Here is a 58,101-nt window from a genome sequence, read left to right on the forward strand (position 1 = left end):
TCATCAAAGCCTGGTAGGGAAATGTGGCACTGATGCAAAGTATGCCAAGTTGGCAGGTGTCTGTGTCTGCTGCATTGTGTTTGCAGTAGTGGGATTCCTTTTGGGGGTGGTGGTTGGCCTCTCCTGCATCACAGGCAGATCATTTTGCATCTGAGTTGCTTTGAAGTAACTACAGTAGATATCTGCTTGGAGAAGCATTGTGGTGGGGGTACAGGGAGGGGGTGGAGGTGAATAGCAAGGCATCTTAGAAACCTGTGGTGTATGACTCAGGGTGAGCAATACATCCTCCTTGAAGTCTGCCTTCCTCACTTTTAAATGAGAGTGGGTGGCAGAGCTGCTAAAGCTCATCAAAGATCCATGCACTTCCCTGCTTTCTCCACCACCTTGCATAAGTGGGGTCATATGACCAGTCCTATAAGGAAAGGGACATGACACTTCCCAGTGTGAGACAATTAAGACAGAATACGCCAGGCAAGCTTGGAGGCCATACGCCACGGTTACAAGATGAAGGAGGGCTGGCTGGCCCCATCAGACGTGGTGTGGGTTTACATACTCTGGAAGCTGACCAAAGCCAAGAGTGGTCCTCAGCAGGATGGTGGCAACGATTACAGACAAAGAAGATAAATCACCTGGCACAGAGTAGATGCTCCAGCAACATGGCAGCTCTTATTCTGAGCGCTGTAGCTACATCAGCCTCTCTGAACAGAGGCTCTAAAGCGGAGCAGACAGTGTTAGATAATTCTTCTCTTTATATTGCATCTCATTTATGCCGATTCTCCAAGAAACTAGATTTGAGAACCCTGAGAGGAATGGTGAAGATCATCATTGTCTCTGAAAGTTGATTCTTTTCATTTAATCATTCTCCTTATGGAAAACTTTCTCCCCAGTTAGCATTTCTGACGAGAGTGACTCACACAGCCTTTGATCACCAAGGCACCAGGCCCCTCACATGTAACCTTCTCAGCAGCAATCAGTAGTGGGGGAAGCAAGGGCTGTGGGTCAGATAGACTTGGCTTTGAAATCTAGATCTCACACCTACCCTCTTGGGAAACCCTTGGGAAAATTATTCAACCTGTCTAAAGTTATCTATCTATTAAATGTATAAAATGGCAATTACCATATCTGCTATATTAGATGGGTTGTCCCGAGATATAGAAACAATAGGATATATGATATATTATAAACATATATATTACATATATCATATACATAATCACATATGTCCTATTGTTATTATACATAATCACATATTATATGTCCTATTAGTTATAATGTGATGAATTATAAATATATATTTTATGTATATTATATATAATGTATATTCTAAATAACATATGTATATCTATATTATACACCCTATTGGCTCTGTTTCTCTGGAGAACTTTAATACTATATGTGTGTGTATGTATGTGTGTGTGTGTGTATATATATATATATATATATAAGAGAGAGAGAGAGAGATTTTAAGGAATTGGCTTACACAGTTGAAGTGGACTGACAAGTCCAGAATCCACAGGGCAAAATGACAGCCTGGAAATTCAGGTGAGAGGTGATGTTACCATCTTGATTCTACAGCTGGAAAGTCACGCAGAATGTTTATATTGCAATTTGGAGGCAGACTTCCTTCTTCTTTGGTAGACATCTGTCTTTGCTCTTAAGGCTTTCAGTGTGTTTAATGCGGCCCACCCATGTTATGGAGGATAATCTGCTTTATTTAATGTCAACTGATTGCAAACATTAATCACATCCACAAAATACCTTGACAGGAACATCTAGACTCGTTTTTGACAAAACGACCGGGCATCATGGTATATCCAAGTTGACACATAAAATTAACCATTACACCTGCCTAGCTAAAGTGGCTGTTACGAGATTTACTAGAACATGCAATGTGAACTTGCCAGGGGCAGGATCGGGCACAGAATAAAAGTTCCCCAGTAACTGTATTTCCTGTTACTGTTAACTTACTGCCACAGCCATCATTTCTTTTATTTTCTTTTCCTTACTTCCTGTTTTTGATACTTAACACAATACCATAATGCCAATCAACCCAAAGGAAGAATTCATCTAAATTTCCAAAGAATCTGACTTTGTAAATGTTTTCAAAGAAACGCATTTTTTGGCTCTAGAGTGTATTTGACACTTGTAATTACATGCTTAGCCAGTTCCCAGTCTGCTATGACATCTGCTCCTTGAGAGTAGAATTATATTGCCTTCATATAAAAAATCCCTGGTTCCTAGCAAGTGCCAGGTAATTATCAGGTGATCAATAATAATAATGATTAATTGGGTTGATCGAACTCATGGATGAATGAGCTAGAACAACTATAAACCATTTATACTTTCTAGAGCAGCAAAATAATATCTCTAGTAAAAGTCTTTAAAATACCTGTAAGTCAAAACAATGATGTTCAATTCAGACATACTGAATCTCTATCATTTTTGGGTACACATTTTTGGTAACTGGGTATTATGTACCAAATATGTTTGTCCCCCTAAGATTCATATGTTGAAGCTGTAATCCCCAATGTTATGGTATTTGGAGATGGGGACTTTGAAAAATGATCTGGTCATGAGAATGGATCCTCCATGAATGGAATTTGTTTCCTTATAAAAAAAGGAGGAGACACTGGATCTTTCTTTCTAACATGTGAAGCTGAAACAAGAAGACAGCCATCTGCAAACCAGGAAGTGAGCCCTCACCAGACACCAAATCAGCTGGCACCTCGATCTTGAACTTTGCAGCCTCCAGGATTCTGAAAAAATATATATTTGTCGTGTAAGCCACTGAGTCTACAGCATTTTGTTATAGCAGCCTCAGGTGTGACTGTGGGTGAGTGGAAATCCTCCATAGTCCTTTAGCATCTTTCACTAGTATTGGTCCTGTGGTCTTATTCTTCTTGTTTTATGCAATGCCTTGTTTCTCCTATTAGAGAGCAAGTTTGTTGAGGGCAGAAACCACATTTTAAAATGTCTGTACCTGGTTCAGTTCTTGCAGGTAGTAGGCTCTCAAAAACTAAATGCTGGTTGAGTTTTTAAAGTTGAGTTATTATCTGTATATCTCTCATGCTTAATTTACTTTCCCAATCTTTTTAGCATCTTGACGAAGTGCAAAGTACGTAGAGTATGGAAGTTGGAAGCCATGCCTTCTGGGAAATTTTATGTATTAAGCATAGTTCCTTCATATATATAAACGTTGATTATATATAGCATCCTGGCCATCTTTAAAAGATACTAAGAAATAAATTTTTTGTTTTGAAAATTAGCCAATAAAGGAAAAAATTCAAGCATTCATCTCTCCTTTCCTATAAAATTGGAACCACTCAGCAATCAGAGAGTAGATGTTTCCTTGCACAGACATATTCCCAACAAATAAATAAAGAAGATGTGATCGAACTGGAATATCATCATTTTCAATCTCTAATTAATTAGATATCTAAGCATTAAACAGAAATGGCTGCTGACAACACAAAATGACATAATCTCCCTCTTGACAAAACATATGACACCACCTAGGAAGTAATTGTTCCCCACAAAATTCAAAACAAAAAACGATTAAGCCTCTATAATCAACTTTCAGTTGGCAAGAAATATAGAAGACTAAGGAAAATATTAAACTTTCCTATAGACATGCAATAAGCAAAATTCCAATAAAGTAAACTCTAAAAGAAAATGATGCAGTTTTCAAAGAAATAAACTTCAAAGGTCGGGGAGGAAGAACCTATACATTAAAGGAGACCCAAAAGGCATAAACAAACAAACAAACAAAAACAGGCAGAGCTGTACTATAGTATTTAGAAATATACATTGGTAATAAAAACTATAAACCAAGATATAGAGGTGATTATCATAAACTCAGCATAGTGGTTATTCTGAGGGTGAGGATGTTGGAAGGGGCAGCTGGAGGGCTCCTGGTATAGCTAGCAAGATTTTGTCTCTTTTCACACTTTATAAACTTGGGAAAGAATCAGTGGATGTTGTGTTCCTTATCTATCACAGTGTAATGACATTAGCACAAGCTTAGCAGCTTAGAACACACCTTTATGAGCTCGCAGTTTCTGTAAGTCAGAACCACAGCTTTAACTGGGTCCTCTGCAAGGTTGCAAAGAAGGTGTTGTCCTGGGCTGACCTCTTATCTGAAGCTTTGACTGCGGAAGGACTTAGCCGTTGGGTCCTGGAAGATGTCTGCATTCCAGATCTCTGGATCTTATGACTAGATTACCTTATGTGGCAAAGGGACTTTGCAAATGTGGTGAGGGTAAGGATTTTAAAATAGAAAGATTAGTCTGGTTTATCTAAGTAGTCCCCATGTAATTAAAAAATTTCTTTTAAGAGGGAGGCAAGAGGTCTAAAGTCAGAAAAGGAGATGTGACCACAGAAGCAGCGGTTAGAGTGATAATGGTTTGAAGATGGAGGAGGGGGCCAGTGGCCAGGGAATGCAAGCAGTCTCTAAGTTTCAGCCTTGTAAGACTCATTTTGGACTGATCTCCAAAACCATAAGGTAATAAATTTGCATTGTTTTAAGCCATCAAATCTGTGGTAACTTGTTAGAGTAGCCATAGCAAGCTCATACAGCCTGGGAGAAAAGGTCCCTGTCAACAGTAAAGTATTATATGCGTGTAAACAATTAGTACTATTTCAGCTTCTTACTTTAAAAAACATTATCATTTAAATCAAATGGCCCTGTAGAAAAATGTATGTTACACATAAATGAAACATAGCAATTCTCAATGGAAGCTCTCCTAATAGAGTATTAAATGAAAGGCTCCATATGCATTTAGTTTCCCATTAAATTCATTTAAAATCCCACTTCAAAGCATTCCATGCATGTGGATTGTTGATCACTTTGTGATCACTTCACCTACTTGTAAAAATGGGAAATGTATGAGACATATCCCAGATATACTAAATTATTACACAAACCTATTTCAAATACAACTGTGGTAAGTTTACTAATGGTTTCCCAAAATAGCCAGGTTCTAATCATAGAAACCTGTGAATGTTACCTTATATGACAAAAGGGGCTTTGCAGATGTCATTACGTCAATGATTTTATCCTGCATTATCAGAGTGGATTCTAAATGTAGTCTCAAGTGTTCTCTAAAGAGGGAGGCAGAGGGAGATTTTACTGCAGAAGAGGAGAAGGTGATGAAATGATGCAAGTAAGAAATCAGAGCTGTGTGCTTTGAAGGTAGAGGAGGGGGCAACAAGCCAAGGAATACAGGCAGACACCAGAAGCTAAAAAAGACATGGAAATAGATTTTTCCCTAAGCCTCCAGAGGGAAAACAACTCTACTGACCTTTATTTTAGACTTCTGAGCTCCAGAACTGTAAAACAATAACTTTGTGTTGCTGTAAGCCACTTGGTTTGTGGTAATTTGTTAAGGCAACAAAAGGAAAATAATACAGTCTTCAATTAATGATGTTACTCCATGATTTCTCAAAAAATATGTAGATATACACACATACACGCACACATACAAATTTCCTGATGACTCCATTTATTTATTAGTTCATTTTTTAACCAAAAGTGCACTAAATGTAAATTTTACACAAAGTTATATTTTGGCATTACCATTTCAAGCACAGGCAATTTTCTGCATGAAAGAGATTTTACTCAGAGAATATAACATAGAACAAACTGATAGTCTGAATTATAGGCCATATTTGCTTTGTGAACATGCACCAAGTGGTGGGGGGGTAGAAAGGGAACATCTTCTACAGCCCTCAAGTCAAGGCTCAAGCGTACAACTGCACTGTTTTCATGCATTTCAAAGCACTCTGGTGTTTTGCCTTTATTTTGCCCTTAAGGCATTTTTCTGTGGTATGTCTTTAAGTGCAATTTAAGTGAAAGATAATTACAAGCCCCAAGAAGATTAAAAACTTGGTTTAGAAAGTGGTTCAAAAGAATATAACATTCAGAAAATGCTTATTTCCTGTCCATTTTCTTAACAACCATCACCTACTGTTGCCACCTAATATCAAGTCACTCCATTGGGGTGAATGACACACTTTTGCAGCATTGTATTTTATGTACAAATTGCATTTATTGTTATTCAAGTTGTCAAGTTGGTATTAATTAGACAAATTTGCTTTCATTATTCTATTAAGCAATTCAGCATGGGCTAAGTGCATGCGGCAGGCCCAGGAATCTGCAGTTACAAGCTCCTCACAGAATTTCCTAATGAAAATTAATGCTCGAGAAGCAGTGCCTTAGAGAATCACAGGGGAACATTTATTACGGGCGGTCTGCTCTCCATCACATTCCTCAGTCCTTTCCCTTTCAATTGCTGGTGTTCGCAAAGGAAAGGCAAATTAATATTATTTTCATGAGCGTATTACAATTTTGATGGAAAAACTGAGATCATTTTAAAATCACGTAGTCAAATTAAAATGGCTTTTTGTCGATTATTCGCTTACTCCCTTCCAGTAAAACACCTGATTCCAAATGGACTGCAAGTTGGACAATTTGCAGATATCCAGATGGAGGACATTCATCGAAGGCATTCCTAAATGACTGTCAAATTTTGATAAACCTACATTGGAGAAAGAAGAAAAGAAATGCATAATTCATCCACATACACAGGAAGTGCAGTATCTAATCACTGCATACCCATGTGTGCATATATATGCACACACCCATACCCATACCCACAACTGGCCTGAATAATCACAACTAGGAAGAGTGGCGCCTCAACTACGGGTACTTTTTGTTTTTGCTTTTAACCTAGCAGTTCTTAGCTCTCTCCTTTTTGCCTGAAAGGGTATAAAGGTTTCGACCCCTTAGCCCAGTGTGGTACTTCGTTAATTAACATTTCCTATGGTTTTCTCTTCCCACCTGCCCTTATGGCATTTTTCAGTATTATATCTGTGTTTTAATTGCACTTTAAGTGAAAGGTAATCATGAGTCTCAAATAGATTAAAAACTTGGTAAAGAAAATGGCTCTCTTCTGCCCAGTAGAACAGCCTGTAGGGTAACAGGTGGATTTTCCCCATATTTTTATTCCCTCAAGTTTATTCATTCATTCATTAAGTATATGAACATACATTCCTTCATCTAAGAGAGAACAGATAGTTATCCACTTTGTTGCTATGAGATCGTAAGTGTGCAAAATGTGTACCGCCGATGCTAACATATCATTACTAACATGAGATGCCTGTGCTGATCCTTATTTGCAAGGGGCAGTCAGGCCAATGATGAACAAGATAGATAGTCCCTGTCCTCACAGACTTTAAATTTAGTGAGGAAAGCAGTGGACTAAGAATTTCATTATGTTATGCAAAGGGATATGATCTGAGAAGTGTGAGGTGCTAAAGAGGTGCCGAATCTAATCTAACTTGCACAGTGCAGGATGGGTGTGTGCATTGGGGGGAGGGTGCTACGTTAATAGCTGCTGAACTGAATTCAGTGCTTGCCCTCCACTTCCTTAGATCCTCGTCATTGATTGTCAGAGGAGACTTATGAGTCATTCTTGACTCTTGATATTAATACCCATGTCTTTGGTTTATTAGTTTCTCTATGTTTATATAAGAGGGAGAGGGTTGCAAAGTCTTTAATATACACGCAGAGCTCTTGGCTTTCAAGGAAGTACTTCAAGAAATGATGCAGCAAATACATTCAATTTAATGAATATTTATGGAGTACATATGATTTTCAAGGCTTTAGTGGTAGATACAAAAATGAAGTCAATCGTCCTTGGTTTCACAGGTCTTAAATGCAAGTGTGTGTGTATATGAGGCTGGTGGGCAGGAAACAGGGAAAAATGGAATGGGAACAAGAGAAGAACAAGTAAAAGCATGTACACAAATAATCAAAGAAGGAAGCTTATTCCACAAGTGAGTCAGAAGATAAGAGCGTTTGTTCACGATACAAATATCGGCCTGATGTAATTTCTTTTAGGAGAGAACAAACAATGAGCTCAGAACAATGGGAAGTTCTGAGAAAACAGCAGGTGACATAAACCCTGCATTTGAATATCGGCTCTTCCAGGAGGGACCCCCTGAACATACTCCGCACTCCTCTTAGTCTGGGAACCGACCTCCTTGTGCTCCCCTGGCTCCTGCACCATATTAAAAGGCAACTCTACCTTGCTCTTTACATGCCCTTTACTCTAACGAGATAATGAAATCTTGAGGCCAGCCACATGCCGGAGCATTGCCACCCTGGCACCTAGTGACTGTGTCTAACCCATGGTAGACACTCCATTAACAGCAGTTGAGCTGAACTGGGCACCCCATACAGTATAGAACATATCATAAATTCTCAATAAAGATTTGGTAACTTAGGTGGTGCCGCTTTAGAAATCAAGGAGTAAAGGTTTTAGAAATCATCTTTTCAAGATTCTTGGTTAATGTGCAAACAATTACCTAGAGAAGTAGTTAAAAATAAAGACACCCTCTGAAACTTTGATTCAGAAATGTTGCAATCGGGATCCAGAAATCTGCTTTTTAAACAGTTTCCCAGTTAATTCCAGAGCTACATTTTGAGGAACTCTGCTCTTCTTACAGAGCTGTCTAACGAAATTATACTTGTCTTTCTCATTAATTGCACAGGTTCATCTTAAAACCCAGGGAGAAGGAATTTATATAGTTCACATTGACAAACCACAGTAATGTTTTCATTTTTGAAGGTTGGGCAACAAAATTGCTCTTTGGGTGAAAATCAGACATGATTAGTTAGTCCGCTACTGACTAATTGTTATCTCAGCCCATGAATCTGAGCACACATGCAAACCTCTAGTAATGTCACGTAGGATACATCTCTATGCCTCTGTACAGCCATAGAGAGAAACCTGTACCTAGAGAAAGGGAGGTGAGTATTTCAGAATTGTTTTAAGCAAATGTCATTAATTTCTTTTTCCTTTTCTTTTTAAGACAATTTTTCTCTCTGCAGCCCAGGCTGAAGCGCAGATGCATGGACACAATCACAGCTAACTGCAGCCTTGACCTCCCAGGCTCGAGCAATCCCTCCACCTTAGTCTCCCCAGTAGCTAGGACTACAGGTGTGCATCACCACACTCAGCTAATTTTGTTTATTTTTTGTAGGTCTCACTATGTTATTCAGGCTGGTCTTCAACTCCTGGACTCAGGGAATTCTCCTGCCTCAGCTTCCCAAAGTGCCGAGATTACAAGTGTGAGCCACCATGTCCAGCCTTATCATTAATTTCAAGGGTTAAATTATAAGGGTTTCTTGAGTTATCCAAAGATTCAATTTTCTAAATATCGGGTTGAACAAAACTTAGCTATATGTGCATCCCCAGAAACCTGAAATACCTAGAAATTATGGGAAGCATCACTCAAAATGTCAGTAAATCAATTGGCTCCTAACAAAATAAATTTTCACTAAACCCCATTGTGATTTCAGAATTAACACAGATTTTGTAAGATTGCCATAGTGAATTAAAGACCTCGGTCTCCAAGCCATGGGAGTTTGCCTCTGTCAGCCATATTGAAATGAAGGTAATTAACACAGTTCATCTTGCAATAGGATAGTGCCTTCAGACTGTTTGAAATTCTATAAGCATCCTACCCAGACCCCAGTAACCCTTTGAAATATGCTGAACCATGGCAGTTAACACACAAGGGGATCATTAAATGAGTAAGAGAAGGCAGAGAAATCACAGTTTGTAACTGAGATCATTTCATGGGCAGTTTGCCAGCATTTGGGAAAGTCTAACACAAAAGTTTCTTCATATGAGGCATTTATAAAGTGTAGTGCTATGACTCTACAAAATCACTTTTAGAATTATTTTAAAGGACATTGCCTTTCAAATTATTTTCTAAGTCCTGCTGCTTAAAGATTATTTTGATGTAAAAATTTAGGAGGCAGATGATAATACTATTAAATTTTATCAGCAACAGAAAGTAGTCTTCAGGACAAATGACCAGGACATTTCCTATATGTAATCATTGTCATCTGTTACACAGCAGAAACCATTCTCAGATATCAGATTATGGTCACTTTTGTCCAGACAATAATGATTACACAGGCAACACTTATGGAGCACAGGCAGGTGGCAAGGCTGAGAAACAATGATTTCACATCTTGAGGGAGAAAGAGGAAATATTTAAAAGTCATTTTAAAATGACCAAAATTGAAATAAAATACAGGCATCATCACAATAACCTGAGAAACAGTTACTTACAAGCCATAGTTACCAGCAACGAGTATGTGAAGACACTGGCTAAGATTTCTCCCATAAACCATCTGAAACAACAAGATTGCTCCGATTTAGCATACTGATTAGGCATTTCCAACCTAATTCCAATGTGATGTTTTTTAGATTTACTATAGACACATGATTTCAAGGTTTACTATAAAACTACAGTTATAAAGAGAGTGTGGTATTGGCAAATGGACAGACATATAGATCAATGAAAGAGAGTAGACAGCCCAGAAGTAGACTCATGCAGATAGAGCAAACTGATTTGAACTGAGGTGCAGAAGCAATTCAAAGGAAAACACACAGTCTTTTCAGTCAATGGTGTTGAAACAATTGGATATTTATATGTGAAAAATGAACTTTGACATATGTAACACAACTTACACAAAATTTAACTCAAAAATGGGTCATAGACCAAAAAATGTAAACTGTGAAAGTGTAAAACTTCTAGAAGAAAACATAGAGGAATATTGATATGACCTTGCATTTGGCAATGAGTTTTAAAATACAATACGAAATGCACAATCCATGAAAGAAAAGAAATGAATAATTGGACTTTATCAAAATGTAAAACTTTTGCACCGTGAAAGACACTGCTAAGAGAATGAAAAGACAAGGTAGAGTCCGTGAGAAAATATTTGCAAATGGCATATCTGATCAGGGACTTCTATCCATAATATATAAAGAACTCTTAAAATTAAATAATAAGAAAATAAGCAGCCCACTTGAAAAAATGAGCAAAAGATCTCAACAGACACTTCACCAAAGAATATACGCAAATGGCAAATAAGTATAAGAACAGATGTTCAACATCATTCATTATCAGAGTAATGCAAATTAAAACAGTCAGATTCCACTGCATACCTAGTAGAATGGCTAAAACCCAAAAAACCAACAAACGAAATGCTAGGAAAGATGCAGAGCAACAGAAACTCATTCATTGCTGTTAAGAATGAAAATGGTGTAAACACTTGGAAGATAGTTTGGCCCTTGCTTACAAAGTTAAACACAGACTTACCATATAACCCAACAGTTGCACCCCTTGATATTAATTCAACTGAGTTGAACTCTGTGTCTGTGCAAAAATCTGCCTGTGATTCTTTGTAAAAGCTTTATTTAAAATGATCAAAAACTGGAAGCAACCAAGACACCCTTCAATGGGTGAATGTATAAACAAACTGTGGTACATTCATACAAGGGAATATGATTCGGCAACAAAGAGGAATTAGCTAATTGTAGAATGGCACATTTATTATTGCTATAGGTTAGTATCTTTTCTTAGAGGAAGTGAACAGTTTTCTATATTAATCATATACAATCAAAATATTCCATAGGATAAATAATTGTTTCTGACAACATAAGAAATGAAGGGAAGACAGAAATGGTGGGAAAAACTGAAGTCCCATAAGTGATGGCAGCAGCAGCCCATCTGGAGCAGCTGCTGCAAGGACACCAGCTGCAGCAGGGGAGGCGTGGCCAGGGTTGTGTGCTACAAAGAGCCTGCAGGAGCTGGGAACAGGAGGGAGCAGGAAACAGGAGCGAGCCCAGAACCGGAGGGAGCCCGGAAACAGGAGGGAGCCAGAACTGGAGGGAGCCCGGAACTGGAACTGGAAGGGAGGTAGGCCCGCCCTCCCAGGTGCAGCGGCAGCTGCCCAGCCATGTCCTTGAATCCAGGCATCCCTGCCCTTTTGGGGGGCTTGGAAGTGCCTGCTCCTGCCCCTGGCCTCTCCCTGCTCCCGTTGCCTGCTCTGATTTCCCAGCAAAGTTGTGGCTGGGTCCCAGTGCTATCACAACCTAGCCGGATGTCTGTGCACTTCCAGCAGTACTGACAAGAAGCTGCCTGCTGCCTCAGCCCCCTCTGGACTTTGAACACCGATCAGCGTGGGAGGGAGGCCGAGAGAGGACTGAGGGCAGCTCCACCCTGCAGGCAGCCCCCACCCCCACCAACAGCCTGAGTGCCATGGGTGATATATTGATGGTGGCAGGAGGCAGAGTGGATCCTGGGCAGAAAGGGGCGTGTCCCTGGTGAAGTCCCACCTTCCAGCCAGGGACGGCCTGAAGCCTGGGAGCCAGGCTGCCAGTTCTCTGTGAAGGAGGTCCAGAGTGAGAACTTACAGTGCGTTTTCTGGCCCCCCTCCCCCACTGCCATGGCTGCCCATGGACCAATCAGCACAAAGGTCCTCCGTTCTGAGCCCATAAAACCCCCCAGACTCAGACTCACAGAGAGGTTGGGACTACTAGCTATGGGAAGGAGCTACCCACTACTCTTCTCAACTTGGGATGACCTGCCTGCAGAAAGGAGCTACCCACTCTGGGTCTCCTCTCCACTGAGAGCTGGACACTCATCAGGATGACCTGCTTATGGATAGGAACTACTCACTGCATGAGGGCTGAACTCATCAGGACTACATGCCTGTGGAAAGGAGCTACGCATTTCAGGTCTCCTGAGAGCTGTTCTGTTGCTCAATGATGTGCCTCTCTACCTTGCTCACTCTCCAGGTGTCTGCATACCTCATTCTTCCTGGATTCAGGACAGGAACTTCGTACCGGCTAAATGGCAGGACTGAAAGAGCTATAATACCAACAGAGCTGAAACATCTGCCCACCTCACCCTGCCCAGCAAGTTGTGGAAAACAAGGAGAGAAGAGTTGCAGCCCTTCGGGGAGTGCAGACCTAGGGGCTCCCTAAGCCAGGGCTGAAACACCCTCCTTGGGGCTGTGTGGTTCCTGACATCTCCAAGCTTTTGGGTGCCACCTCATTTCCCTTGTCCAGATGCTGGTGTCCACAACAGAAGCCACTCCTGGTATGTTTGATCCAGCCAGCCATAGCCTCACATGGAGCTGGCACCTGTGAGGTGCCAGTTAGGGTTAGGGTTAGGAGTTGCCTGCCTCACTGCAGCAGCTGGTGTGTCTGGCTGTGCACAATGACCAGACCTCACACTTGTTTGCTCACACATCCATCACCACTTCACACCTTGCTTGCCCTTGGCAGGCATGTGATCCCGGCTGGTAGTGTTGGCCAAGCGCAGCCTGCCAGGCTGAGTGAGTGGAACAAGACCAGTGGACACAAGCAATACTTAGGAAGAAGGTGCCACTAGCAACAGAGTTTTCCAGCTGGAAAAGTGACACCCCAAGGATCCCATGACAAAAGGAGCAAAATTCAATGTGAGATCTAAGCTCATATTTCTGCTCCCTTCACCACCTTTCTGTTTTTGGTAATAGTTACTTTTAAGCTAAAAAAATGAATGAGGTATTAATTCATACAACAGCATGTATAAATCTTTCTGCATCTTGCTCTATGAAAGAAGCAAAACTGAAAAGGCTATGTTCTGTATGACTACATTAATATAACAATCGAGAGAAGCCAAATCTATAGGGACAGAAAACAGATCAGTTGTTTTCAGGAGTTTGGGGAAGGAGGAGTGTTTGACTAGAGAACCACAGAGAAACTTTTAAGTATGATAGAACTAGTTTGTATGGTACTGTAGTGATGGATATATGGCATTGTGCAATTTGTCAAAACCCATAAAACTTTGCAGCAAAAGAGCAAAACTTCATTCGTACAAATTTAGAAATATCAGTCAGGAAGTTGAGGGATTCCAGGATGGAATGCAGACAAAATCTAACTGTAGTATAAATGTATAGCATGATCTCACTGAAGGGAGTGGGGAAAAATAACTTTGGAAAATGGAGTTTCAGCTGGACTAAAAGACAAAAGACAAAAGGTATAATACAGAAGCATGGTACTCGAGTCAGGAAGATTGTTTCTCACAGTTGGTATGGATTAATTCAGATACGTCTGTATGTGTAAACTAGCATTGAACAAATTAGTAAATGGATGCCAGATGGTGGAAACCTGGTTTCTAACTGTAGGAGCATGAGGTTACAGGCAGGCAAGGTGAGGAGAAGGCTAGAACGAAGCATGTGGTATTGGGTTAGAGTTAGATATAACAATATGAATGATATTTTGCTTAAAATATATGCATGAATGGTTACAAAAATAATTTTTGATATGTAGGTATACATGGGTCAGTATACATACACATATTTCTTATTCCATCTACTGACTGGCTATAGAAGCAATAACATCCCAGTAGCTCTGAGCACACCCAGCACCTAGATCTTGGTTTCTAGTGTTCTCTAATAGAAAGAATAAGGGGTTCTTAGAAAAAGGGCTGAGGGCTGGGGCAGGAAAAACACAAATTGAGCATGAATTATCTGGTAGTAACAGAAGCAAGAAAGTGTTAAAGAAAAAAAAAATTAGGAGCATGTGAAAAGGATACAGGAACCAATCTGAAAGAGCTCGCAATGGCACAAGTCAGAACAACTTGCAAAAGAAAGAGAAAAACATTGTATAACATTATAACCCAGAGTATAAAATAAAAATGTGTGAGTACTTACTGATATAAACAAATGTTTAAATAAATAAGTGAAAAGGGGGAGGCTAAAACTAAGAGGATGATTAAGGAAGTCTAGCGTCACAATGGGAATAGATGCTCCCCAGTCGATTTAAGGAGAAAGCGATTTTATCTGCAGGAAGAGTGCTCACAAAGGCAGGGGTTGCAAAATGACTTGGTGTTTAACAGGTTAGAATTAACAGGGTGGGGAAAAGGATAGTGCAGTGGGTCTGACATTGCTGGACCTGGGAGAATAAATAGATAAGAGGTGGGAAGATGGAAGAAGCAGATCTGAAGCTCATTAAGTAGCTGGACTTAAAGCTGTTGGCTAATTGAGTCTTATAAAGATGGCAGGGGAGGGAAACTGGTGGGAGGAAAATTAGTTAGGAGGCTACTTGTAAAGGCTCAACATATATCTGAATCAGAGTCATGGCAGTGGAGAGATGGAGGTCTAGATGACCCACACCTGTATATTCCATAGCATATTTTGTCTGTAAAAAAAGCTATTCAGACAAGTCAGACCTAACACCCCCTTTTAAAAACAAACATTTCATTTAATAACAGTAATGCCTCTTCTCGTCCTGAAGTAAAGTTCTTAAGTAATATAACCCATCTACATAAGTAATCTAGAGATGATTTAAACTATATGGGAGGATATACATGGCGTATATGCAAATACTGCATCATCTTATATAAGAGGCTTTAGTATTTAAGGATTTTGGTATCCGAGGGAAGCCCTAGAATCAAATCTCCTTGGGTATTGAGGGACAACTGCATTCAATGCTTGCACTTCCCAGTTATTATTAATAATTTGTATCTTGAAAGTCCTCCTCTTTGGTACAGATTTTAAATCTCTTTCTCTCTTTCTCTCTCTCTCTCTCTCTCTCTCTCTCTCTCTCTCTCTCTCTCCCCCCCCACCACATCTCTAACTTTATTACAACATCTATCTCTATTGCACTTCATAACTGCACACTGTTCTGCAGTGTGGACAAATGTTTTTTATTCAGTCCTCTATTTATGGACATTTGGGTTGTTTCTATTTTTTGCTATTGCCAAAATGATGTGCAAGGGACCCCAAATAGCTAAAACAATCCTGAGAAAGAAAAAAAAAGTTGGAAGACGGATGCTTTTCCACTTCAAAACACTACATGCAAAAGAATGAAGTTGAACCTCTACTTTATGCCATATACAAAGATTAACTCAAAATGAATTAAAAACCTAAATGTAGGTGCTAAAACTATAAAACACGACAAAAGATAGGTGGGAAACTTCATGACATTGGATTTGGCAATGATTTATTGAATCATTGACACCGAAAGCACAGACCACAAAAAAAGAGAAAAACAGAAATTGGACTACATCAAAATTTAAAACTTCTGCACATCAAAGAACACATTGGACAGGGTGAAAAGGCAATCCATAGAATAGGAAAAATATTTGCAAATCACATATCCAAGAAGGGGTTATTATGCAGAATATATAAACAATATTTTAACAGCAACAATAAGAAAACAATCTGGTTTTAAAAATGTCAGAGTACTTGAACAGACATTTCTGTAAAAAAAGATATACAAACATCCAATAAGCTCGTGGAAAGGTGATCAACATCATTAGCCACCAGGGAAATGCAAATCAAAACGACAATGACCACCAGGATGGCGCTAGTCAAAAAGACAGACACTAATTAATGTTAAGAATGAGGAAAATTTTGATTCCTCATAAATTGCTGGTGGGAGTGTAAGATGGTGCAATCCTATTGAAAAACATTTCAGCAGTTTCTAAAAATATTAAACATAGACTTACTATATGCCCAGAAACTTCATTCCTAGATATGTAACCAAGAAAAATGAAAATGTATGTCCATACAAAACTCGTACATAAGTGTTCATAGCAACATTATTCATAATGTCCAAACAGTGGGAAAAACTCAAATGCCCATCAACTTGATGAATGGATAAACAAAATGTGGTATATCTCTGCAATGGAATGTTAGTCATCCATAAAAAAGAATGAAGTACTGATACATGCTATAGCATGAATGAACTTTGAAAACATGCTAAGTGAGAGAAAGCAGACACAGAAATGTACATATTCTATAACTCTATAGGAAATGTCCAGAATAGACAAATTCATATAGACAGAAAGTAGATTAGTGGTTTCCAAGACATAGGGGAGGAAGGAATGGAGAGTAACTGATAATGGGTACAGGGTTTCTTTCTCAGTGATGAAATTGTTATATAATTATAGTGGTGATGGTTGCACAATTTTGTGAATATACTAAAAACTACTAAAAGTACACTGAAAAATAATTTTTAAAAACTGTATAAAAATGCAATGAATAGCATGTTACATATGTCATTTCACACATGTGCTAGTGTATGTGAACAATAAATTATTAGAAAAGGTATGGCCAGGTCAAAGGAGACATGAAACTTTAAACCTGGTTGACATTATTGAACCTCCCTACTCAGGGATTTTAAGAATAAATTGTTGATGAAGTGTGGTGACTTAATGCCTGTAATCCCAACACTTTGGGAGGCTGAGGTGGGCAGATCAGGAGGTCAGTTTGAGACCAGCCTGGACAACATGGTGAAACCCCGTCTCTATTAAAAATACAAAAATTAGCTGGGTGTGGTGGTGGACACCTGTAATCCCAGCTACTCGGGTTGCTGAGGGGGGAGAATCATTTGAACACAGAAGGCGGAAGTTGCAGTGAGCCAAGATTGCACCATTGCACTCCAATTTGGGTGACAGGTCAAGACTCCATCTCAAAAAAAAAAAAGAAGAAATTGTTAAAAATTTCACAGCAATGATGGAGCATGTCTTTTACTTCACAACCTTGCCAAAGAAGTGTGACCAAGCATTTGAATTTTTGCAAATATGATGGGTGATGATGTCACTAAGATTTGTTTCAAAAAAGAATAATATTTTTATTGTTTTTATTTTCAAAATGTGAATAATTTGAAAGAGATTACAAATATATACAAAAAGAAAAGAAAATATTAGAAAAATCCCATAATACAGAAGTTATTAATAAAATCTGGTGAATATCCTTTTGGAAATCTCTTTATATGCATTTTAAAACTGTTATTCTAAAATGAGCTCTAACATACATACAGCAAAGCCTATAAAGTGTACAGCTTGACTTTGATTTTTTATATAAACACCTGTAATTGCTACCCAGATTAAGATATAGAATATTTCCGCACCCTATAAGGTTCCTTGGTTGTCCCTTTCACTTTATATTCTTGGAATTAATCACTATTCTTACATCTTAATAATTGATTTATCTTGCCTTTTTTTGAATTTTATATATATATAGGTTGAGCATCTCTAAATAAAAAATTCAAATCCTGAAATGCCTTCAAGTTTGAAACTTTTTGAATGCCTACATGATGCCACAGGTGAAAACTTCCACACCTGACTTCATGCCACAGATGCACACAAAATTATTTAAAATAGTGTGTAAAATTACCTTTAGGCTATGTGTATATGAAACATAAATGAATTTTGTTTAGATTTGAGTCTCATCCTCAAGATATCTCATCGTGTATATGCAAATATTCCCAAATGTAAAAAAAGTCCAAAATCCAAAACACTCCTGTCCCAAGCATTTTGTATGAGGCATACTCAAACTGTATATACAAACATACCGGTGCTCATGCCTCTCATCTATCACTTACATCTCTATGAGAAACATCTACGTTCTTGCCCACATCTATATGTTTTGAGTCAATTTTTTAATTTAAATGAAATTATTTAGAATAATATTAGATAAGCAGAGAAATTGCAAAATAAGGACAGAGGGTTCTCATTGTCCCCAGCTGCTTCTGTTATTAACATGTGATATTACTGTGGTATGTTTGTCACAGTGAAGGAACCAACATTGGTACATTACTATGATCTCTACTCTGCACTTCATTTGGATTTTTCCTTTTCCGTTCCAGGATCCCATCCAGGTCACCACATACATGTAGTTATCGTGTCTGCTAGGTTCCTCTGGGCTCTGAGAGTTTGTCCCTCTCAATGGTTTTGATGGCCTTGACAGTTTTGGAAAGTCCTGCTCAGATAATGTGTTGAATGTTCCTTATTTTGTTTTTTTCTGCTATTTTTCTTTTGGTTAGACTGGGGTTTGGAAGACCACAGAGATAAAGTGCCATTCTCACCACATTGCATCAAAGGGACATGCAATCAACATAGCTTATCCCTGTTAATACTGACTTGTTCAAACAGTTGCAGCAGTGTTGGTCCAGTTTCTCCGCTGAAGAGTTACCTTTTTTACCCCTTTCCTCACTCTACTCCCTGGAAGAAGTTTCTAAATGCAGCCCTCCCTCAAAGGATTAAGAGTTAAGCTCCACCTCTTAAGGGAAGAGTATCTACAAACATTCACCTAAGGAACAGTCATTTATAGTCCTGTGAAAGAAAAGAAAGGGCTCTGAGATCAACTTGGAAGTTTGGAAAACACAAAGTGAAATGAAGCTAGACGTGTTCCTTCACCACATTATTTCACTGATTATTATACTAATGCACATCATGGTACTCCAACTTGGGATATAGAATGCAGAATTTTGCAAATTTATTTTTAACTACAGGAGCACCTCCCCTCCCAACTCCACTTTTGTTCTTTTGGTCCCATTGTGATCTAAAAATGTTTTGCAAACCTCATAATTATCTGGGAAGCTTATTTTAAAATACCAATTCTCAGTAAATCTAAATTAGTATCTCAAGAGATGGGATCTAGGACTTTGGATTTAAAAAAGCAGCTCCTCTAAGTGATGCTGCTGTATTTGACCCGCAAAATGTGGGACTCGAGAGCAGGCAGCCCATGCTGTCCAGAATTCAAGAACCGTAAAGACCCCTGGACTGTTCTATTCACCTTTATTTCATTGATTCAACAAATATTGAAGAACTCCGGGCACTGAGGATTCTGAAGTGAGGGAGACGCACAATGTGTCCCCAGAATCTGCTCTCAGGTAGCTCACATTCTTGTAGGGAAAAGCAGATCCCATTAAAATTTCAACAGATAATCATGTCACAGTTTGGGGTATAATAAGTGCTCTAAAGAAAAGTAAATCAAGGTACATGTGACAAAGAGTGGCATGCTATTTATACAGGATTTTCAGGGAAGATCTCTCTGATGATGTGACATTTGAACGGATTTTGTCAAGAAGTAGGGCCACATGTAACGAGGATATCTAGAGAAGGATTGTAAGAGGCAGAGTAAACAGCAAGTGCAAAGGCCCTGGGACAGGAGTGGGCTTAGCACCAAGGAATTGATCACTGCCCTGGAGACTTGGACAGGGAAAGAAAAGAAGGCAGAGGAAGAACATGCAGGCCGGAGGGTAGAGAACAAACACACCTATAAGGAGGCATAAAGAGACAATTTATGTGGGGATATACAAATACAATGGGAAAGTGGAGTCTCTGCAGGGACCCTAAGTCCCATAGTGGGGACTTCAAGTGCCTTTGAATTCCAGGCAGGGATGCTTGGAGTATACCTGTAACAGGAGCCACTTCTTTTATGGACAAGAAGTGATACAATTTTAAGAAAGGTACACTAGGTTTTGTTTGCTTTCTAGGTTTGTTTTTGTTTTTGTTTTGAGATGGAGTTTCACTCTTGTTGCCCAGGCTTGAGTGCAATGGCATGATCTTGGCTCACTGCAACCTCTGCCTCTCGAGTTCAAGGGATTCTTCTGCCTCAACCTCTGACAGCTGGGATTACAGGTGCCCGCCACCACACCTGGCTAATTTTGTGTTTTTAGTAGAGACGGGGTTTCACTTTGTTGGTCAGGTTGGTCTCAAACTCCTGACCTCAGGTGATCTTTCCACCTCGGCCTCCCAAAGTGCTGGGATTACAGGCGTGAGCCACTGAGCCTGGCCCCCTTTCTAGGTTTTGCATGCTTTGTGACAGGATAGAGATGGGCAATGAGAGATAGCAGGGTACTTATCATGGACAGACAAATGAACAAACCTTAACCACAGAGCTACCTAACATGTTTTGTGGAATAAGGCAAGAAAAATTATCAATCAATTATAGCTTCACTAATTATGAAGTACCACTGAATGAAAATAAAATCTGAATTACCTTGCACATGCAGAAATGGTTAAACACACAGCAAGTAGGATTGCCTGAAAGCAGACTTCTTGCAACAAACTGGTTTCTAATAGAAAGAACAAAAATAAATCAATAAGAAATCATTGCTGATTCCATCATCTTGGAACAAGAAAATCATCTCAAACTTCCCTTCTACCCACCAAAAACAAAAAAAGTTTTTGAATTTATGTTGGTTCAAGTGATGTGTTATAAATAACAAGATAAAATTACCTAATGTCAGACAGGGCTGTCATTAGACAATTTTCGCAAATAATTGCTTTCTTCAATCACTGTAAAATAAAACTATAAAACTATTTACACGGTTTGGGGCTTGCCTTTTGAGTTCATTTTGGGGAAAGGCTTTGTAGAGTTTAGGATAACGTAAGAAATCTAACTCTGCGATTGTGATGATAATAATGATAGTGTCTAAAATCTGTAAAGTGCCTTGTAATTCACAAAGAGCTTTCATACATTAGTTCACTTAAACAGCACCACAACCCTGTGAGGTGGATGCCATTATCTTAGTTCTGCAAAGAGAAGAACAAGACTAAAAGAAATGATGAACTTGTCCAAGGTCACACAGCTATGAGGTGTCACAGACAAGATTAAAAAACCACATCTAGACAGAACATAACATTTTGTCTGAAGTGGGCAGGGAAAGACAATTGCAACTTTGTATCCTGGAAGTCTCTAAAGACCAAAAATGAGAATATATATTATGAAACATTTGTCTTTGCAATCAGTACAATATTTCAGTACTGCCAAACTACAGTAGAAACTACAAATAATCCAGCAATTATAGGCATAAGAGTTAAACCAATCATGAACCTCAGTATTATTCTAATCACCTTACACAAATTAAAACTGTTTTAAGGATTACCACATAAAAACCTAAAGGAGAGTATAAACAGATCTCAACTTAATTTTTGTCAAATGCTTCAAAAGCTCAATTTTGCAACAGTTGTTTAAAACTTGGAATGACTTTATGGTATGAATGCACTTATTTTTAGGATTGAATCAGCTAACAAAACTTACTTAGTCCATAATGCAGGTGGAATACTGAAGACTGGCAATTCAAAATATCACCATAGTAAATTATGTCACTGCAAATGTACAGTCGTTCATGTACATTGTGAATTAAGTTATTGTGAGTTCAACTGAACACTCAACCATCCTCCTAAAGCATGTTTCTATTCTTAGCCTCCCCTGATTTCATGTGGAATTTGGAAAACATTTCCTCACAGAAAGAAATCCAGCTTGAAAAACTGCAAAGATCACTAGACTTGGATACTGAAGGATGAATGGGTTTAAGTTTGAGATCTACAAAGATGAGTTGTGTGATTTGGGATGAGTTATTCATGGATTCCTTCCTTAAGCAGCCATTTGCTGAATACTTCCTTCAGCTCAGCTCAAGTGTAGCCTCTTTCAGGAAGCCTACCTTGATTCTACTAGCTCCTCCTTGGCCCTTAGCTGCTCCCTCCCTGGGCTCCCATTATACCTTGTTCATATCTTCATTAACTCTCTTTCCACATTGAATTAAAAATTCTGTGATATTTTTCTATATTCCTTCACTGGACTGCAAGCTCACTGAGAAAATAATCAGTATCTAGTTCCTGTTCTCCGGGGACAGTGCCCATATTTTCCTTGCAGAATCACCTCTCCCCACCTTTGGTGCACAATTTAGGTGAAGTGACTGAATTTTTCTGATTTTCCTCCAAGCATTTTTTTTTCCTTTCGAGTTTTTCGGAGTTTCACATACTTATCAACAAGGTTTTGTCAATGTGAAACAGGCCTTTCCAGAACCAACAAGTCAATTATTGGCCTCTTGTCATTAGTCTAGACAGATGTAAGCTCTATCTGCTGAACGGGAAACTGGAAAGGTGTAGGCACAGAGCCACCAGGATCCACCATGGAAGGAGGACTTTTTCTTTTCTTTCTTTTTCTTTTTCTTTTTTTTTTTTGAGACAGAGTTTCACTCCACTGCCCAGGCTGCAGTGCAGTGCATGATCTTGGCTCACTGCAGCCTTGACCTCTTAGGCTCAGGTGATCCACCCACCTCAGCCTCCCAGGTAGCTGGGACTTTAGGCATGCACCACCATGCCCAGCTATTTTTTTTTAGAAATTGGGTCTCACCATGTTGCCTAGGCTAGTCTCCAACTCCTGGGCTCACACAATCCTATCACCTCAGCCTCCCGGGTAGCTGGGACTATAGGCATGAACCACCATGCCTGGCTAATTTTTGTATTTTTTGTAGAGACAAGGTCTTACTATATCACCTAGGCTGGCCTGGTATAACTTTTTAAAGAGTAACAAAGATACAGAAGAGAAGAGAGAACAAAAGACAAAGAATGACTGGATCCTGCACTGTAAGCCTGGGATTTTCATTAAGATGAATCAATACATTCTCCTACTGATTGACCCACTTTGAGTTGGGTTTCCATCTACTGGAAAGCAAAAATCTTCAACTGATACAGATGACATACCTACCTATATACTTAGCACCTGGAAGAGAACACACATGCAAAACCTACATGCAAAGGACTTAAAGGAAGATGGAGACTTTGTCCACCCAGGACTTCATAGCCCAGTGAGAAAGAGGAAAATAAACACTTTCTATAGTGGAAAACAGAGTGCCAGAGAATCGAGGGTAAGTGAAGTGCTAACACTACCAGCCAGAAGGGGATGGAGAAGGTGCATAGAGGAAGTCTCATCTAATTGGAGCCTTGAGGAAGGGTAGGGGAGCCACCCAGGTATAGCAGGTGGGAGAGATACTCCAGACACAGCAAAGAGCTTATATTTGCTCTTACAAAACTCTGGGCAAAGAGTACAAAGGTTAACTTTACCTGTCTGAATCTAAATATTCTTATCTGTAAAATGGAGATAGCACACTTATTAATTGGTCCATCAGCCATAAAGCATTATCTCTGTGCCTATGTGGGCATTTTGGAATTCACAGATGACTATGACCTAGTGCTCATATTTAAGGAGCTCACAGAAGCAAACATACAGTAACAGTGCAAATAATGGGCATGAGAAAGAGAAATCCTGGGAGCTAGGGGAGTGCCAAGAAGGGTGGGCTCCCTGGAGGAGGTAGCTATTGAGCCTCCTTAGGTGTTAATAACCTGTCATTGCAACATCTGGAAAGGGAACATTAAAAACAAACAAACAAGCAAACAAAAATCCTAAAGACTTATCTAGCAGTCCTACTGGGAACACAATATAAAAAGCACACTGATCTTCAGGACTAGAAGGGTGATGGCCAGTGAAGTGAATATTTATGATTTTGTGAAAGGAAATAAAGAGAAAATATTTTTTCCATTTAACTTCAACTTTATGTAACAATAACTTCACATTCACTGAGTATTCAGTAGACATGACACGGTATGCTAAGTACTTTACGTGAGTTATTCTAGTCATTACAAGGTAGGAATTATGATCATCTCCATGTAGAGATAAAAATGTTAAGTTTGAGAGGGTTTGGTAAACTGCTTCTGAGTTATAGCTAATGGGTAGGGAGCTGGGCTTTTAATCTCAGCAAGCCAATGGCAGAGTGAGCTCTCTTCACCTTGGTGCAGCACCATGTCCAAATATGTTTAATCTGACATTATCAAACTAGAGATTAAGGGACATGCTTGCTGATTTTATACCAAATGCCTTTATTATCTTTTGACTTTCTGTGCTCAGGAACATAAAGGATGTTCTTTTCGTTCTTTTTCTTCCTCCTCCTCCTCCTCCTCCTCTTCCTCCTCCCTCCCTCCTCCTCCTTCTTCTTCCTCTTCTTCTTTTTTTGAGATGGAGTCTCACTCTGTCGCCCAGGCTGGAATGCAGTGGTGCGATTGCAACTCACTGCAACCTCAGCCTTCCTCGTTCAAGCAATTCTCCCTGCCTCAGCCTCCCAAGTAGCTGGGATTAAGGTGTGTGTCACCATGCCTAGATAATTTTTGTATTTTTAGTAGAGATGGCATTTCACCATGTTGGCCAGGCTGGTCTTGAACTCGTGACCTCAGGTTATCCACCCACCTTGGCCTCCCAAAGTGCTGAGATTACAGGCATGAGCCACTGTGCCTGGCCTTTTTTTCTTCTTATGTAGTATGTCCACTACACAGCTAAGAATTAAAATAGCAAACATCTGTGTATCTTCCACTCTGCTTTATTGAAGTCTAACATTTTACAAAATAGACGCAGGATTTTCTTTTTAATAGCACACTGCGGATCCAGTGCTTCTGGTGCCTCTAACATCACACTCAAAGGCAGTCATCTCCCCTGCAAAGGGTCATCTGGGCTCTAGCAGAGGCCCTATGTCCTCCCCTCTTCCCACAGTTTGGTACCAGCTCCTAAGGGCACATTAGTCATTCTCAGGCTCTGAAAGGAAGAATTCTCTGGGTGTGGCAAAGATTTTAAAAACCTGAACTCACCTGAATGATCTGAACTATTCTCTTGGAAATGTTCAGAAGCTGTCAACTGGGACTGAAGAGACGAGTCGTGGAAGTTTCCTCCAGGAGGTTGAGATATGATGTGGCTGGAAGAGGTTATTGCAGACTCTGCATTCATCTTCCCTGACTCCCAGTCATCAGGCAGAGAAGAACAGTCCAAATCACCTCCTGGAAAAGCAGAGGGGTTCAGTGAGAGAGAGAGAGAGCGTGTGTGTTCACTGACTCCTCAATGCAATTAGTTCCTAATATTCACAAAAATAGTATCATTGATACACTATTGCACTACCATAGTGGGATGGGAGGAGGATTTCTGGATGAGATGGTGTATTAGTCTGTTGTCACGTTGCTGATAAAGACTCTCCTGAGACTGTGTAATTTATAAAGAAAAAGAGGTTTAATAGATGCACAGTTCCACATGGCTGGGGAGGCCTCACAATCATGGTGGAAGGCAAGGAGGAGTAAAGTCTTGTCTTACATGGTGGCAGGCAGGCAGACAGAGAATAAGAGCCAAGCAAAAAGGTAAATCCCTTATAACACCATCAGATCTCGTGAGACTTATTCACTATCATGAAAAGAGCATGGGAAAGATCCATCCCCATGATTCAATTCCCTCCCACCAGGTCCCTCCCACAACACGTGGGAATTGTGGGAGCTACAATTTAAGATGAGATTTGGGTGAGGACACAGGTAACCCATATCAGATAGCATTTCAATTTGTCATCGTCTTTGAAGGTTGAAGAGAAGTATCCGGTGAAGAGATAAACAAAGGCCAGAGGCATCTTTAATGACATTGAGGTTTGTACAGATGGATTTAAAAGATGTGTAGTCAGATGAACCTCATATCTTTATAGGACCAAACTTTAGCAGTCAACTCCTTTTACTTCTAATTCATTTATTCATTTATTCATTTAACATTTATTGAATGTGACTATGTATCAGAAACTGACCTAGCTGCTGGGATATAGTGGTGAATTAGAACAACATCTCTGTCCTTACATACTGCTGGGGGACAGGGGAGAAAATATCCTGTGATAAGTGTCATGAAGGATATTCTCCCTCTATAAAATACATTGAAATGCTGGATAAAATATAGCAACCATCTGTTTAAATTTTTTATTCAAAGAGGCTATTTCATACATACATAGCTTCAAGAACATGCACCCATTTTCTTCTATGATGATTCATACATAAATATATTCTACTGGCCCTAAACTTAGCCTGACATTCTCACAAAAAAGTCAAGTTTATTGCAAAAGCATGCATGCAACATCAAGTGTCAAACATGCTAAGATGACTCCTCATAACAATTGGTGTCTTCAGTGTGAGGTCAACAAGGAGTGAATTTTAATACTTGATTCTTAGTTTGAGTCAGAGATTAAGGGATCCAACACTCCCCAAGGCAAAGCTTCCTTGGAAAGGATGAATGTGTTAAAAATGCCTTTCAACAACAGGGAAAGTTAAGCACCACACCTCTGACTCCGCCCCTGGAAGTCTCTCATTTGGTTCATCTGGCATAAATGTACCTAGGAGTTCTCTTGGTTCTGTCTTGAGTGCTCTGTATCGTATTCCAGCGTTTAACTTTACTCTTGTGATCTTGGGTAAAAATTCGAGCCAGTTTAGAGCTCACTGACTTGGAAGCAAAGCCACTAGAAAAAGTAGCCAGAGTCCTGCCTTGGGATGTAGGTATTTTCTAGGCTGACTTCTAAAAGAGATCACACATGCCCAACAAATTTATTTTTCTTTAACTCTATAGCTGAGCTCAAAAGAAGGAATTATTCCCAAAGGCCAAGCCAGGGAAACCTAGAACTCTAAGCATGTGCTGTGGATGAAGCTCCCAAGGAGAGGGCCTTAGAAGTCATAGTAATCAAAAGTCTATGGATTAACTGACATTAGGGACAAGGAAAAGGCCTTGATCTCAAGAGAGGCAGAAAATTGAAACCGATAGGACTCAAAATGCTACTTCCTCAATGAAAACACGGCTAGGAAGAAAAATCTGCCCACTAGTTCTAGGAGAAGGTATGAAAACTAATCTCTTTTGGCCTAGGTAATGAGTGGGAGGAAATGTCTCCCCTAACACTTTATAAGTAAGTGGGTTTTGAGTTAAAATTTATACTAACCTGAGAAGTTAATATTTTAAAAAGTCCCAAGCTGGTACTAGCCCTGTGACATCTGCCAGAACCCAACATAAAAGCTCTCAGTGAAAACACACTGTAAGCCAACCTGCAAAGATTTCCCCAGATACAGCCCAAAGGACATGAGCTCACAATCTAAAATTATAAATTATACAGAGAGATAATCTCCCATGGGTAAGAAGAATAAATATGGTGCTTCAAAAAAAGATAATCCTGCAGTGGGAGACGATGGGGGTGGCCATGAGGTTACTGTCTGGCTTTAAGCTTTGAGCAGGAGGCATGGTGCTTGAAGAAATTGTCCTAATTTATTTTACCTTGGGGGAAACTCTGAAGACCTGTAAAATGTGTGTTTTTTGTTTTTTGGGGTTTTGCTTATGCTCATAGTATGTCCTTATTTTTGCTTCTTGTCTAAATATGACAATTATTTCTATGGTCCATCTAAGCTCTGATTACATGACTAAGGGAAGTAGGCATATTGACTGGGCAAATATTTGGTAAACTTATAAATTGTAGGACACTTAGATGGGAAGGGAACAAGGGAGAATAAGACACTGTCTCAAAAGAAGTTGAAATCTAGGGGGGCTGTGTGTGTGTGTGCGCGTGCGTGTGTGTGTGTGTGTGTACACACAAGTCAACAGTGGGAATCGATAAAGAAGGCATCACTTATGGACAGGGGAAACAGATTATCATTTGCTAAAAAGAGATAAAACGTGGTTTGGTAGAAATTTCAAGGACTTTGGCATCAGAAAGATTGGAATATACATTGTAATACTAGTAACGGGGCAATTTGCTTAATTTTTCTGACCCTGAGTTTCTTCATGTAAAATAAGACAGTAATGTCTACTTTTTTACAGCTGTGATCATTGAAGGAGAAAAGGCAAAATTGTCAACACCTTAACATATAGTATAGATGGAGAGAATTGAAACTTCTATCACTAATAAACATTATAATAGATATTGTCCCTAGTTACACGACCAAACGGGATAGTCAACTTCATGCGGAGTGCGGGGTGGTAGGAGGGTGCCGATGAGTCATCAAAGGATGTTTAAAGGTGGAAGGGATTTTAAAGAATTTATTATTCTACAATAAAAGGAGCTTGTCACTTGACCTTGGCAAAGGTAATATTTACTTTGAATTAGATATACAGGAAATTGCTATACCATGAAGAGATTTCTAAACTTGCCCAGACATTTCTAGGCACAAGCTTTATCCCATATGGCTGCTTAATTGCCCTGGCTTCACTGTAGGACAGACTAGAAGAAAGTGCCCCAGTGGAGGGAAAAGACCCCTCTCTGCCCCCTGCCCCATCACAGAGCTGAATAGGCATAGTGAGAGGGTCTCTGGGAGAGACCAACTTGACCTAGTGGAGAATAGCCACAGCTCCTGAGAAGGGTTTAGAGACAGGACAAGAGAAAAACAAGGAGGAAGAAACGAAAGAATCAAAAAGGTTATTTTTACTGCGTAGTAGGAACTTCAAGGGGAACAAACAGGGGATCTGAACAGCCCCAGTTAATAAATAGAAACTTTCTCTGCCTTGATTGCTGTCATGGAATGTCCGGAGCATAAAATGACAAACGAAAGCCATCAACCAGCTAGGAGGAAAGACTGAGGCAGCCCCCGGGTGACAGTCCCAGCCAGAGGAGTTGGGAGATGGAGCAAAAGTAAGGGGAGAACAAATGTAAAGGATGCTGCGTGGATACAGGCCAGGAAGATCTATTAACCATTCAATGCAGTCATTGTATATACTGCAAATGCTGCCCTGGAAGAAGGTAGTCAAATTAGATACTGCTCTGCCCTACTCATGATCTGGGGAGGGACAGACATGCAAATGAACAATTAGGATGCAATGAGGTAACTGCCACAATGAAGGCTGGAACAAGTTATCAGGTGGGAGTCTAGGAAGGGGTGTCTGAGTCTGTTTGGGGGAAGTCCAGGGAGGCTTCACAGAGGAGGTAGTGCTTCACTGGAAACTGGAAGGATGAGCAGGAGTTCTTCCACATAGACGACAGGAAGAGGACAGTTCAGGCAGAGAGGAAGAGGGTGCGTATGGATAAAGAGAAATTACAAGACATCCATCCATGAGAGATCAGGACTGATTCCCAGAAGAGGGTTTTCCTGTAGACAAGAGCATGTGCGTGAAGTCAGTCCCAGGAGATTATTCTGTCTGGGCTGATAAGCAGAGGTCACATCGTGTGGGGTCTCATGTCACACTCCAAGCCAAGATTGACTCTGTGGGCATTTGGAGTCATTAAAAAAATTTGAGCATGTGTGTAACATGAAATGCTTTGTGTATTAAAATGCTCACTCAGCAGTGAGAGATTTTTAAGATTCCCAGTCTCCCATTTTAGGAGCAGAGTGACTATGGGGCTCTAAGAGACACTGGGGTCCTCATACAACAGTAGTTCTTAGTATGGGGTGAAATCTCCTTCCGGGGGACATGGTGCAACATGTTGAGACAGTTTATGTTTTCACGACTTGGGGTGAGGTGAGGGTTGTTATGGGCATCTGCTGAACAGAGGCCAGGGATGCTATTAAGCACACAATAATGCACAGGACCGGTGCCACAACAAGGCATTACCTGGCCCAGAATACCATGATGCTGGGGCTGAGAAACCCTGTCACTGAGACAGCATACCTAACCGTCTAAGGCAATTGCATCATTAGAGTCCTTTCGACAACTCTGGTAGGTGCTTCGAGTGGGGATCACGTGTTTGTATTTTCCTGTTTGTGCTTACTCTAGTCAAAACACTCTGCTCTCTCCCTTCAGAGGACAGATCATAATTTATGCTTTTTATAATTGTTACAGAAATACAGACAATAGAACACATAATTTGTGTGATTTTTTGGTTATTTAATGTCTGCTCCCTCACTAGATGAAAGACTGTGAGAAAAAGGTCACTTCATCTGTCCAAGACACCAGCAATTAGTACTCAGCTCATAGTTAGCATTCAATAAACTTTATGGAGAATTCGATAAGAGGTGAAAGGTTAAGACGTGTAGTGTTAGTTGCAAAACCTAACGTGAGCCTGTTATAACAGGGTACAGAAACTATAGGGAAAGTGGGTTGGTTTTCACCACCACAGAGGCTAAGGCTGAGCTAAGACTGAGACTTCAAGAGAAGAGAATGGCTGGTGGGCTGGCTCCACCTGTGGTCCCACAGCCTGGATACTGAGCTGGGGATTTTGGACTGGGGAATTCCTACTAAATCTGCAGGCTTCCTTTTACTATCCTACACATAGCCTTTGGCAGCTTGACAAAGCAGTCTGTGGATACATCCCTGCTGGTTGCCATAGAGAAAGGAGCGGCAGAAAATGGAAGATACAGATCATCCAATAATGACCAGGCTCCTGAGGGGGTCCTGGACTATGCCCATCCCAGCACCGTGCATGATAGCCAAGATATGGAAGCAGCCCAAGTGTCCATCCATAGATGAATGGATGTCGGAAATGTGGTATATGCAGGCAATGGAATATTATTCAATCTTAAAAAAAGAAGGAACTCTTGCCACTTGCAACAACATGGATAAACCTGGAGCACAGTGTGCCAAGTGAAATCAGTCAGTCCCAGAAGGACAAATGTGGCATGATTCTCCTTCTACGAGGTGGACAAAATAGTCAGACTTATAGGGGCAGACAGTTCAATAGTGGCTGCCAGGGATTGGGGGTTGGGGTGAGGGAAATAGGGAGCCATTGTTCAATGTGAATACAGTCTCAGTTATGCTGAAAGGATGAGTTATAGACATCTGTCCTACAATATAGTACCTGTAGTTAACAATATGCTATTTATTAAGAAGGTAGCTCTCATGTTATGTTCTTACCACACACACAAACACACACACACACACACACACACACAGAGACATGGGAACCTTTGGGACATATTGGATATGTCTATTACCTTGATTGTGGCGATGCAATCATGGGTGTCTGCATATGTCTAAAGTCATAACATTGTACACATGAAATATGTGCAGTTCTCTGTATAGCAATTACACCTCAATAAAGCTGTTAAGAAAAAAGAGGAGGCTAGCCGATCAAATCCATGTGGAAGTGAGAAAGAGCTGGGAACTTCCATGGCTAATTATGTATTCGTGAGTGTCCCTTAACTGCAATCTGGGTAGATGTGGAGGAGACTGTAACAACAGTAAAAAGATCCCCGTGCTGTTTCCCAGGACTGCCCAGTTGAATGCCGAACTTTGCTGCTGAGAGTTGGATGAAATGAAAATTGTACCCTATATAGAATACTGGAAATGGTACACAGCATTTTCTAAAAGAAAAGGTGGTATTCAACAGAGAAACCATGAAAGAAGTCTTAACATTCAAATATGATCAAGGAGTTTTTTCATCTCTGAAAAGACATGATTTGACCCAAACTCACTTTCCCTGATTGGCAGTGAATTTTCCTCTCCAAGCTTAGTAACAAATAAAAGGATTATAATGCAAAAAAAAAAAATTACCAAATAGCTCATTGTATTTTTGTTGAAGATACCTATTTCATTCTGTTTCACCCAATTTCTAAATTCAATGTAATTTGCTTTCATTGAGAAGATTCTGTATCTTCTAAGCACATCTTCCATATCCTTTTATATAAAAATGGGCATTATTTGCTATAAAGAGAAGCCCAAAGCCACATACAGATGTTGCCATCAAAGATATTTATGTGACAGGCATGCGTTCTAGAGAAAGGCATGCAGCTCAAGCTCAGGTGACTTGCCCGGAGTCATCCTGCCTTTTCTAGGACTGGCAGAAATAGAGCCCATCCTGTTCAGTCCTCCCTGTGTGAATCCTCTACTCTCCTTCACTATGACTCACAGGCTCTGGGAACACATCCCAAATTGCAGTATTGGGGCCTGGGTAGCTGCAAAATTCCGTGGCTCAAGAATGAATTGCAACTAATGAGGAAAGGTGTCAACACAGCTGGGAAAGGGGTGAACTGAGGACAAACAAACAGGCAAAAACATCCTCTTGCCTGAAAAATGAAGCGCAAGAAAATCAGGGGAAGTAATGTTTGATTGCATCCATTGCTCAGAGAGAAAACAGCAAAACAATTTAATTTTGATTTCTTCTGGAGTCTTCTAACTAGGCATTTCCAGAGAAAAATAAATTGCTGATAGAAGTCACAGGGCCTTGGGTAAATCCGGAAAGCAAGAAGTCTGGGGAGGATGTGATTACTTTGACAGCAGAGATGAGAGATTTCAAAGTCCTGTTGTGCACCCAGGTTGACTAATTACTGATTTTGGACGGAGGTAGTTTGATTTGTTATATTTAGAGGATATTTGGAAACCATGAGAATTTTAATAAGATACCTCATGCACGTGCAGCACTGCTGTGGTCCAATCACTTTGAAATTGTTTGGACATATTTTGAAGAGACAACGATGGAAAAACTAGATGTTAATTTCTATATATGTGAAATACTGCTTTTAGAACAGCGATTCTCAGACTTTAGTCATCCAGACATCATTTTCCTAATTTTTGCCAAATCCTGGAATCTGCTTGCTCTCACCCATTTAATATTTTCTTAAAATTGTCTCATTCTACATTTTTACTTTAAAGCAATCTTTGTATCAGTCACGGAAATACCTTAAACAGAAAGTAAAGGTGAAATCAGTACAATGGAAAACGTAACCTTATTTCATGTGTTCGAAATACTGGTGTAGCAGAAAGCTCTGAGCCTATTCTTGGTTAAGAAGAACCTTGTTAAAACCAAAGAGAGTGTAGCAAATGGTAGAGAATCTGACAGCTACAAAGGTTCTAAACTGAGGCTTGGTCTTCTTGGTTTTATCAGAGGATTGTAAGGGAACCGGAAGAGGACCACAGCTTCTCTCTCACTGTGTGATTCAATGTTCACTTTTGCTGTGTCCTAGCAGCATTTCCCACATTGCTTTAGAACTGAGAAGAGACTTGCCTTGTTGCTCCAGAAAAAAACAGGTGAGAACCAATGGATGGACACTCCAAAAGGCACACTATGGGTGAGCCTGAGTAAGCAGTTCCTGGAGCAGCAGCAACCACTGAGAGGAAGAGGCAGCGTCAAAAAGTCATGAGTGGATGGGGTAGTGGATGAGGAAATGTTGGTCAAAGGGTACAAAGTTCCAGACAGGATGAAAGTGTTCTGAAAATCTCGCCTATAGCATGATGACTAGAGTTAACAATAATGTATTGTGTTCCTGAAAATTGCTAGGAGAGGGACAGGCATGGTGGCTCACGCCTGTAATCTCGGTACCTTGGGAAGCCGAGGTGGGCAGATTACTTGAGCTCAGGAGTTTGAGACCAGCCTGGCCAACATGGCAAAACCCGATCTCAACTAAAAATACAAAAAATTACCCAGGTGTGGTGGCTCGTGCCTGTATTTCCAGCTACTCAGGAGAGTGAGGGAGGAGAATTGCTTGAACACGGGAGGTGGAGGTTGCAGTAAGCTGAGATCACACCACTGCACTCCAGCCTAGGAAACAGAATGGGACTCCATCTCAAAAAAAAAAAAAAAATTGCTAAGACAGCAGCCCTTAAATAATATTCTCACAACAACAATAACGACAAATGGTAAGTAGATGAGGTGATGGATATGTTAATTAATTTGATTTCACCATTTATATATATATGTATCAGAACATCACCTTGCCCACTTTGTCAACAACACCTTAATTATACATTTTATCAAAATAATGATAGTCCAAAACAGGCAAATCCATGAAGACTGAGAGTAGATCAGTATTGGTCATCGGTGGGCGGGTGGGGGGGTGGGGAAGGAGGAGTGACTGCTAGTGAGTATAAGGTTTCTCTTTGAGGCTGAGGGAATGTTAACGTTTCTCTTCGGGGCTGATGGAATGTTCTAGAATAGGAAAGCAGTCGTGGTTGCATAACCTCCCTGTGACTGTACTAAAAAAATCACTGAATTGTACACATTTAAGTTGATAGGTTTTAAGGAACATAGATCATATCTCAATTAAAAAGTAACGAGAGCTCTGTACTAGGATATTTGCACCACTCTGTCAGAAGGAGTCAGAGAGATGACTTCTCCTTTGCCTTCTGAATGAAGATTCCACACATAACACATCTACCAGAGACTAAAGAATTCTTGAGTTGACCTCCTTATCAAGCTGTGCATTATTAGCCATTTCTTCATATTCTTTTCTTTCATAACACTACACCCTTCTGCTTCCTTGCCTGAGAAACTTTCCCCAAAGAGCTTTTACCCAGTGTAGCCCAGTGATTAGGAGCACACACTCAGACTCTTCTCTTCGAATCCTGGCTATGCAACTTCCTAGCTGTGTGGCCTCATAAACAGTATCTAAGCTGCCTTAGCTTCTCCCTCTGGAAAATGGGGATAAAGAGTAATAACTTGCTCAGAGGCTTTGCACAGAAGTGATGATGTGACATGTGGCTTTGTTGGAACTGTGCTCGCCCCTAGCACTCACACAATTAGGGATCATTATTACTGGGGTTTCTGTTCAACTTCTTGAATTCCTTTCTTAATTCTCCTTTCTTCTCATTCACTTGTTTTCTATAAATAGACTTCTTTATTCCAAAGAACTCTATTGCTTCTCACATTGGCTTATGAATCAACATCTCTAGATCCTTCCTTACTCCTGAACCCCATTCTTACATTTCTAAATGTCTACTGGTTATCTATTTCCCATCTCAAAGGTGTCTCAAAGTCAACCCATAAGAAATACAATTCATTGTCTGTTTTGATGATCCCCAATGGTTCTTTTCTGCCTTTTTAGAACTAATGTATATTAAGTAGAATATCAGCCCCTGGTATTCATAAGAGATATTAGAGATGTGATATTTTTCATGAATTATTGAATTCATTCTCACCATTACATATGCTATTATTTTTCTTCTTTTATGTATAAGAAGTAGAGGATCAGAGAGTTACTTAATAACTTGCCCAAGAACACTCAGGTGGGAAAAGGTGGTTTAGGACTTGAATTCAGGTTCATCCAGTTCAAAAGCTCATTCTCCTTGCCACTCTACCACACTATCTTCCAGCCCTTGGTGACCGGCAGAAATTTTATATGTAGTCTCCCAAATTAAATACAACAGTTTTCTTTGATTCTCCCACTTTCTCACCACTATATTCTATCACCAACCTGTCAATTCTACCTTGAAAAATATTCTTTAAGTCTCTTCCTTCCTCCCTATTTCCTGCCACTTCCTTAGAACACTTGCTGGTTTTAATTGCCTCTGAGCTCCCATCCAGTCCTCACTTTGTGCTGGAAAGGTAACTTGAAAATTCCAAATCTGATTGCACCATCACCCTGTTTAAGAGCGATCAAAAGTATTCTTGACTGATTAGATAAAACCCCAAGTCTTCAATATGGCACAAAAGGTTCTTCAACTATCTATGGTTCATCATTCTGGCCTCACCTCCCACATCCCTGCTCTTTCACCTCTTCTCTTCCTGCTCATATTTTAAAAACTAATCTAGTATGGCATGCACACACACACACACACACACACACACAGAGGAATATTTGTGAAAATTGGTGGAATCTTCATGGCATTGCACCAATGTCCATTTCCTGGTTTTGATAATGTTGCTATAGTTGTGTAAGTTGTTATCAGTGGTTGAAGCTGGATGAAGCATACACTGGCCCTCTCAGTACTATTTTTTGTAACATTTTGTGAATCAAAGTTACTGAAATTAAAAATAAAAAAAATTAAGTTATGTGTGTTTTCTGTCTAAGAAGCAGATTAAGAAAAATGATATCCATGTAATTGCTACACACTTAAATTAATATATTATTACATCATATGACTCCTCTAGCTTGCTCTTCGGGCCTGCACTATGAAGGATATGATGGATTTCTCTTTGAAAAGGAGAACAAAACCCTTCCTGGCAGCAGAGAAGAATCTGGACTTTTAAATCAGATAGACCTGATTTAATTGACCTGGTTGAATTCCAACTCTGCTGTTTATAAGCTAAATTAACTTGGCAAGTTCTTTAACCCTGAACTTAAGTTTTATCATAATTATAATAAATATGATAATATAATCTACTTCCTATGAATTTTAGAAATATTTAAACAAGATAATGTATGTAAACAAGCTAATATATTTTTAAAAGACAAAATGTAAAGTGCTCAGCATGTAATAAGTACCCTTACTTCTGTTTTTCTTTCACAGCCACGTAGGCAAATCCTGTTGCCTCTACCTGCAAAATGAATCTGGAATCCTACTTCTCATCACCATTCTGCTATCATCTTAGTTCAAGCCGCCATTATCTCCCACCTGAATCACTCCAACAGTCTCTTAACCGGTTTCTTGCTTCTGTTCCTAATAACTGACATCTAATCTGAACCCAGAAGCTGGAGTTATCCTGCCAACATGTAAATCAAAACAGGTTATTTCTCAGCTCAGAATCCTCCAATGGTTTGTCCTCCACTCAGAGTAGAAAGTAAAGCCTTTGAAATGACCCCACAGCTCTCCTTGTCCTTTCCCACTTCCATTCCTGACACATACACCTTTCAGTCTTTTCCCTGCTCTCCCCACTCACTCACTCAGCCCAGTGCAGGCTCTGAGACTAGAACTTGTACATCAGCATTTCATGTAGCTGGATTGTTCCTCCCCCAGGTATCTACAGAATTGTTTTGCTTTTGCTTTTAAGCCAATGCTCAAAAGTCCTTCTCAATGAGGCTTTCTCTAACCACTTTATTTACATTTGCAATCCCCATCACTTCCCTCTTTCTTGTGCCTCATATCACTCACCATTTATTAACATGCTACATAATTTATGTATTGTCTATCTCCCCCTATAGAAATGCAAGTTCCACAAGAACTTGAATATTGTCTATTTTATTCACCACTATGTTCATTGTGTAGAATAATGCCTGGCACATTGTTGGCCCTCAATAAAATCTTCCAAATGAATGAAAAAGTGAATTCTAACAGAGTGACGTAAGCATAGCCACAGATGTGTGGAAGAGCAGGATCCGTTCAGGAAATTGAAAGGTCAGTGTGATGTGTGTCAATTGTATGTAAGGGAAAGGAAAAAGATGGAGTTGAAGACAAGACCAGCCACATGGACCTTTGACAAGTGCACAGGGCTTCTTGTCATGAGGGCCTTTTTCTTGGTTGAACAGTGTTTCTTGGTTGACACTTGAAATTCTTAAGCATTTCTTAACAGGGAGCCTTGTATTTTTTCTGCAGTGGGCCTGAAAATTATGCAGCCAGTTTGGGTTGGAGAAGTAGGAAATATTCAAAAGGCCTTATATGCTGTGTTAAGGAATGACAAGGCCACATTTGTGTTATAGAAAGGTTAGCCTCACAGCAGTTTGGAAGATGGAATGGGGAAGCTGGGAATATCACCCCAGCTCATCTCTGCCTAGCCATCCTACTCATCCTTTTAGACCCACTCAGAAATTGCCTCCCTCTGATGCCCTCCCAGTCACCTCTAGGTAGAGCTAACACTGCCTCCCCTGGCTAAACCTCTGACAGTGTCTCTACATATTACTCTTAAATCTCTTATGCTGTTTCAGTCATTATATTCAAATTATTTGCAAATATATTTATCTACCTGTTTTAAACCAGGAATTTCTCAAGGTTAGGGTTATGTCTTACTTGGTTTGGAAGAATGTTGTGTTTAGTGCAGTGGCTGGCACATAGCACATACTCAGTGAGTTTGATGAGTGAATGAATAAATGAAAGAATGACTGTTAAATGAGTATATAACATATCAAAGTGGACCTGCAAATCCACTTTTATTTCAGGTCCATGTGTTGATGAAGTGACATGTATTAGATCATTTTCACACTACTGATAAAGACATACCCAAGACTTGGCAATTTACAAAAGAAAGAGGTTTAATGGACTTACAGTTCCACATTGCTGGGAAAGCCTCACAGTCATGGTGCAAGGCAAGGAGGAGCAAGTCACGTCTTACATGGATGGCAGCAGGGAAAGAGAGAGCTCATACAGGGAAACTCCCTCTTATAGAATCATCAGATCCGGTGGACTTACTCACTATCACTAAAACAGTATGTTTATTGAATCCCCATGATTCAGTTACATCCCACCAGGCCCCTTCTACAACATGTGAGATTTCAAAATGAGATTTGGGTGGGGACACAGCCAAACCATATCATAATATATACTCATGATATATACTCATGATATGGTTTGGCTGTGTTGATAGGATGAGGAGAAAAAGGAAGAAGAGGCAGGGGCTCATTCAGTCTTCTAATTTGACTTCATCCTCCTTCACCTCTTCCCTTCCCTTCCCAGCAGACATCAGAGTCTTCTCTAGGCCATTCCTTTATTTCCTCACCTCTCACTCTCTCTTCACTGTACTCCTGGTTCTCTTCTGCCACCTTCACTCCACTACTAGTCACCCCCAGGCCAATGAATCTGGTGAACACTCAGTCCTCATTCTATTTACCTTGCTAGTATGATTTGCCATTGCTGAGTACTCCCACCTTTTGTACCACCATTATCCCAGGAATTTCATTACACAACACTCTTTTGGTTTTCCACTTACCTCTGTGAATGCTTCCTTCCTAATCTCTTTTGCAGGTTAATCCTGTCCTATTTATTTATTCAGTGTTTGAGTTCATAACTCCATTTTAGGCTCTCTTTTTTGAAAAGTGTATATCTCCTTCCTAATCCATCTCATCCACTGTAAGGCTTCAATGACCTCCTAGACTGATATGATTCCCACCAGTATAACTTTAACTCAGCTTCCTCCTCTGAGCTCCAGATTACAAATATCAACACCGTCTTGATGTTATCTCTTGGATGTCTTAAAGAAACTTAAACTCATTGTGTTCCAAACCATGCATGCTATCTTCTCTCACTGAGCAAGTCTACTCACTAGGCAACTCACACTCCAGACTTTTTTACCTCCTTAGCACAAAATGTTTTTACCTTTCCCTTTCACCCAGCAAAAGCCCCTCTCGTTGTCTAGCACTCATCTCCATTGTCAGTTCCACAGGGAACCCTTTCTTAAGTTTCCAAATGAGTCAAATTCCCCATTATATCACATAACCTTTTTTCATGGCCCCCATCACAATTATTATGCCATGTTTGTGCAATTATTTAACAAAGATCTAAACCCCAGTGCCTGCTCTAGTAGACCATAAGACCCAAGAAGACAGGGGCTACATTGTTTATATTCATCTTTTCATCCCCGACCTACCACATCACCTGGAAAATAGTAACTGCCCAATAAATATCTGTTGTTTCCATTCTAGTAATAAAAATAATTGTAACCAAAACTTATTGAGCACCAGATATTGAACTATGACTGACTGTCATTGTCCCATTTCATCTTTAAAATATGCTTTGAGAATCAATATACAAAAGTCAGTAGTCAATTCTGTACACTAATAACATTGTGTACACGAATAACATTCAAGCTAAGAGCCAAATAAAGAATGCAATCCCATGAACAATAGCCACAAAAATATAATATACCTGGGAATACATCTAACCAAGGACATAAAAATCTCTACAAGAAGAACTACAAAGAACTGCTTAAAGAAATTATAGATGACACAAATAAATGGAAAAACATTTCATGCTCATGGATTGGAAGAATCAATATCACAAAAATGGCCATATTGCCTAAAGCATTATCAACTTAATAATTTACACATTTACATTAGGCTCTTTTCCATGACATAGACACATATGTGTTTTGATCACACATGTAGTATAGAGAACTTTGAGTTTTTAAAATGTGGCATCTCTCCGTCAGAATGACTGTCATCTCTGGACTTGATATTGGTCGAGGACCACTGGGTTACCACTGCCCACTTGGAAATGAAATTTTGCTATGGAAAGGAAGATTCAAACTCACCATCTCCATTGTGGTGGTCTGTGTCCAACCTCCTGATCCCCTCCAACCAGTTGTCCTCACTTGGAGAAGAGTCGATGTCACCGAAGATACTTCCATGCAACCAAGATTTAGAGGTACTGAGGTTGAAGAGAGAAGAAAAGGGATGGCGGATTCTCTTTTTCTTTCTAAATATCCTAGAGAGAAATGAAAGCATGGCAAACAATGAATAATGGTTATCTGTAGTTCAAAACTGTGATTTGGTACACAGAGTACATCTCTACAACCCAAGTCTGCTCACTGCATTAATTCTACAGAAGTTTCTCAAAATTCTGCTGTGTGCCTGGTCCTTGGCTCAACATCAAGAATACAGAAATAAAAGACAAAATTTTGTGTGTGATAAGTTTGCAATGTTTTATGGGAGAAAGAAAAAAAAATACTGCTTTTGATCACTATGCTATATAGGGGATATGTGCTCTGAAAGGATTACCTAGAGGCTGCTCTGAGGGCACCAGGATTGGCATTACTAATTGATAATCAAGGGAGGTTTTCTGGGAGAAATGAGTGCTAAGCTTCATGAGATGATCTGACCTGTTCATTGAGGAGCCAGTAGGTGTGATTAGGTCATGCCAAGAAGTAAAGCTGGACAGCTAAAATGAAGGCAGATAACGATGAACTTCATATATGATGCAGAGGGGTTGGAATGTAGTGTTGGAACAAAGAGAGACCTCTAAAGCATGGCTATGGGGAAGAGAGTGGTGATGACATAATTTGATTTGCATTTCCAAAATTGTTGGTAACAGAGGGCGGCTCAGAGGTGCAAAATTGAGGGCAGAGAGGCCAATCAAAGTGCACAGGGGAGTCACTGTCGCGTATCTGCCTGTGATGTGTCAAGCCCTGTGCTGAGCATGCTATACTGGTGAAAAATACTGAGGTCCTGAATTAAAGCTAGGTAATGCAAGGTCAAGTGGGACAGCTTTCCCATCACATGCAAGATGGGCATGGAACAGTTTTCCCATCACAAAATTCTGCTCTCCTCTTGGGATATCCATGGCTACTATCAGAAGATGCATTTTGAGTTGTGTTTTCCCTTGGTGGTTAGGATGAATTACAAGCCTTGTGCATTCTTAATCCTGATGGTTTTCAACCAGGTCGATTTTGGCTGCAGGGAACATCTGGCAGGTTCTGGAGACATTTTGTTAACATTACACTAGGGGAGGAGTCCTCCTGGCAGATGGGGAGAAGAGGCTAGAGATACCATTAAACATCCTACAATGCACAGGGCAGTTGCCCACAGCAAAAAATTATCTGGTACAAAATGTGAATAGTGCTACTGCTGAGAAAACCTGCTTTATTTGAACTCTCTCTGTTATAGGTTTCAGGAATGGCAAGTTGAGAAAAATGGTAGAGTTCATGACAAAGGAACATATTCCTGTGAAAATGAACCAAATTTGAAAGATTCTTGTAGGTTCTAAGATGAGGTCATTTTAAACAGAATAAACTGGAATTAGAAATGTTTATTCATTTATTCTTTTTTTTTTTTTTTTTTTTTTTTGAGACGGAGTTTCGCTCTCGTTACCCAGGCTGGAGTGCAATGGCGCGATCTCGGCTCACCGCAACCTCCGCCTCCTGGGTTCAGGCAATTCTCCTGCCTCAGCTTCCTGAGTAGCTGGGATTACAGGCACGCGCCACCATGCCCAGCTAATTTTTTTGTATTAGTAGAGACGGGGTTTCACAATGTTGACCAGGATGGTCTCGATCTCTTGACCTCGTGATCCACCCGCCTCGGCCTCCCAAAGTGCTGGGATTACAGGCTTGAGCCACCGCGCCCGGCCTCATTTATTCTTATATTCATTAATTTGCTAAACAAAACTTCATTAAGTACCTATTATGGGATGGGCACTCATCAAATCTGAGAAAAAAAGTATGTATAAAACATCTTTAACATCAAGAATATCTACGTAAGGTGGGCTAGAGTTAAAAGTGGTGGTTGAAAATTGATTCTCTAAAGTTGAACAATCTGAGCTGAAATACTATTTCCACCTAATAGCCCTGTAAGCTTGGGAAAATTACTTAACCTCTCTGAACTTGTGTCTCACCTTGTGAAATAGGAATAGCAGTAATAAAATCTGTGTCATAAGATTCCAGAGCAGGAGCTGAAATCAAATGGTAGTATACATGCAAAACAGTTGAAATAGTCCCTAGCACACAGAAAGCAATCAGTACATTTGTTTTATTTTTTAAAACAAATATTTGCAGTTATATAAGGTGAAATGAGAAGAAAGTAAATAGAGTAAAACCTCCCTGAAGGAGGGTGCCTAACCAATGTAAGAAAACCACCTTGCAGTAGCCTGGCCTGGAGAATGTACTAGAAGGTGAGTAATCCAGGAGGCATCAGAATACTCAGATAACCATTGCAGAAATTTAAGCAAGAGGTGATGGTGGCCTGAATGAATAAAATAGCTAGGGGATCAAAGAAAGAGGAACGATTCAAAATAATTTTAGGAAGTAGACTCATTTGGTCTTAAACTTTGTGGCAGAAACAATAAACTTCTTACCAAACACAGTGTACCTGGACACACGACGGAACTACATCTTTCTGCTCCCTTGCCATTAGGTGTGGTCACGAGTCTAAGGTCTCCCCAGTGGAATACGAGCAAAAGTGATCTGTGCCATTTATTGGCTGGAGCCTTGAGCAAAGTAGCTGTTCCTCCACCTCACTTTCTTTCTACTTTTACCAGTTGGCTCCAGGCAATCCCACCATGCCACAGCCTCTACAAGGTTCGCATGGTTAGCAGATGCATTTGACAGAAGAAATCTAGATCTCTGAGTCTCTGCTTCGAGGTGAGTCACCAGTTAAGCTAGAACAGTCATGCTGGACAATTATATGAGCAAGAAATAAAATCTGGTTTTGTTTGAATCATTACATATTTAGATCTAAAGGTTACTACCTGCACCATCTTATCCTGACCAACTGACTAAAAGGGATGTGTGAATAAAAAGGTCAAGTCTGGAGAGACTCTCAATGGAGGATGAATGGTGCTTCTTTTCTTTGAAATAGAAATCATGTGAGAAATATTTTGAAAGAAAGAAGACCTTTTCTATTTTAGACATACTCAGTTTGAGATGCCTATATGAAATCCCTTCCTCCCTCATCAACCAGGGTAGAGTGTATTTCTCTGACCCTTATTCCAACTTGCCCATATAAGTTGAATTGACCATTGAGATGGTAGCAGATTCATGCACACAGAGGCTTGAAATGTACCTGTTGTTGGGGTAAGTCCTCTTGCATTTACGTAATTACAACACAAAGAACATTCTTCTGTGGCTCACTGGTCTCAAAGTTGGAATTCATACTTGATACCAACTGAAGCCAAGCTCCACCTGGTTCAGATAAAACCAGCCTACTTCAACTGACTTCCAAACATGTGTGTGCTCATTGTTTTATATCATTAAGATTTGATAGTTATTTGTTACACAGCTATTGTGTCAATAGCTGATGGATACAGTCAGCATATGGGTGGTTTTGAAGCAAAATAAAATGAATGTGATTATCCAAATTTGCTGATCCAAAGTGAACTCATCCATCTTCTTTCCTCAAACATGCTCCTTCTTTCTTTTTGATCTTGGTAAATGGTCCTACCATATATCCAGTTGACAGAGCCAGAGTCCTAAGATTCATGCAAGTGTTCTTCCTTTGCTGGACCTCCCACATCTTTGGATGTCCAGGATTCCACCCCTTTACCATTCTTTTTATCTATTTCCCCATCCTTACTCTGTCATCATTGCTACCACAATTTGCTTTCAATCCATATACACCCTGCCTTCATTTTACCCACTGTACTCACTTTCTACTCATTATTCACACACATTCAACCACCCATCTTTTCCACTGCAGTCACTATTATTTTTCGAAGAATAAATCTGATAATTTATCAATGGCCACTCTTTATTTATAGAGTACAGCTCAAACTCTTTAGCCTGAAATTTAACCACTTTCATCCAGACCTTGATCCTGTGCTCAGTCTTCTTTCTTACAAAACACCCCTTCTCACCCTAAGTTTATCCCTACCAAACTATTTGCTATTCTCCAAGTTTTACCAGGGTCTCTCAGAAACCCATGCCTGTGCCATCTTTCCAGAAGTCCTCTTTCCTACTTTTATTTTAACTAACATCCTACGTTTTTCAAGACTTATATCAGTCATCGCCACCTCTAGTGAATTTGTTTTTACCTATTCCCCAAGTAAAATAGATTCTCTTTCTTTTTCTCCTTCACTGCCCCTGGCAGGTTTCTATCCTGGCACCCATATTACTTCATTGGTTTCATTTGTTTTCATGTTGGCTGTGCCTGCCTCCTCTATCCCTTTGTATTTCCACAGTTTGGAGCAATAATGTGCTCCTTATAAAAGAGAGTTGAGTGAGTAGATGAATGAATCAACGATTAATGGATGGATTGGATTTCAAATTTCCTTCTGTAATATGCTTTGCTTACCTAACTAAGTTCTCTTTGTAGATAACACGGGTCTGGGATGGGTTCAGAGTTATGTTGCCATCTTTGTTGCAGAGGAAGCTGTCTTCAGTCCAAATGTAGTAGCCATTGGTGAGGAGTCTGGGACTTCGGCGACAGGTATAGTGGGAACCTGTCAGGGGATTTATGGAGCAGCATTCAAAAGAATGGTCACCATCCAGGACATCACAGGTGAAACTAAGAAGGAAAAGGGAAAGCCTTTTAAATCTCTATCCATTACACCAGTCCCGTATAAACCACATCTCATCACTGTGAAGGAAAATAACCTCTTTCCAAACATGACTGTCAATTACCTCTGCAACCATTAGGAATGCCACTCTTAACCTTCTGGGCTTCATCTCCTCACCTACGACAACATTGAACTACAGAACCTTTAGTGCTTCTTTCTGTTTTAAACCTTGGTGAAAACACGATGGCTAATCACTTTCCTCATCATATGATGAACCTACATTTGATGTTAGTCTATTATGTTTTTTGGGGGATGGAATGTTGGCAGCTCAAAATCCCCTCTACTCCCTTACTTTGAATAGCCCTCCAATTGCCATATCTTTATTCTCATCACTGTAATAGAGACATTAAAATTATGTGGCCACCAGAAACATATGAGGTATAGGGTGAACATGCAGTCAAAGAGATCTTTTTTGGCCTTTGCAAATTTTTCCCCAGGTTGGCTGCACACGTGGGCACACAGTTACCTTCCCTGATTTTGTAGCCAGGGAAGTCTCATAATTACTTGAGTAAATCCATATGTGTCTTAGGTTTTAAAAACAATCACATCGAGTTGGGCATGGTGGCATGTGCCTATAGTCCCAGCTACTCAGAAGGCTAAGACAGGAGGACCCCTTTAGTCCAGGAAGTTTGAGGCTGCAGTGTGCTATTCATGCCTGTGAATAGCCACTGCACTTAAGTTTGGGCAACATAGCAAAGACCCTGTATCTAAAGGAAGAGAGAGAGAGAAGGAGGGAGAGAGAGACAGAAGAGGAAGAAGAAGAAGAAGGAAGAAGAAGAAGAGGGAGAAGAAGAAAAAAGGAGGAGGAGGAGGAGGGGAGGGAGGGAGGGAAGGAAAGAGGGAGGGAAGGAGGGAAGGAAGGAAGGAAGAAAGGAAGGAAGGACAGAAGAAAGGAGTAAAGTACAGGCCCCTATAATTGAAAGGCAACCAAATTATTATAAAAATATTTCATAAATCTAAAATTTCTTGAGGTGAGATTTGGGAAGCCTGGTGACAATAGTAATAGAGCCATATTGGAGAAAAGAATATGTTATGTGCTATTTCTTCAAAGATGCTTGCATTTTTCTCCTCTCTTGTCCCATAAAATTATTTTTCTTTCTCCTAAATTCCAACTAATCTCATTGTCATTTTTGCGTATGTACGTCTGCCTCAGTAATTATTTTATACATTTCTGGAGGGCAGATACTGTGAGCCTTAAAAATGTTCAGTATGTAAATAAATTCAATACCAGTTACTGAATGAAATCAGCTGATAGGCTATGGAAATCTGGTAAAATCTGTGAAAATATATAGTGTCTGAATATATTTGAATTCCTGGGGTGGTTTTGTGTCAATCAGTTAACAGTGATGATATTATAATAGCTCTCATGTGCTCTTTACCTTGATGTTTTCAATAATTTCTATATATTATGTGTTTCACTTAATTGCATAAATTGGGATCATATGTTTCCAGAGATCACAGATTCTAAGAATCAGAAGGAGTTTTGGGGGTCATGTCTGCAGCCCTACCAAATTCTGCTTGTCCCATCTGCTGTATTTCTGGCAAACATTGTCCTGTCTCTGCATGTAAACCTTCAGTAAGAAGGACCCCACACTTACTAAGCACCTCCATGCCCCTTAACTGAACAAATATGACTGCAGCATACTGGAAAAGACAGGGAATTTGAAGTCATCCTCCCACCCAAGTCCATAATTCCAACTCTTTCATTGCTTAGGTAAGTAACCATAATCCAGTCACTTAGCCTCTTAGACTGTTTCCTTATCTATAAAACAAGAAAACAAATCTCCATTATGGGGTTATCTTAATAATTAAATAAGAAAATAAATGGTCTGTGCTTAGCACCTACTATGGTTCTCATAAATGTTCACTTCCTCCCTTCCTTTCTTTCCCGTGCTCTTCCTTCTATCTTCCATTTGAGATCTAGTCAGCTATTTGAAGAATTTCCATGTCCTCCCTGGGTCCTTGCTTCGCCATACTAAATGTGCTCTAGTTCATTTAACTCATCTTTATATGACATAATGTAGTTTTGATCTCTTAGCTATCACAGTTTGATGACTTTTTTCTTAGTAGTCTCCACTTTTAAAAGATCCTCCTCTTAAATAACATGGCAACCATAGAACCCAACCCTTTAGGTGTGTCTGCCCAAGGAATATAGAGATTATCACCTCCCTCATTATAGAATCCAAGTCTTTAGCGATGAAGCTTAAGTCACATTAGCTTGATTCGTTTCTTCCCTCCAGTTACCAATATATTATCACACTATTAAGTAGACTGTTAAGTGTACGGCCATATCACCCCGAACGCACCTGATCTCGTCTAAATAATCTATTAATTTCTAGTCTTTCCCTTGTATATTTAGATGTGCCTTTCCTCTCTTAGACTTTTGGACTAATTTTACATTAGAGAGTCAATATGTAATCAAAACTTTGCAGATAGATAGAGCTAAGTTTACACCCTGGTTTTCAATCCTGGCTCTACCTCTTGCTAATTATTCTCTTCAAGGCTTAGGAATTTTTTTTTTTTTTAACAAATCTGAATCTGTGCAATAAAGATAACCCAAAATAAACCTCATAGATTGCTGTAAATATTAAATGTCATAGTTTAATGGAGGTTATTAATGACTATGCTTTCCATTGCCTAAGTGTGGTAAGCTAAATCTGTTGGCTACTATTTGAATGAGCTATTCATATTGTGCTATTAGAATTTTGAAGGATTCTGATTATATTACATAATACTTTTAATATATTTACATGATACAAATATGTTGTAATCTACATGTCCTCAATCCAAATCATTGATAAAAATATTGAATAGTACAGGTAGAAATCTGAGACTTTGGAAACATCAAAAGAGACTATTTCAAGACATGCACTGACACGTTCTAACAGATGTTTTGGTTCTTGTTAGCCCTATTAATAAATAAGAAAATGGAGGCTCCAGTAGGATAAGTTCATTGTTCAATAACTCAGGGCTGATAAGAGGGAGAGGCAAGGGAAAAATCTAGATCTTTTTTCTCCTACTCTAGTGCTCTTTCTTCTATATTATTTTGCCTACTTGAGAAATAATGGGGCAACTGTATGGTGCTGGACACTTAGGAGGTTTCAGAGGTCTGGACCTATATTTCCAGCTGCACTCCAATTTCCAAGGTTTCAACATTCAACAGTTATCAACTATAGCCTCCCTAAACCCCTGGCATCTTTCCTTTTTAATGCCCCTACCTTTATCCTCTCTTGATTGTAAACAAAATGAAGACATTCTTCCAACACCCAGATTATAGTTAAAAAAAAAAAAAACCCTTCTGAACAATATCAAACATTTAGAGCAGATAACAAAATTATCTCTAGATCTTGATTCTTGCCTCATTCTGCTGTAATAAGCTTAGTGGCTGATTCTTTTCAGAAGGTCCTTTCCAATTGGTTTCTGAAGTCCAATCCCACAGCAAAGCCCAGCAATGTGCCTGACTGTCTAAAGACAAAGTCCTTTCCTATCATGTGAGGTTACTAACTAGGCTTTAGAAGAGCCTAAATCATGCCTCCTAGGATAGGACAAAGACTGGGTGGTGAAAGGACAAATATCATTAGGGTCATTAAAGAATTTTAGATAATTACACACTGATAGATTACAAAATGTCTCTCATCCTTTTGTACATCTGCCTCATGCACTACTGAACTTCTGATATTTTTACATTTAAAAGCTTATACACAATGTACTCAGCCTAGTAATAAAATACTATTCCAAATGAATGTGATTTATTGAACACTTACCATGAGTCTGGCCCCCTACTTTGCCCTTTATCTACTGTTCACAAATCTCTAAAAATTTGTGATTTAGAATTTCCTGATCATCTAGCAGGAAAAAAAAAAAAAAAAGATTTATAAAAACAGCAAATTACTTGGGTATTTTACATAGCCAGTAAGTGGCAGAGCTATGATATGAAACCTAGTCTATCTGACTCTAAAACATGGATCCTTTCCACATGTGCCTCTGTTCATATTGATTCATTTGGTAGCATCAGGAGGCCTACAGTTTGCAAGAAGGCGTGGGTCCTAAAAGGAATATATGATCTCTTTATATTATAGGCACATTTCACAAAATGTTAGGAGAAACATCAACTGATGTCTTTATAGGGAATAAGAGACAGTCAGAGAATCAGAACAAAAGGAAGAAAAATGACTCCCTTGCAGGACTTCAACAAAATGGTAGGCTATCCATGTTTTAGTAGAGCGCAAAATTCAGTCATTGGTATAGAATTCTGCTGTTCTTGTAAAACAAGATAGGAAAGCATATTTAAAAGGACATCAATTTGAGAAAAAGTAACCATTCATCAGTATTCAATAGTTTCACCACTTGCCAGAGAAACAATTCAGAGAAATAATATATAATATAATATGATATATATGTATATATTCTTTATTCTATTAGGCAAGTTTTCATTTAGTACGCACATGGCACTGAAAAGATATAATATATCAAAACTAGATGATAGCTAAAATAATAATTTCAAACCAATAACACAACAAGCAAGACATACAGGAAAATAATAATAATAATTGCTATTATTATTTTGAGATGGGATCTCGCTCTGTCACCCAGGCTGGAGTGCAGTGGTGCAGACTTGGCTCACTGCAACCTCTGTCTCCCAGATTCAAGCAATTTCCCCGCCTCAGCCTCCTGACTAGCTGGGATTACAGGCATGTACCACCACACCCAGTTAATTTTTGTATTTTTAGTAGAGACGGGGTTTCACTGTGTTTTACCCAGACTGGTCTTAAATTCCTGACCTCTAGTGATCAGCTGACCTTGGCCCCCCAAAGTGCTGGGATTATAGGCGTGAGCCACCATGCCCAGCCAAGAATGATTTTTTTTTTTCAAAGAAGCCCCGTAGAATACCTTGGAAAAATGCATGTGGGAGACAACTGTCCAGCATATTCTCTTTCCAAACTGGAAGGACCTGTATAAACAAATGAGAGAGAAGTAGAATGTATCATACCTGATTAACAGTCATACATGTTGATACATGTGTATCACTTGTACTACAGTATACACTGTTGCAAATATCACTAGTATAAAAGTATACACCATTGCAAACAGTGAAGGAATGCAAGAAGATGGGAATAGCTGATGTCCCAGCCTCAGCAGGAAGACTCCAACTAGTGCGGACACCCTTATCACCAGGGCTCTACAGGAAGCAAGACATAAACTAGGGACTTGTATCTCCTTCTCCCATGTAACACTCCTTTAGAAGTTCCTTAGTGCAGGATGAGGCAATAATAAACCATCAGCATCAAACTGAGCTCATGAAAGGATGGAGGAAAAAAACGTCTTGTGTGAAGCAGGAGAAAACCCGAATCAATTACCCAATGTGTTGGTTATTGTAGCTTACTCAGTAATCTGAGGAATTCAATCATTGTTCTAGACTCTCCCTCATTAGTGCATATTACAACACTTACAGAGTAAAATAGTGAGCAAAAGCCATTAGTGGGGAAGAAATAAAGTTTCGTTTTTTTTTTATATAAGATTTTCTAATGTATAAATAGTGTGAGTATTCTTAATTATAGAAACCTCATCCATCCATTCATTCCAGTTTAACCAAAGGCATGACAACAGACTTTACTTGGTGAAAGTTGTAGTTGATTAATATTCTAAACTCTAAAGCAGAATTTTACTGTGTGCAGAGATGGTGTCAATAGTCCTAACAGACAGGCTTAGTGAAATTTGATTCCATTATGGACAATTAGTATCTAGGACAAAGAATGGAATTTAGACTTTCAGATTGGGTTGGTTGATTTGTAAGGCGAAAACTGTGGGTGTGTGAGGGAGAGTGAGAAGTGGGGTTTTGGGAGAAAATAACAAGAGGAAGGAAGAAACTTGAAACCACTACCGTTTTAACAGCGCCCTTATTTTCTGCAAGTAGCTATCAAAATCATTCAGCATTTTTTATACACAAACAGTTTTGCATCTTAATAGTAGCTGATAAACAATCTCCTTTCACATTTATGCACAGGCATCTAAAAAAAACGGTGATTTTTTTTTCTACTAGGAGGAAAAATACCACATTTCTTTCAAGGAAAAAAAAGAAGTGAAAATCATTGCCAAAGTGAACACTGGCATTTAAGAAGCACAAGCTACTGACAGATGGTTAATGGTCTGAGTATCAGCAAAATCAAAGCAAGGAAATTGCTAAAAGGAGTCTAATCATTCACAAGATAATTGCGTATCACAGTTCTTCTACATTCACTTGCTACTGGTGTTGACATCAGTTGAGATATTCGGTACATCTTGGGAAGGCCGCTTGTTCAAACTTCACAGATTCTCTGCAAAAGACGTTAAAAAAAGGTGGACTATATATTAAAAATAGAAAAATTATGCCAAAACAGATGGCATCTACTAATTGCACTAGTCAGATTTGTTTACTGAAATAATACAGAGATACAGAATTGAAGGTAGGAGACCAGATTGAAGACACAACTTCTCAAAGTTGTGTCTGCCTCTATCACTTTGAACATTTTCTATTGCCTCACTCCATGCATCTCAATAACCTTTTCCTGTAAATAAGAACCACACTTTATTTGGAAAACCTAGACTTAAAGAGGTTGATTTGTAATCCAAAGAAAATAATGAAAGTGAGGTATTTGATTAAGAAATCTTAATAAAATGACTGGTTCTAACAGTCGTTTACCCCCCAAAACAAACGTATTTGTATTTTAATCGTCTGACACAAATCAACTTCATTATTAGGTTTCAAATGGTGCTTGGAGATTGGTGTCTCTTTTTCCCAACAACTTAAACCACTGACAGGTAGTCACAGAGAGTGTTTTTTAATAGTTTTTATCAACTTGGACATTCCTAAACAGCATAAGTAACATTGCACTAAAGATCACATACCACTGGGAAGATTTTAGAACCCAGTTCCCATGAGCACATAACTTAATTTCTCAATCACAAATGAAAAACATATCAAAGTATGCAAATTATGCAAACTTTGATCATTTGCTATTCATCAAATAGAACTATCTTCTGTTGACTATGAAACTTTTGTATATAGTATCACTGTCCTAGTCGCTTTATAAGGTAGGACCAAATTCTTTTCTGATTCACCACGTATGTCCACATTTTGGAACATGAGAACTAGTAATGGATTGTTTTTGTAGCTGTAATACAATCAATCAAACCAGGCTAATTCTACAGCTTTAAGTTTAATATTTCAATAAATTACATACAAACCCTATTAGGAAAATATAAAGCTAATAGAGACCTTTAAATATGTCAGGATAACTTTCTGACTTTCCTTGGAAGATCTCTAAATCAAAGCACACATTTACAAATTTCATTTGTTTGGGATACAAAATAAATCCCAATAATATAATGTAATATATCAGTATGTTACTTGCCCTTTTCATTTTTGATCAATATTTTATGGACGTGCCCAGCCCAAATAACCTTATTTTAGTGTTCCCCACGTATTAAACTTAATTTCAGCCTACAAATCCTGCATCAGAAAGCAAGATCTTATTGTTCTATCTTACAAGTGCTTATAGCAGTCTACAGGAAGTACGCTGACATTCAATTGAAAATTAGTAACAGTAGGAAAAAAAAACCCTTCAGGTACAGATCTAAAACTTTTCAAGAAACAGAATCTACCAGTTCCATCAAAGCAACACATCTGTTCTGAAAAATAGTGTGCTCATATGTGTTTCTTCCAAAGGGAGTTCCCAGCCTCTTCTTCTAATTGACAAAGGACAAAATTGTTACTGAAATAGGAAGCTTCCAGTGGTTGACCCTGGAGAAATAGAGGACTGAGCAGTTCATCAGCTGCAAATGTCTGAATGTCAACAGGTGCAGAAGTCTCTTAATAAAGGAATCCCACCCTACCTTCTCACAGATGCCCACAGGCATTGCTGTGCACAGGTGCTTGCAGAGTTTTGTCTTCAGCAGCCTCTTGTTCTCATCTGTTTCCTTGTACAAATGAGTGTACAGTTCTTGGGAAAGTCAGCCTTACAAACCGTCTTGTTTTCTTTTGAAAACAGCCTGCATAACCAGAGGCAAAGAGGCAGAATGAGGTCACACTTCCTGTTGGGCTCACATCAGTAGCATTCACACTGAGGAGTGTGGTGAAGATTTCAGATAGTTTCCTGCGCCAGCAGCAGGGAATCTGCAGCCTGTGTGTCAGGCCAGCTGGTTACACCCCGGTCACTGGAGTGGTGGTTTTCTGAGCTAACTTGTCACCCTTAGCTGTAAGAATGTGAGAAAGACTTTCAGCGAACTGACACTTCCTGCTCATCATCTAGCCACATTCGTTTATAAGTAGTGCATAGTCATGATCTTTGTCCAAATCACTGAAATTTATTGAGGATAATGCACTGATGCTATTAAATTCAGAATACTATTGAATAGCCAGAGCTTGATCTTACGAAAATTTCTATAGAGGCAATATATTTATCCACTAAAGGTTGGGCTTTACAAAAAACTATATAGATGGCATTTTACATACACATTATAGTAGAGCATAAATACTTGATGCTCTTTGTGGGTTTCTACACATCTGTACTATTATAAGTGATAAAAGAAATACACATTCAAACACATTCCAGCAACATTTAGGTACCACTGCATAGTGGAAGGAGTGTGGGTTTTGGGGTCACATAGAGATTCAACCTGTCTACCATCCTAGTTGTGTGACCTCAGATTTGTGACTTACCCCACTGAGTTTCAGTTTTCTCGATTATAAACATAATAATATATATGTCACATCATGGCTTGAAGAATTAAATGAGATAAAAGAAATGAGAAAATAATTCAGTCCTCAGGACAGATGTACAAGGTGTATTCCTTATTTGTTTTCTGTAAATCAAGTTCTCTTCTGAGACACCAGCTGGTCAGGCTGGCAGAGAAGTTAATCTCATCTTGGGGTTCCCTTTCCCCCTGAAGTTCTGCCACATGGCAGGATCTTCTGTAGAACATGTTCTAGGAAGCAGAAGCTGTCAGGAGGAAGGCCCATCTAATTTCAAAGTTCCCTGTCTCTGGAACTTCATGTCTAATCCTTACCCCTTGAGTGTGGGCTGAAGCTGCTGACATGCTCCTTGTAAATAGAGTAAGGCAAAGGTGCTGGGTTCCACTGCCATGATAAGGCTTCTGTCTTGTTGGACTCTGTTACTTTCTTGGCTTGCACAGTTTGATGAAGCAAGCTGCTATGGTGGAGAAGCCCACGTGGCAAGGAATCAAGGGTTGTCTCAAAAGCCAGCAAGGGACTGATGCTCTGTCCAACAGCCAGGAATCCAGCCAAGAACCAAGTGTGTGAGCTTGGAAGTGGCTCTTTCTCCAGTTGAGCCTTGAGCTGACTGCAGCTTCATCTAATGCTTGATTGCAGCTGAGAAAGACCCAGAATGAGACAACCCAGGCTAGCCCTGCCCAGCTCCCTGGTCCACGCAAACTGGGAGGTGACAAATGGTGTTTTAAGCCACCGTGTTTTGAGGTAGTTTGTTACACAGCAACAGATAATGGATGCATAGTCCTAACACAGGTCACTTCCTAAGCCTCCTGTCATTGCTGACCACTCAGTCAGCGAGTCTCCGCTGCTTTACTGCCTCCTGTAGAATAGAGTCACATTTACTCAAGGCTACTTCTGGTCACCTCTGCCTAGATTCATCAGACAGCTGTTCTGCTCCACAGCTGTTTGGTGTTCTCTTTATTGGAATTCACAGTTCTCTTCTTCTCCTTTTCCTGTTTTTTTTTTTTTTATTCTTCATCCTTCCAGCCTTGGCTTATCTATTCTAGATGAGGGAGGAACATCCTTCTGACTCATTTGAGATCCTCTGCTCTTCCTGTGCCCACAAATCCACTTCTCCAAAGAGCTCACATCAGAAAGACTTTGGTCTATTTTGTTTAAAGATCTGACACATATTAGAACCTTATTATTAATGATCATAATAATTGCTAACTTTAAGAGTGCTTACTGTGTACCAGAGACTGTTCTAAGCCCTTTCCACATATCAACATATTAATTGTCATGTCAATTCCATGGGAGAGGCTCTATTATTATTCTCATTTTACAGATGAGCAAACTGAGTTTAGAGAGTTAACAACCTTGCCCAAATTCACATAGCCAGTAAGTGATGAGTAAGCAGAGCTAGGATTCAAACCCTGGTGAGAGGGTTCCCAAGTTTGCATTCTTAACCTGTAAGTGATGAATGATCACATCCAACGTGTTTCAGCATTTCCTACAAACTAGGCACTGCACTAAACACTATGATCTTGTTTCAACCTCACACAGCCCTAGAAAATAGGTGCAATTATAATCCACATCAGGACGGAGGCTTATAGAGTTTACATGAATCTTTCAGAATTGCCAAGGGCCAGAACTAAAGCCCAACCCCATGACTCCCCTCTCAATCTTATCTCTTGAGGACCACTCACCTTCTCGTTGTTTCTCGAACACTAGACACTTATCTACTTCAATATCTTTGTGGTTAGTGTTCCCTCACCCTAAGGGTCACAGGGATTTCTTCCTCCCCTCCCTCAGCTCTTCACTCCATTGCCTTGCAACTAAGTTGCGCTCTACACCACTCCCTACTCTCTCCCTGCTTTATTCTTTTCTTTAGCACTTTTTACCAAGCAATAGGTCAAACAATTCATTCCTTGTAACAAGAAACATACTCCTCACCCAGGATATAAGCCTTAAAAGATCAGAGAATATTGCCAATTTTTTTTCATTTAAATAGCCCCAGTATCAAGAATAGTGCTTCTCATATAGTAGGTTATCAATTAATGTTTATAGAATCAACAAATAAATTAATTGCATCAAGGCAGACTTGCCTTCAGAACTCTTATTCTGCATGCTATAAATCAATGTTTCTAAAAGCATGTTCCACAGAATATTTAATCCTCCACTATTAATGGAGGTGATGTGTGTGGATGGGGGAAAAGATGAGTGTTAAATGTAGGTACAAAAAGTCCTAGAAAACATAGGTCTCTGTAATAGAGGTCACTATAGAATCTTTTAAATGATATCTGGACTTGTTACTATACACAGGACACATGATCTCACCATCTGTCAGAATTATTTGCTTTGAGAATCTTTTGGTCACATATCATCTCCCAAGACCTGGGTTCCAGAGCTGCGTGTTGCAAACTTTCATGTGCTACGAATCACAGAGGATCCTGCAGAACTAAGGCAGGTGGAGACAAGTATTTCATATCAGCTCCCAGATAAAGCAAAGCTGCTAGTCTGTAAGATACTCTTTGACAGGCAGGATGCTAGAGAGCTCATTTTAGGAAATGCTGACATGAATTGGTGAACTTGACAAATTCAATTTTAATGTACTACAAGCAATGAACAAACATGCCTGCATGCTTGCTTAAATCCCTCACGTACTCATGATCTCCCTTCCTACCCAAGCCTCATCCTGCTCTGGAACTCTGTGACCCATTAGATGGCATCACCTTCCACCCAATCACTCATGCCAGAAAACTAGGAGAAACCGTGACTCCTATCCATACAGCTCTTATACTGATCATCCAAGTCTCCACCTTCACTATCTGCTCTGGGAGTCCAACTACGTCCTTCTGTTGCCTGGAATTCTGTGCCAACATGCCCAGGTCACTTGGCCTCCCTCTAATACATTCCCCAAGCTATGGCCAGAGTGACCTTTCCAATAGAAAAATCTTATTATGTCACTTCCCTAATTAAATCCACCAGTGCTTGCCCTTGCTCCTCTCCCCAGTCAAGTTCAAAATCATCTTCATGGCCTGCCAGGCCAGATAGGGTCTGGTCCTATTTTTCAGCCTCATTGTTCCCTCAATAGGCCCCATGTTTCTTTTAGAATTCAACCATACTGGCTTCCTATCAGCTTCTCTTAGCTTTGCTCTACCTCAGGCCCTTGGAATGTGTTATTTTCTTCATCTCCCATCTCTTTCTGAAAGAGTTTTTTTTCTGAGCAGCCTCTCTGACCCTCCTAGACCAGGTTATGGATCCTATAGCTGCCTGCACTTCCCCTTCAGAGCATACATCACAATTGCAATTAATGAGCCAAGTTTCTGTCCATGTTGGTTCCTCTTGCTACACTGTGAGTTCTCAGAGAATAAGAAGAATGCTTTTCTAGTTCACTATTATGGTTTCTACGGTTAGCATAGTAGGCACTTAATAATATGTGAGTAAGATTTAATTTTTTATCATCTAAGTCTGGCTGAGTTTTCTGCCACACATAGCCCAGAAGGGCCAGAAGGAGGTACATGGGCAAAAGCCTGGACAGGCTTATAATCTGGAAGGAGTTGGAAGCTAGCCAATTTATAACAGTTATGTCATAGGAAAAATCAACCTCCAAATCTTAGTGGCATACAGCAGTAAGCTTTTACTTTCCCACTTGGTGGCTTTGTAATACGTTAACTTGGCAAAGTGAAACTACATTTCCCAGAATTCCTTTTTTGTACACTCCTGGTTAAGATAGGCCCTAAAAGCAACTTGTTCAAGATTTGGAAGCTGAAAGTGGAGCTGGAGATGTGTGTATTCTTGGAAGATCCAAGCCAGTCAGACTTTGCAGCAGCTCATACACGTTTTCACAGACCTGCTGGCTTGATGTATGGACTTGGCCCAGAGCTCAAGTCCCTGCAGATCACTTCCTTCCACCTCACAGGTCCTCCTAGAGGAGAGGGTGTGGCTCTACAGAAAGAATACCAGCTTCTGTTTAGAACATACACAGCAATGAGGGTGGAGTCTCAGAGACTGGAAAAGGCCTATGTGACTTTTGGTGATAGATCCACGTGTGTTCCAGATGGTTCTTTGTAGATTCCAGTTTTCCGTGCTCTACTCTGCTTCCTGTTCATCTTCTGATATTGAGCAACTGTCTTCTGACTTCAGGCTTAGCACCCCTCCTAAGAAACAGCCAAACTGAGCTCATTTACCAGTGTCCATAATGGAAAAAGTTTCAATTCCTATTTTACATAATTGCAATTCTGCACCATTCCTAGCGGTTCTACTTCTCTACTTGAATCTAACACATCTTTATATTATCATTATTATTGTTTATCTTTTGAGACAGAGTCTCACTCTGTTGCCCAGGCTGGAGTGCAGTGGCACAATCTTGGCTCACTGCGGCCTCCACTTCCCAGGTTCAAGGAATTCTCCTGCCTCAGCTTCCTGAGTAGTTGGGATTACAGGCACCAGCCACTACGTCCAGCTAATTTTTGTATCTTTTAGTACAGTTGGGGTTTCATCATGTTGGCCAGGCTGGTCTTGAGCTCCTGACCTCAGGTGATCTACCCACCTCAGCCTCCCAAAGTGCTAGGATTACAGATGTGAGTCACTGCGCTCTGCTGAATCTAACACATCTTGACCTATGTTCATTACAAGGTGGCTG

The 58,101-nt window shown here is 39.7% G+C and overlaps 1 protein-coding gene across 6 annotated transcripts; it reads right to left on the minus strand.

The window, feature by feature from the left end:
• Nucleotides 1–5,484: 5,484 nt before the first annotated feature.
• Nucleotides 5,485–52,801, minus strand: TMEM71 (transmembrane protein 71). Of its 6 annotated transcripts, none has more exons than XM_012462022.2 (9): nt 52,622–52,801; nt 50,982–51,063; nt 49,640–49,700; nt 44,485–44,697; nt 40,017–40,189; nt 25,069–25,254; nt 20,645–20,720; nt 10,146–10,207; nt 5,485–6,536 (listed from the first exon to the last, which is right to left on the minus strand). In XM_012462022.2, the coding sequence occupies exons 2-9, from the start codon at nt 51,025–51,027 to the stop codon at nt 6,409–6,411; spliced, it is 945 nt and encodes a 314-aa protein (XP_012317445.2). In that variant the 5' UTR covers nt 51,028–51,063; nt 52,622–52,801; the 3' UTR covers nt 5,485–6,408. The 6 variants fall into 6 exon arrangements, with proteins under 6 accessions (XP_012317445.2, XP_012317446.2, XP_012317447.2 ...); XM_012462023.2 differs by having other exon boundaries at nt 50,988–51,063; nt 52,622–52,777; XM_012462024.3 differs by having other exon boundaries at nt 44,485–44,632; nt 50,953–51,063; nt 52,622–52,777.
• Between the last annotated feature and the right edge of the window lie 5,300 nt (nt 52,802–58,101).

Source organism: Aotus nancymaae, unplaced genomic scaffold (assembly GCF_030222135.1).
Source record: "Aotus nancymaae isolate 86718 unplaced genomic scaffold, 86718_ANA_hifiasm-v0.15.2.pri h1tg000036l, whole genome shotgun sequence".
Lineage (NCBI taxonomy): Eukaryota > Metazoa > Chordata > Mammalia > Primates > Aotidae > Aotus > Aotus nancymaae.

Excerpts from the sequence above, each read along its gene's own strand:
- TMEM71 (XM_012462022.2), bottom strand. The coding sequence starts at position 51,027 with ATGTACCGAATATCTCAACTGATGTCAACACCAGTAGCAAGTGAAT. Across the intron at positions 40,190-44,484 it reads TACAAAGAGAACTTAGTTAG|GATATTTAGAAAGAAAAAGA; the intron begins GTAAGCAAAGCA and ends ATTTCTCTCTAG. Across the intron at positions 25,255-40,016 it reads AGACCACCACAATGGAGATG|GAGGTGATTTGGACTGTTCT; the intron begins GTGAGTTTGAAT and ends CTGCTTTTCCAG.